The following is a 72,089-nucleotide window of genomic DNA, read 5'->3' as shown; positions in this document are numbered from 1 at the left end:
GAGGCGATTCAGTTGCACGGTTTATCTGTCTTATACAGGGAGTTGAAAACGCGTTACGTGGACATGGGACGCTTTCATTGGCAAACTTTCCTCCAAAGACTCTAGGTCAGGAAGCACGTCCCCTGGCTCGTGTTCGAATGGAGGGCGCTGAAATCGCTAAGTCGAGTCAAGGTGACGCAACCAAATTTCTGCTATCTCAGTAAGTCGCGCAGTTGTAGCTGTAAGCAATTCTGTAACAAAAATGAGTATTCTCTGAGGACACTTCTTCTGGTGGTTCTTGATACCATACTTTGAATCTTCTACTCATTTCTCTTCTCTTCAGTGATCGTCTGTCTGTGACACAGCATGCAAGACCGAGGATTACTGCAAGTGCCAGAAGTGTGGCTCATCATGCCCGCGGAGGAGCAGCCCGTGAATGTCTAAATCCAACCAGAACAAAATGGTCCGGAAAAGTGCTTTGGAAACGACGACCTGTCCCACCAGTCCATTGTACATTTTAAATAAATATCATTGATTATCCTCAGGCTGGTCGGTAAATCCAGTTAACTAACGATACGAAGTGATTCCTGCCTCGGTAGGAAACTACTTATGAGTAGTGAGGTCAATCATGAAGTGAATTTAATGGTAGACGTGGTAGGTTACCTGTATGCAGTATCAATAGTTCTCGAATTCGTGCCTATGCAGTTCGAACAACGTAATTCTAACGACTGTTATAACGGAGTAACAGAGAGAGAGATATAGCCTGGTCCGGAATAAAACATGAACGGTAAGCACGAGATTTAGCTGCCTTGCCCACTCGAAAAAAACGATCTATTCTCTCGACACACGATTCTCCGGTTGTCCGTTTCTCCTAGCAGAACATTTGGCGCACGTTCTGAATAATGACATTACGCGATATGCAACGCTCAAGCGGTCCTAATGGGAGAGCCAGAAATAATTTACCCGAAACTGTGGCGTTCCTTACCTCGAGATCTTCGTGAAAATAACAATCCAAAGGCAAATTTGGGGACTCGTTGCAAGACGGTGGTGCCGATCTCAAACTATGAATAACCCCGCAAACTACCTTGCTGAAAACCGTTCGACAGCCCATAACCGGCTTTACCCTTCTTGGGGCTCATCAGGTAAGCTCAGTCCCCGAGTTCCCGTCAACTTTATGTTCTACTCAAACACAAACTGCACGAAATTCGATTGATAGACTTATCTGCATACCAATTGGTTTTCAGAGGGGATTCACCTGGAACCCAGTTAAATCTATCATCTGTCTGTAGTATTTTTCATCTACTCGACACATTCACGTCCATTAGTTAGTGGTCAATCGCTCCAAAAGACCCTAGCGGGACTTTCGCCGCTATGCTTTCCCAGCACATCACGTTGTTCAATGGTTAAAGTGTACCTGTACCTCAGAACCGATTCATACAGCCTTCCGAAACGCCACATTGTTCCATTATCGAATGCTCCTACTCATAGCACAATTGAACTGAATCAACCGGACCGTTGCTTCTTCACGCAATATCAACCTCTACTTGTTACAGCCCCGTGAACGACTTCAAATCTCAGAATACGCCAATTCAAAAAGTAAAGAGAAAGAAAGTCTGCTGGAGCATTCGCCCAGTGCGGCATCGCATTGCAGAATTCGTGCTGGACGATTATTCTATACCAGAGGTGCCCACTACCTTCTTTTCGTTCTGTGGTCTCGATTTTACATTGAGTGACTGAGCATAGCATAAACAGGCCGGCATTGGGAAGCACCTCAATCTGAGCAAACGATGTGCCACTTTCTTTACCTGGTAAAATCCTTCCTACAAGTAGATTATGAAGCTGTTGAACGCAGGGAGTTGCCTTCCAAAAAGGCAAATTGTTGTAGGATGATATTACACCGATCACCGGTAAGGTTTACATTTTTAGAAGGTACATGCTTCATGTAATACACACTGATACAGTCGCTTGAAATATATCGCTTACCGAAAGACTAGCGGTAGCAGGAAGAAGTATCAAATCTGCGACAGTGAACTGACATTGTGTTTTCAGCAGAATCTGGCAGTTCTATTCCAGTCTGTGCGGAACGGAGTACTCCAAAGTTGTCCTGCAGATCAACAAAAGACCTCTCGAATACCGTTGAGCATCGGAACGATAAAATGTGATGATTTATCTTTATCGTGAAATTTGCTTGGATGTGTTGACTGTTTTTGACGTATATCTTATTCTGTGTAGATCGCATACGAAAGTCTCACCTCAGAAACTCCATCTTCACATTTTCTGGGTTAGAATGAAATATGTTTCAACACGGTCGCCGAACATACCCACTTAAATTTGGCCTAGCTATAGCATTAGAAACAACGCTAGCTGAAAGCTGTTGTGTCAGTCACCATCATCATCGGACTACCAGGTTGTTACCCCTTCATCATCAGAACGTCTCCCATTTTAATAGCAGCTTCCTCACCCACCGAGTTCTTCATGTCATATTCCAGGAAAAGAGCTTCAACCACCACTGCATTGTCAGTGTCCAAGAGTTTTTTGTTCTTGCATGGTGAACGCTCCATTCTTCAAAAATTACACAGGCGTGATTCACTCACACTAGATTTTTGGCCCCACGAATGCGGCATTATGGAATGTACCAGTCGACGCACCGGACATGTACTAACTAGATGTACAAATAAGGAGTCCAACACGCAACGACTGAACTCAAAACTTCACCTCATGGCCATCCTCACGCAGTGTGGTTTCCAGACCACCTCACCATGAGCACAGGTGTGTCGAGTAGTTGTCATGGCTTCCAGAACGTTCAGGAAACAAAGGCTGCAATTGTGATGCTCGGTCCACCTGCCCATGTGGAAACGGAGACGGATTTTACCCTTAGTAATCAGTTAGCCGGTGTGTGACTGTAGAATCATTACCATCAAGACTTTGCAGTGAAAGTAACTTGGTGTATAAGCGCATACCTTCACGAGATTTTGAAGGGCAGTTAAAAATATAATTGGTCTAAAGCATCTGAGGAAACCTTTCAACTGTTCAACCGCAGACAGAAGTAGGGCGACATAGTATGGCCCAGAAACGAAACTGATCAGCTTACCTTCTACCTCATACTAAAATATGATGTGTGAAGACGGACAGAATAACCAAGACTTATTACCGAACAATACTTGGTCCCCGTCGAAGTGGTACTTATTTTCCAGTGCTTCAACTATTCAGTTGTTCACTCGTAGAGAACAGGAAGACGCTATTCGCTTGATTCCGATGCTTCAGTGATACTCTAGAGGAGATGGAAATTCTGATGGCAAAGAAATCCGATCGAGAACCCAGAAATATTGAATAGTATTCTGTCACACCCTCAAACTGAGAGAAATGAACATGTTCTTACCAATACGAACAATGGCTTCTATAGAAATCCAAAATATACTTTCGTGACATGGCAAGCGATTCATTAAGCAGTCAATATAAATTTAGTCGCTTCATTCGTATGGTTAAAAACAGCAGTTTTACACGACTTCCTTTATTGTCAGGTGAACCTCTGGCCAGTCACTGTGCGAACTGATGCAACCGACCCCCTCTCGTTTGCACCCCAACTTTTGTGTGACACCCGGCTAGTGTTGGATATCCCACAGCGAACGTACTGCGCTTGTGCCTCGTTTGTTAAAGTCTCAACTCTAATTGTTTGAAATGTCTGCAGAAATCGGTGATGGGGATTACGATTATAGTCCAAAAAGCGAAACCCGTGGGAAATCTGTTGCGCCCAACTTTACTCCTACCGACCACACAATAGGATGTCATCATATGAAATAATCAGAAACCCCGCAACAACAAAAAAACTAGGGGACTACGCAAGTTATCCACCACCCCTCAACCTTGGTGAAGTGAGATGGATTAGTTTCAGTCAGCAGGTGACGAATTCTACCGGGAAGAAATCACGAGATTTAATAAAAATACCGCATTACTCAGCTGCCGTAAAGCGCTAGCAGGAAGAAAAATTTGCGTCGGAGAGAGATCACAATAATACATCTGCCACTTTCATCAGTCCCAAGACATGGATTAATTCGTTTTTTTTTTGGAAATAGAAATCAAGAAGGAAAGTTAGCCAGCCCAGCGAAATAATGCGAGGGTAGAAGCCAGCTACGTACGATGTGACAGCCGGAGGTTGTGTCTAAAACAGCCATCGTACATGTCTCCTCATGGCGACGAGTTTTTCGGTGTATGAATGTACACACCTAGAGGCGATCCACGTCATACTTTCGAAAAGGAATTTACTAAGGGAAGAAATTGGCATCAGGTTTGTCCGGACGGTTGTCCATCGCCGTCCCGGTGAATGTTCAAGATCGACAGGACAGTGAAATCAGTTGATCGACCGCGTCGTAACGGAACCGAATGAAACAGTGATGCAAGTAATTGAGAGAGAGCTGAGTTGTATAAGAGTTGTGAGGTCAACTGGGGCGAAAGGCTATCACGTTTTAGTCGCCATACCAAAGTGCACCAGTGGTTGAATCAGTTCGCCTTAGCAAGCAGATATTTTCATTGTCCACCGATGAAAATGGTGTGCACAAATCCATGGACAACAAGGCAGTAACTGTTTCTGTTTTACAGATGGATGAACCAGCTGGCTGGCTCCACGGAGGTTTTCAAGTCTACAGTGCAACCCTTATTACTTAAGACAAGTGCTGTCCATGGAGCATGTACCCACATCCCCTTAGCTGCCACGGACTTCAGTAGATGTAGACAGGAAAAGATTAGACATATTCTTGCCTCAGTAGAGCACTGTGGAAGTTTCAAGAGCCCTACTCGGGCGAACACGTCCTCATTGCAGCCAGTTAAAACTGACTACTTAAATTAAGCCTGGAGATTAGATATTTGTCTCCTGCCCAAAGGGAAAGGCGGAACGCACAGCCCCGTAACACTTAAAAGAAAATGGTAAAGCGAAAGGGACACAGCCCTCTGTCAAGTCCTTGCTGGAAGCCTCTACGTGCCAGAACGTAAACAAATATCAGACACCACCGAAGATGGTATTAGTTCCCACGCATCTACCTGACAGATTTCAAAACTAATAAGAAGGGGAGGTGGGACTCCGTACCCAGCAACGAAGGACACCAGTCACATAGTACCTCCATCGTACTTTTGAACATTTATAAACAGTTTAAGTGGCCGGGATGTAAACAGAGAAGCCCCCATGGACACCAAAAGGAATACTACAATACGGAAGGCTTTGATGCACCGCAGAGGTAATGAGATTTAGTTATGTGAACGTATGCCGGATCCTGGAATACCATCCGAAATTCGACAGAAAAGGAAACAGCCTCATGTTGTGCAGCGGTGTTGCGTTAGCAGTAGCCAACGCTGGTTGGCACTGATTTGTGCCAAGATTGGTGGCCCTTTCAGCCTTACGATAAGAATCCTACTAGCTCTGTGGATGTAACTTTCTTCACAGAGGTGTCAATTATCGGGAAGGAGAGTTTCTTTCTGTGTGCTGGAAGGTAACGCCAATCCTCGGGTTTACCATATCGTTCGCGGCTCTACCGTGCTGTACGCCTACCTTATCGCTATGTATATGTGCGCTATTGTTCGAAGCATTTGGACCGCCCTCTTCCAGAGGAATCTCTAAGCTTTTGGTCATTACCTCATCCATTGCTTCGAGTGATCCAAGTTCCCTAGGTTGTTTGATAAACATATTTGAGTACATTTCATTTCCTAGGGTCATGGCTAATAGCTTCAACTCACGGTCAATACAGTTCGGTGTGCAGACTGTACGTACTCAGCTGGACAGCACTCGCACATCAATGTACCGAAACCAGAAAATTGCATGAACGTTCCAGATCAGATGTTTCACATAGATACTGCGTCTCATCTCTGCGCGTGAGCAAGATGTCCAGAGTGGTACATATCTGTCGGCCGGTTCGTCGTAAGAATGAACCAATTTTATTCACGACAAGTCTACTGCCGCGTAAACTCGCCCCGTGGTTGGTCTATACTAGGACTGGCCGTTCAGACACGTGACGGCTAAAGTATCAATGAATTCTGGGATTGGCTGATGGACCGAAATGCATGAACATTAAAAATGAGGGCACTTTCTCATCCGATAGTCTCGTTTTACAAGTTTTCGTTCGCAAGATAAAAGTGACTACCTTTGTGGATCGACTGAACTGGATAATATAGCCTTCCCACAATGAGAGTTGCCGAAGGCCGTGCTTCCAGAAAGAATCAATTTTAAATCCTTCGAATGGACATTTAGCCAGATTGATCGAATAATGATGGACAGACCGCTGGGTCGGGCTACTGCAAACAATTTTAGGAATAAGGTGAAAGAATGTAGCCTGGGTGGAAGTCGTTCTTCTGCTATATGCGATACGCGGACCACATCACAGCCATTACTATACTTCAGTTTGTTCAAAGAATGAATATGGTACAGCCAGCGCTGGGCAGACAACTACTTTAAACCCTGACATAGGATTCACTACCGAAGAAAGATCTCCCAGCGTCACCAACTGTTGGTACGTCACTCAGTCGACTGCACCAGCTTTCAAAATTCGACTTTGCTACACAGAGTCACATGTGACAGAGTTTGTGAGGGTGGTCGCTAGTGATATGTTAAAGCGCGGTCCGTGCGCTCATAAGCGGTTGGTTGTGGCTGCCAGCCTGTCGTGGCCGTGAACGACATTCCACTGTGTTGCGTCGATCCTAAGTTTGTTTCGGGCCCACCATTTCAACTACTGTAGTCTTATTAGGAACGTCTTTCACACGTTACTGGCTACTTAGTACTGAGGTGCCAGTAACAGATACGTGCGTGTACCAATGTCACTCAGTCTTTGTGGTTCAAAGCACCAAAGTTAAGTAACTCCTCTAAGTAAACCGCTAACCTGTTAATTGTGAAGACATTCTACAATGGATCCAATGGTCAGTTTTGTGCGCCTTCCCTATGATATGTGAACATGAACATGTCCTTTGGATAAAGTGAGGCAGATAAGTTCTCGGCTGCTTTGTTTAAAAATAGTATGCAGTCACTGCTAGAGTAATTACTGGGGTCGAAGTGAGAACTCATGGCTGACATCACCGTAGCTTCCACCTGAAATAAGAACCTCCGAGACAGAGATGAAGAATATTGGATCCATTTTGTTCATCGCATCAGTACACGTGAGAGACATCTATTGCATTGCGTTAACACTGCATCCACGCACTTCAGCCATAAGAGGTGAAGCAACAAAGTTGAAAGCGGAAATGTCCATGTGTTAAACCTGGCGTCACGACAACCAAGAGCATTGACCGAAAACCTTTTGTAGATGCAAAGTTGGCTAATGAACTTTGATTAACTGGACCTTACCAAGCGACAGAAGTGCTGGATTTTGATTTCGTAATATTTGGGACAACGCTTTACGGTCCGTCAGGTTGACCAGCTTGAAATAAATGCCTGCCAACGCTCCGACCTCTCACCTATTCGGAGCAATTGTGCCCGAAGGTGGTAAATACTTCAGCTGTGATGGACGACACTGTCCTGTCAACCTGTCCCATGGAAGAGAACTGGTAAATTACTGGGGTGGCAGATGAATCCGACAAACTACGGTCACGTTTTTCCAAAAGCGTTGACTCGACTGACCTGGATCAGTCTGTTTTGCTGGGTTGTTTCTGTATTAGTTATGAAGCCGCCATCAACTTGTCACTTAAATAAAAGGCTAAGAAATATTATATGAAGTGTCCCTCAAGCACCCTTGGGGCAGCAGTTACTATATGATACTGTGACAGTCGGCCGGTTCACACATTAGACCACCGAATCCAAACCGGACATTTCACGTACATAGCAGTCATGATTTGCAGGAAGACCTGCATCAATATATTTCTCTGAAACAAAATCAGATAAAATTCAACTATCTTGAGAAAAAGAACGGTGATAAAAGGTGAGTGATGTCAGCGTAAGACATTTTCTGGAGGGAACCGAAATATTTCCGAAGTTATCAGCAAGTTCGAACGAGTAAACGGTATGAGGATGAGCATCTACGAATAGGAGTGAATCTCAAGGACAAAGTTCCGGAGAACAGAATTGTTCGTTCATGTAGTGAGTCACAAATGATTATCCTGTATGCTTTAGTTGGACTTCTCACTGTCATTTTACTGCGTCGAATGCCTTCACATCTCTGATGGGTCCCAAAAAGCTGCAGGATCCAGGGGGTGTAGGATCTGGGAGCTCCCACACAATTCACTTTTCAATCAGCCGGTAACAGATCGATAAGATGAAAACCAACGGACCGATTGATATTCCTTTAGCTGGACAAAGTTTCAGGCGCTGCGAGATCGATTAGAGAGGACTACATGAAAATGTGCATGGTTCTTGTAGGTAGCTGGAAGTCCGAAGCTGACGGACCAAATAACTAAAAAAAATCGGTCAACAAATTGCACCGATTGAAAATACATTAATTCATTTTATCAGCCGATCGATTAGGTCTGTCTCCAGGAGCCGAATAGCACACTCGTCCTTGCTTGTTAGGCTCATTAAGACATTTTCACATATCTTAGTGGCCATAAGCTGTGTGGTAATCTGCAGTTCGGTGGTGCTCGTAGAACCCCGCTTATTGAGAACGATCTTTTGTATTTGGGAGTTTTGTTACAGTGAACTAGTTCAAAGTGGGAAGTCCTCCTTGTCGAGGTTTTGTTAAGCTAGTGCTCTGCAAAGTATGTTCCCTTGGAGGGCGAATCACATGCAAAGCTACAAATAGTTGGTGAACACCATGAGTGGGAAGCGATTAACCATACGCCAGAGATATGCTGACTATTCATAATTATTGTAACAGGAAAACTCAGGTTTCGGAGGACTGCACTCCTTTCGGGTAACGTTGCAAAACCGGCGGCTGGTTCACTTTTGTGGAGTGTTTGACCGCGAAGCCCCAACCAGTGAAAACTACCGCATGAAACCGTAACTCCCAAGAGTAAACTGTCATTCCTGGCGACAGCTGACGATTAGTATTCGGAGACGCTAGCGTCTCTTGACTCTTCTGTCCGATTCGGTATATGAAAAGCAGTGGTAGCTCCCTAACGCATAAACGGAAACTACCGCACCGAGTCACTCCAGAATGAGTCTGAAACGGAATTAAAACGGATGGTTTTGTTTATGGTTGTTGTGCTGATCGACGATGCACGCTACGGTAGATAATGTCTTGACTGTTTAGGCTATCTTAAGTTCCCGCAGCTAACCAGCGCTCGTTTTGACTTCAGCACAGCACCTTACGCGCCGAAGGAGACTGTATCTCACCATATCCTACCATTCGAGCATCAAAAACCTACACTTCAAAGAAACAATAGTTTTTACCGTACGTTTCGGTGCAAGAAAATGTTATTCAAATTCACCCATCTATTTTCACAACCAGCCAGACCACCCTCAGACTATCAAATATTACATTATAGCATCATATATAGGCCTCGACACCACTGGCAGTATGTTTGTGCTCATCAAAAGCCGTCAAAGATCCACCGACTAGTCAGTCGGACTGAAAAGTAAGAGGCTGATACTCCTGACCTGAAAGCGCACGTACATGTACCTCAATCAATCCCTTCTTTGTCTTACGTTGTAACCACTCAAATATGGTGGAAACCCGGTCCGAAGCACACTTAGCACCAATGATGGTTGAAAAAATGCAAAACCGTATCCCATATTTATCACACAACCGGATTACACAAGAGAGAGTCCATCATCCGAAACCCTTGTAAACAAAGCTAAAACCAGGAAAGCGCATCCGAGGTCACCATTGTCAATTGGTTGATAAACTGACGGCTTCTAGTGAGCTGAGGGAGAGTAGTAGGAAGTTTCAAAGGCGGTTCTCATTGGAAAGGTTAGAAAGTTAGGGAAAGATGTGCGTGAACAGGTAAGGTTAACGGACCAAGGAATCTCCAACAGAAATTTTCGGCCAAGGGAACCACAACCTGAGGGGTTTAACAGGTTATCGATGTTAACAGAGCACAAAAGTAATGTGCGTTCACGTTAAGAGCGGCTGCGGCGCCCTTTCAATACCTGGTAATCAAGCAACCCGGGGGAAGTAGAAGGGATGAGATACTGCAAGTTTGCCTAAACCCACTGTCATCAACGTCGGTGACAGTAACACCAGAGAAAACTGGTGCCCAACCTAGAGTTGTCATCTTGTCAAGCTTCTATGCTGTAATGATCATGCAGGTTATACTGGCTGGGACTCAGTTTCTAAAGGTTCAGCCATGCATAGAAGGCTAAAGAGGAGCCCGACGACGAACGACGAGACCCCGTTATGCGAGTAGTCGTATTACGAGGCCATCTGGAGGTAAAGTCGTACTGTCTTCTGCGATAAGAATGTGAAGGTAGCTCCCCCAGGTGACCAGCATGTTTATATTTACGGATGCGTTGACACGCATCAGGTAGCTGTATGAATGTTCATGTTGAGCCCAGGCCCCGCAGAAACATATGATCGCCATTAAGAGACTGGACCTTACAGTGATGTGACGGTTTGCGCACCTCAGCGACCCAGTGATCTATACTGGGGGTGTCCCCACGACAGTCTCTCATACCAGGCTGGTCAGACCACATTGGCCTTCGAATGGTTCCATCAGCCGGACTCGCTTGGCATTGATGTGCTGTGTCTCAGGAACAAAAATTCAAGATGCAAACAGAGTGGTTGATCTAACCGCCCCATCGCTCTCCACTCGCTTTCGGCTACGCACCTCTGGTGAGGCACAAGCTGCCGCAGCGGGATGTGCAGGGGTTGGTATCGTCCTAAGTCACCGGGTGGAAGTATCCTTACTTGACTGGGTACCTGTTGATAATCGCCTCTGTGCGGTTCGTCTGGCAACGTCTGTGAAGAAGTCTCACAAGCGGGAAGCTGATGGATGGATGTTTACCGTGTCTGCGACCCAACCAACCGTCAAAGACAGGTTTTACGACGCCCTGTTGTGGTGAGCTAGAAGCCCATATACTGTGGGGTTGCCGGAGATCTGAATGTATAAGGAGGCAGGCCTAGCGCATCCCACACTCAATTAGGAGGTCGACATGGATTTTAATATGTACTTATGGACAACGGTGAACGATTGCCCCAGGTGTGTGCTGATCGCAGGCTGTTTTTCTGCAGTGCTAATTTCCGAAGGAGCCGAAGTCGTCTGGCCACATGGTGTCCTTCAGCGGCATACCGGCCACAAACTCAAATCGATCACGTTGCTATCAGCTAGATCAATAACTGACTGTCGGTCGTTTTGGAACACATTTGTGGACTCTGACCACGCACTTGTCCGGAGTTGTTTTTCCTTCCATTTTCCTGGGCCACGTAAGGTGCAGGCAAATCGTTCGAAAACCGAGAGACTGGCAGAGTCGGATGTCAGACGAATTTACCAGAGCCGTCTTTTAGAGTCCTTTCAAATACTCCACCATCGGATGTGAACTCATACTGTGACCAGATTGCCACCTCTTTGCATAGGACTGGGAATTTCGCCTGCGGCACGGCACCACCAAGCGCACTCAACAACTGAATATCAGACCGAACGGTGGCACTGCCTAAATCTCGGAGAAATATCCCGGCCGGTCCGGAACATAACCTGGTGCAACGAATTATCAGACGTCAAGTGAAGCGTGCGAGCCGACCGTAAACTATAGTGGACACAGAAAGCCAAAGAAATGGAAGAGGACCAGAAAGCCGGTAATATCCGAAGAGTATTTCAGTTAATCCGTGCGACCGGCCCTCGGAGACCACCTGCGAGCGAAACCATCAAGGATCGGGATGAAGTAAACATCTCGAATAAAGAACGCCTCGACCAATGGGCCGATGAGCAACAATTATCATGGCCAGCAGCTGGCACCCATCTGGAGCCCACAGGTGACGTAGAACCCCGGACGGTGAACATGAAACCGCTTATGGCCTCGGGGATTTATGACTGCATATGTTCTCTTAAGCACCAAACAGTCTCTGGTCCGAATGACCTCCCACCTGCATTGCTCAAAGATGGGGGTGATGTCCTCAGTCAGCGCTGGTCTGATCTGTTTGCTTGCATTTGTGAAAAGGAGTCTGTCCCAGGCAACCGGAGAGAGTCGGTGATAGCATCCATTTCCAAAAAAGAGGCTCGCAGTGAGCTTGACCCCAGTTGTAACGAGACTACTGGCATCACTTGTGCTTCGTCGCCTTCTGGTGGCTCGTGGAACACTGACTCGAGAGAAGCATGCGCGATTCCGGCCTGGTAGGGGTTGCGTTGACAAAATGTTTATACTCCGTTAGGTGATATGACAACGCCATATGTATAGGCGACTCACGATTCCAGTATTCCTGGATTCCCCAGATGCATTCGACTCGGTTGATCAGTCTGTTCTTCTTGACACGCCTGCCCAACAAGGAATGCCCGTAAGTTTATGAACATAATATGTTCTTTGGATAATCAGACTCCCGGGTGTGAGAGCGTATGGAAAGCTCTCCAAGGGCTTCCGTAAAAAAGCATTGTCAGGGATGTCCATTTTTTTTTAAATTCGTGATCGATGAGATAATGAGACGAACGCTGGAAGGTCTCCAAAACCCCGGTGTTCAAAAAGCCTGTGAAGAAATCTATATGGAATATGCAGACGACATCGTACTTATCTTCGAAGAGAAGGTGCATGTGTTTATGGGTGAAATGACCAAAGTCATCCCTTCGCTTGGTATGCATTTTGCACCTACACAGTGTGAGGTCATGCTCTGGACATGCAGTTACTAAATGCGCCACTTACAATCAATGAAAAGACACTCGAAGCTGTGGTGCGTTTTACGCATTTTGGAAGTTGTATTAGTTCTGATTGTAGTGTGACAGATGAGATTCTACAAAGCTCCGGTAGCGTTTGCTAATTTGAGACACCCATGGTGTCAGAGTGGTGTATCCCTGAATCTCAGAGAACGTGTGTCAAGCTACAGTGCGGGCTGCTTTGTTGTATGGATGGGACTTGGCCTGTTCGAGCAGTGATACTGAGACGTCTTCAGGTGTTCAACAATCATTGTCTCGGAACCATAGCTCGTGTGGGTTGGTATCCGCGAATTCGTAACGAGGCAATTAGAAAGCGAGTCTTCGGTTATGCAACGGGGACTTCCACTGAAGAATGTGTCCATCACCAGAAGCTGTCTTGGTTGGGACATGCCTAGCCATAGTTTGCCGATTAGAGTGCTGTTTTCCATGCCAAACTCAGATTTGCGGAAGCAGAGAGTATGGCCAAATCTTGACATGGCCAAAGGTGTTTTCGAGTACGAAACGCTTGGGTGCTGTCGGTGCTACTCGTCTTCCAGGATGAGGACCGCGTGATCTCCATCGCGTCTAGTTAGAGACACTGCAAGATATGACTACCAACCGATATTAGTGGCGCACTTGTCAGTTTTTACCCACACTGCCTAAATGAGTGTCTGGATGTGTAGACACCTCAGAATGATTGAGCTAGCAATGAGTCCCTCCCCTGCCAACCTTCACAATAGGGCTTTCAAAAAAATCATGGTTGCGGTAGTGAAACATCGGTGTTGAAAAATGATGTCATGCTGTCAATGCCAGTGGTGAGAAACATGAAAGCTACTGCGAAGCAGCGAAAATTCTCCGCTATCCACATAGTTAACGAACACTGACTGGGCTACCTAATGTTTCAATAATGTTCGCCTGGTCTGTTTGTGCATTTTCACCCCTTGTCAGGATTACAGCAGCTACGGTATTGGCCAAATGAATCAGACCTCGTAGGCTTAAGCCACGAACAAAAATAGGCAACCCGAAAGAGGTAGGGTTGCGGTTGCACTCCTACAACGGGTTACACCATTTTTGTACCTTCTCTAGCCTTATCGACGGAACAAAAAGCACAACTGACTCGAGGTAAATATCGTGTAACTGGAATTCCCTGAGGCATTTGGTCGTGTCAATTGTTGTATTCGTTCAAGCCGAGGGCTAGATACAGCCCAGTGATTAAAGCGCGAATTATTGACCGGAAGGTCCGGCATGCAGAAATTAGCATGTCGTTGTTGAATCCAACAGGGACAAAGCGTTTGTGTCTCAGCTGTTCCTCAAAACATATGGTATTAAGTTTGAACAGCGATAAGGAAAAAGCGAACGAGACAGACAGCAGGATATACGCACATGCTGACTTCTGCAAAGAAAATTGTCAGTTGTTACACACCCTCAAAAAGACCACGCACCCCGAGTGGTCCGCCGACCGTTTTTCGCATACGGCTCCGTTTCTGGAGCCCTCTTCATATTTCATTGCAGTGTGTCCGAACCAACTTGTGTGTACTTCGACTTGGTTCACAAAACGTCGATGATGGTGTCCTTGGACCGTCTGCTTATCTGGTGTTTGCGATTCTACAACCCATAGAACCCAATACTGAGGGTTTACGGTGACCGCTTGCCCTTTGCATGTGAGTCCTGTACCTCCAGCTACCCTATACGTCACAGAGCGGTTACCAAGAACGAAAAACACGTACATCCGTAGTACACTTTAGATGCATGACTGTCGTGCAAGAGGGCTGACATGCTGTTTCACTCCCAAGCCTGAACAGGAGTGGCAGAATATCTGGGCTTAAGTTTGAACCACGGAACTCCCGGTCAGTATCTATGCGCTTCAACTGCTGAGATGTCTCGAATTCAAGATTGGCCCACGATGTTCGTTTACGACGCCGGTGCGGCTCTTTTGCCATTTGCATTCGCATTTCTTGGACCTGGTTCCAATCACCCACAATGTAGCCTCTAGGGAAACTCGATCCACCACTTGTGATCCTGATTCACGTCTCTTTGTCCGCCAACCTGGAGTTTCAAGAAGGTCCTGAGTAGCTGCTCGCTCTTTTCGACAAATAATCTCATTTGCATATCCATTTGGCCTACACGGGAGACTCAGCTGAACCTCTCGTTTGTGATATTCTTCAGCTGAATAGGCTACACAAAGGTCCCCTTATGTTTAAATTGGTATGACATTCGAGACACCTTGTGGGTGGCTTCGATTTCGAAAATACACTCTGATATCTTAAGCAAAATATTAGGCTGATCAAAGGGAAACTCGTGGACTGCACCTTCCTGATGAGCTCCAACAGAGGAACTGGTAGTGGGCTGCCGAAGAGTTTTTAGCAACCACGTGAAGAGTTTTCCAGTTGTCCCCGTGTTTTTATGAGCGGTCCTTGCCGTATTGTCAAACCACTATCTGCAAGCAGTCATTTGCGGCGTTTGATCAGTAAATGTGAAAACCACAAGCATGATTTTGACCCTAGTCACCGAACAAAGACGCCCATCAAGAGGAGTGTTGCATGTAGAACCCCCGCAAGGAAGACATGCAATGCAACTGAGAATATAACAAGTTAAAAGTGAGCATACAACAGGATAAAAGGTACGTAAAATGCCAACAGCGGGGCAAACAACTGCTGCCTGAAACGGGCTTGGTGTATGGGTCCACTGAGTTTGTGGTGCAAAACGGGGACAGCTGAGGGTTTTGCAGCAACGTACGGCAGCTATGTATCTTGTCAGATGTTAGACAATTCACTTGGCATTTGGCGCTCCATCACCAGACGGTCCACTTGGTTTTTTTACTTTACCTCCAGTACCACGACCCCCTGGCGCTTTGCGTTTCTTAACCGTCACTAGTTTGTCCGACCGATTCGTGCGTACACGGAGACTTCGTGCGGCATCCACATCCGCTAATTTTACATCGGACCCAAGCAACACCTTCGCTAAACACCATTCAGCGGTTTATTCATGACTACCAACCTTCTTCAATTGTGCGACTGATGGTGGAACCCTTTTTTAATCTCTTTGTCTTCTTGACAGAGGTCATTTGTCGTGTGTCACCCAGTTTTTCACCACCAAGAATTTCCTTACCTATCTGAAATGGAAACACAAAGAACAAATTAGAGTCTCGATCGGTAGCAAGAATGTGAACACAGATTGACAAAATACAGGCATGTAGTTTGGGAAATTATGTTGTTTTCCAACAGGAGAGGGTTCACCAACCTTTGCTGTCACCACCATCGTGTTCATTTTATGCAGCTGAGGCTTTTCTGCCATTGTTGCTGCCGGCTTTAGGCACTGAACCCAGTGAAATTCTAACCGTCTATTGGTGGACGTTCAAGGTCAACAGACCGCGCATTTCTCGCCCGGACGGGGTATCTGGAAATTCACTGACTGATATACAGGATCGAGACTTTTAATGCCTTTGTTCACCGTCTTTCAATCACATGAAAGATACAAACGAAAACAGTGCATCACCTTCTTTTAAGCTCCCAGTACCGAAAGCAATTACATTACAAAGTATCCAGCGTATGCTGAGAAAATGGTTCCGGGTTAAGTGTCTGAGGATGGCTATTACACGTTCCAACTGCACTGGTGCCTTCCTCCGAGTGACGAGAAGTGCGTCCGTCTATTATTCGGGGGAGACGCAGCGAATGGCTTTGTCATGCATGGTGAGAAAAGACCGGAAGACAGGTAGTGGTCTGCTTACTCAATAAGTTACATTACCAGGAGTGTGTGGCAAAGAAATAAAAATAATAACGCAAGATTGAGTATATAATAATAAAGAGGTCAGATGGAATAGACGCACTGGTAATTGTTCTCTTTAAAGTAGTTCGTCGTTGGCCAAGGTCAGCGAATAAACAATAATCCGATTTTGGTTTCCGTGGATCTTCTTCTGAACAGTTCCCACATATAATAGATCCCGAAGATGGTCTGAAATATTTTGATACCGGAGTTAGCACATGAGACTCGCGAATGAACGTTGCAAGCGCGAGCGAAATCAGAAGAGAGAGTCGAAGCACCTGACCACGTTTGTATTTTGTGAAATTGAACAGGTGCACGTTTTTGTAGTCTTCGTATTCAAACAAAAAACGATTATGCAATTGACGAAATATGTAGTGTTATAATGAAAGCAAAATGAAGGTGCAAATACCCACACTACTCTTCCACCAGGGCGTTGACCGTGAAAGAGGAAAACGCTCAAATAATTAAAGTAACGGATCAAGAATTGCTCATTTCAAGTTTCGTAATCAGCTAAGTGCTGAGGGAAATGGACGCGTCGTCCGGAGCGACTAGTGAAAGGAGTGAGGTTGGCGGCAGAGGTATCTCGGGTAGGTGCGGGTGTGTTTGGGATAGCAGGATTGCTGGATGTGGTCGTGGGTGCTTCAATGTAGGCCGGTTTCAGACAATCAATGGAGACAGTGTCGTGCTTTCCGCTCCTCTCTAAAACAAAGTATTTGTAGTGACGTTCGATAACTTTGAAGAGGCCATCATAACAGAATTGGAGTGGTTTCCTCCTTGCGTCATGTCGGACGAATGCAGATGGTATAGAATGCAGATCGGTTGAGATGTGCTCTTTTCGCTTTGATCACCTTGTCGGTGTCGCAGGTAGTTCGGACATATGCTGTTTGAGACGGGTGACGAATGTGATGGGTGATTCGGGATGTGTGCCAGAAGGGAAAACAGTTCACCGGGTAAACGTAAAGTTATACCGTATACTATTTCGCCTGGTGAACACTGAAAATCTTCCTTAACAGGGGAGCGAATGGCAAGCAAAATGAGGGGCAAAGAAGAGGACCATAATGATGGGTTCGTTTGGGCAGCTCTGAGGTAGCGATGGAAGCAAGGGTAATACGCGGTGGTCGAAACGTGATGGAAACCTAATAGTGTAGAAAACTCACGGAAGAGAGTACACTGAAATTGTGAACCACGATCAGTGGTAACGGAGGAAGGTATGCCAAAGTTACTCACCCAACGCTGCAAAAACGAAAAGATCACCGTTTCAGCGGAAGTAACATAAATGGGTACAGCAACTGGAAAAACGGGTAAAACGAGCGATCGTGGTAAAGATATCCGCGAAACCGTTTGATGGGAAAGGTGGACCAAGAATGTCGAGATGAACGTGTGTGAATCGAGCATCAGGAACGGCAAATGAACCGATAGGTGAGTTCGTATGCTGAGTTACTTTGCTGGGTGGACAGGCGATGCACTGTTTGGCCCAGGATTTCAGGTCCTTATTCATGAAGGGACATACAAAGCGTGCACTAATCAACTTCCTGGTCGCTCTGATTCCTGGATTAGAAAATCCACGGAAGTGGTCGAAAACAACGCATCGAAAAGCTTCGGGGACGATTGGGCGAGCTGATCCGGTAGACATATCACAAAAAATGGTTCCGGATTGGAGGGGTAACGGAATTAAAGAGACTTGAAATGAAGGGAACGATAGAACGGTTCGCCAGCTTGGCTAGGTGCAACTGCATGGAAGGGAGAAGAGCGTTGATGTCAGGACGGGATAGGGCATCTGCGACGACATTGTCCGAACCTGGAGCGTACCGAATGTCGGTAGTGAACTGTGAAATATAGTCGAGATGGCGTATCTCGCGTGGTGAATATCGATCAGGCTTGGCGTTAAAGGCATACGTAGGTAGCTTATGGTTGGTTTGAATGGTAAACGATCTACCTCCTAACAAGTACCGGAAATGGCGAATAGCATGGTAAATTTCGAGTTATTCACGACCAAAAGTACTGTAACGCGCTTGGGCAGCCTGCATCTTCTGCGAGAATAAAGCCAATGGTTGAGATGCATTGTTAGCAACTTGATGAAGTACGGTGCCGACGGCAGCGTTTGAAGTATCAGTTGTCAAAATCAGCTTCGTACTTTCGTGAGTACCAAGGAAAGATAACTTTGTGGCGTGATCAATGGCCTGCTTGGCTCTTTAGAAAGTGGCATTGCCAGCATGGGGCAAAATAACAGATTTTCTTTGCAGCAAAGTAAATCGGTCAATGGCTGCATAATATCTGCACAATGGGGGATGAATCGCCGATACTAGTTGATGATATCGATGAATCGACGAAGTTGGGTGAGCGTGATGGGTAATGGAAAAGACTCTGGGGCCAAAATGCGATCGGGTAATGGTGAAGTACCTGTGGGATCAATGTGGTGGCCAAGAAAATCAAGGCTAGTACCACCGAATAAGCATTTATCAATGTTTAAACGTATGTTGTAAGTGGAAAGACGTTCAAACGCTGCCGTAAGATGAGCTGCATGCTCATTTGGGGAGGTGCTAGCGATTAAAACATCGTCACGATAGGCATACACAAAAGGTGAACCACCTGAAACTTCGTCCATGAGACGTCGAATCGTTTGAGCTGCATTTCGAAGACTGAATGACATACGCGTGAATTCGAAAAGGCCAAACGGTGCTGTGATGGCTGTTTTAGGGATGTCATCCGGGGCTACGGGTATGTGGTAGTATGCACGTACGAGATCGAGTTCGGAGAGTGTTTGCGCGGCGTAATTTACTTGCGGAATCGTGGATATGTGGGATGGGATACCTGTCTGAGATAATAGCGTTACTGAGAGAACGATAATCTCCACAAGGTCTCCAATCACCTTTAGATTTCTCGGGTACCATATGTAGGGGTGATGGCCAATGACTCGATGAAGGGCGGATGATGCCGAGTTCGAGCATGTGTACGAACTCGTGTTTTGCGATTTTTAGCTTATCCGGATGAAGTCGGCGGTAGTTATATGGACAGATGGACCTCTCGATCGGATGTGGTGAACGACGGAATGGGTGACTGGTTGGGTGTACTTACATGGATGAGCAAGGGTTGGAAAATCCCTATATCAGCAAAATGTGATAACTCGGATAACTGTGGATGAAGTTGGGGCACCAAATCCGTTGACTGAGAGGGAAGTTAGCATGTCCAAGAGGCGTTCATGTCGAACATCGACAGATAAGTTGAATCGAGTCTGGAAGTCCGTACCAATGATGGGTGTTTTGACGTCGGCCAAAAGAAAGATCCACTTGAACGCACGTCGCAATCCGAGGTCAAGCGTGAGGGAAAGTTCGCCGTGTGTAGCGATGCGGGTAAGGTTCGCGGCTCGTAACAAATAAGAAGCATAATCAGGAAGTGGATTCTTATGTGGTAGCACACTAACTTCAGCTCCCGTATATACGCGGAAACGTAGACCACTTGAACGATCGGTGATTTGGAATAGGCGACTAGTGCGAGGAGGACCACAGAAGGTCGTCGCTGTCACTGACTGGACGGGGTGTTTAAAGGGGTGTTGGTACGTGGCTTGAGGGAACAAGGCGGTTGGCATTTGCGTGCCTGAGGATGGGAAGTTTGATGATACCAGCACCAAGAAGGACAGGCACGAGACAACGATCGGGATCGTGAACGTGGTCGATGCTCGTTGATCTCTGGCCGTTGCAGGCGATCGGTCAGAGTATCAAACTTAGCTTGCAGTTGCGATATGGAAGTAAGAATCGTATCGGAATCTGTAGAAGCCGTAAGTATAAGGCGGAGACGGAGTTCACGGGGTTACTGGGATATTCTCCGTGGATTTTATCGGCCATCTGGCGTGGCTGCTCCAAGTTGTGGTCATCAACAAAAGTGCTGATGACGTGGGACATGGAACGTGAAAGTTTGTCGAGCCATAGTTGGGCCATGATTTTCACCGCTAGCTTACGGTCGCGGGGGAGACTGCGCATGTGGTGAAGCAGCTGTGACGGCGATCTGTCAGCAAGCACGACTGTGGTGAATAAGTCTAGTAGTAATTTGTTTTCTGATTTCCCTGTCCTACTGATGACGGCCGCTCGAAGGGCGTCATAGGGATTTCCCTTGGGAATATCCTCCAAAAGATCTTACAGTTCTGTTGCCGCACCACAAGTATGATTCTGGACAATATAGGAAAATCGGGTGACTTGGGAATTGATGCGTCGGGTGGTAAAATTGCCACCACCTGGTGAAACCATACCCTGGGATTGCGTGGATTATAGTCCGTTAAACGGATGCTAATTGCATTCTCAACTAAATCCGATGAACCAATCTGTGCCTCCATAACGACCGGGCATAGTAAACAAAATTATGGCGACTTGAAAGGAAAGGTTTTCAAAAAATATTTAAGAATAATCTGGATCACCAAATTTGTAGTGGTCCGCCTACCCAATAAGTTACTTTGCCAGGAGTATGTGGCAAAGAAATAAAAATAATAAGGCAAGATTGGGTTATCGAATAATAAACAGGTCATATGGAATAGAAGCACTAATAATTGTTATAATAATAATGTTTATTCCCAACTTGTGGGTGGCATACCGTCCGGCATGATCATAGTTTTACAGTCAGAATGGAGCATGACTGAGGGATTTGTTGGGGTGCGGATTGCACAAAAAGAGGACAATGTCACAAACAGTGGGGAACCCCTGATGATATAGCAATAATAGGTTATTTCCCAACTTTTTGGGAAAAGTGGGCATGAGGTTCGACTAGATCAAAGACAGTCAGGTGGCATGAACTAAAACTGGAAACCATTGCTGGCCATGAGTTACCTTGGGTGGTTAGGTAAATGGCCGGATTCACAACGAGCAAAAGTGGAGATGGAGATGGGGTAATTCAAATTGGGAGCACATGACAAGTTTTGTCTCAAAAATGTGGTTTAATCTGAAAGCAAGCAGACTCACTGGTTGCACTGTTGCAGGGGGATAGGTTGAATGGGGGAAAGTTGCTAATACGCAGGGCGACCTGAACTCCATATACGGATTTGAACTTGTGCAACAGGCAAGCCGAAATTGCAGCAGAAATGCCAGGCCAGCCAAGTCTGGGTACGGAAGAGCTCATCCCAGAGACGTGGCCTGATGGGAAATGCTCGAAGTTGTGGCTACAGGCTTGAGTGGGCGAGGGGTTGCAGTCGAGATTTTGGAGAAAATAGTTGCGGGGGTGCCATCTCACTGGGTATGACAGCGTCATGCCATCATCGCACTGACATGCTTCGGTTTATGGACAACCCGGAAACGGTCTTCAAGGGTTGGAGAAGGGATACGCAGATTCGTGGTGAGACGCCGGTTCTGGCTGAGACGGAGATTGACACGGAGTCATGCAGATGCAGGCTCACGGATAATTTTCCTTCTGTCAGAGGACCGTGTGAGTGTAGACCGGGCACCAGCCAGTTTGAGTGAATAAAAGTTCTAAGGGGAGTTTGGGCAACTGCGGTCGAGGATTGAAGCTTGGGAAAAGGGGCGAAGAGAAAGAAATAGAATGAAAGCGGTAACGCTTGGTGGGTGTTAGGAGGTATGAGATACAACGGCGTCGATAGAAAAAAATCTAAAAGTGGAAGACAGCAAGCTAAGTGGACCCAAGAAAGGTGAATGCGTTTGCTGCTCCAGAAGCCAAGTACTAGTTGGTCCAGAGTAAGTGCCTAGATTTAGGAAGGTGAACTTTGTCGTCGAGGTAGCTATTAGGGGGGCTAGCTGTTGGACTAGTTGAAAACGGACGGTATTATTATTATTATTTAAGGTAGTTCGCCGTTGGGAAGGGTCAACGATCTTCGGTCGTGTGTGATGGTTCCACCGCACTTTCGAAATAGTCAAGGAACCAGTGACCTCGGCGACGATGCTTCAGTTTCGATGGATCGTATTTGTCCAATCCTTCAAACAAAAATTCCTGCGCATCCTGGTTGATTTTAAGGTACGCATGACGAGAACGTCAGAGCCCAAAGCTTCCGATGTGGGTTAATATGGCGCCTTGGTTTCATGTTTTACTTTCAGAAAAATTGCTAAAGCATCTGGGAAAATGTATGAACGGTGATGTGTAAGATTATATCGCATTTGTGGTACATTCGTGCAACAGGTACGGAAGCGTATCCTGCATGCGAATAACAGAATCACCAAAATGAAAGATTTGGTCAGATTTTTGGGCACGGATTTTCGCAAACAATCAATGAATATCTTCGGCTCCATCAACAACACAATTAAGGATTATTCCTCTTTCAATACAGAGTTGCTCTGACACCAGGATTCAGTGGAAAAGTTCTGCGAGCTTTCCTTGCCCCTGATTTTCGAGATCAACCAATCTGATCAAAGGGCGAAGATGAAGACTAAAACCAAGCAAGGAGTTAACAAGATTCATAACCGCGGGGATAGTTCTTTTACACTGAGACGCCGCTTCAAAAGCCATGTACTCCAAGGCCACATGCTTGAATACCACAATTGATTTTATAGGTAAATCAATCGGCTCGAAGTTGAGGCAAGTGTTTGATCGAATCCATGAAAATGGAGAACTTTGGCATTGGATGTCTGATGTGAGTTGGATGGACAAAAATAAATGATTGCTTTAATAAATTTTTACTTTCACGTTCAGCCCGCTCTGCAGCATGTTATCATTAATACGACGCGGCTGCTAGATAGGTGGCGCATTCCGTTATAGTTTGGGTGTAATGGGGTTAGGTGTTGGGACGTCTTTCGTGGGACGCATTCAGTTAGGAAGTGAATATGCCTCGTCATCTTTAAGTTTACAACCGTCGGCTTCACTCAAACACAGCAGGTTCTGGGAATTTTTGAGAAGTTACCCAATCTGAACGTAAATTATTTTCAGGTTGCCACCCTTAGCAGACCTTAGCCAACGGCGAAGCAACCTGTGGCAAGCGTAATGTGTTTATCATCCTGTTTGTCACCGTTGGCCATCGATGGTGACGCGTGGCATACATACTGGCAAAACCGCAGAGCAGTGGCCTTTGTGCACAAATCTATTATTTTTTTCCGTGACACTACCAAAGTGTCAAATGCCGTTGAAGACAGCGCCCAGCCAGGGCACTCAGTAAATTGTGTGCTGACAGTGTTGTTAAAACCACTGAATACACAAGCTCTAAAGAATTTTTGGAGATGTCAAGCGGCATGCCTGCTGCGACGATAGGAAGCTATTTCTTTATTGTAAATTTAGCCGAAAACCCGAGGTATTCAATGTGCAAGTCCAATATGTGCGAAAACATAATGAAACTAACATCGAAGGTTTATTTACTACCGCGATCACAGAGACGTGGAAGCCAATGCCATGTGAACGCCGCGCCAAAGGAAGACCGTCAGTAGGTTGAAACGGACTTCGTCAAAACAGCAATGGCCGAGGAGATTTCAAGGTTTCAAATAATTATCACCAACTGCTAAAACTTCGTTAAATTTTCTGCGGTTAAGATCATGATTCAAATGCATTTTGGATGTGCCTAAGGATCGGTCTCAAATGTGAGTGAAGTTGTACAGTTATGTTGCACGTCGAAGTCTCAAAAATTTCGAGTGGCCGATGTCGTCTTAGAAGTGTTATCTACCTTGGAACTGGTAGACTCCCCGCTGTCGCTGTTAGGCGGAAGTCAGCACAGGGCGGCGGACAGAGAAGGGTTGTCCGAATGCACGGGGCCGAACGAGCACCGCAAGTAAAATTGTTTGATTTGTGGGCAGGTAAAGTTGAAAGTTCAGTGCAATCTGATCCACCGGCCCAGCAGTTAAGAAGGAGCTCGTCCTAGAGACGGATGGAACCAGGCAAACAATTTTTTGTGGGCACAGGAAAATCGATGAGCTGGCAGATGTGGCTCCCTTAAGAGTGTGTAGAGAGTAGTTGCAGGTATCTCTTTAGACTCATCATTGTATTACCATGATTCGGTTTCTTGAGAGCCGCGTGAGGGCAGTGAGGTTTGAGGCGACCTGGTAGGTCACCGAGTATTTACTTTCTCAGGAAGACGGCGAGAGCTAAATCACTGTTTTGGCTCAAAACTACTTCCCATGAACTCATTCGACGGACTAGTTTGTTGTGAGTTTGCCTTCATCGTAACCCGCCTGCCCCTAGGACGCGTGCGATCACACCATTTCTGCAAGTTAAATTCCTTTAGTTTCCTCGGCATGTATTTGGCTCCTAAGTCATCTTTTTTGCTTTCGTTTATCCATTCCAGGTGGCCATATATATCATTTTTATTCATCATTGTCGCTTCACTCGCTTAGCTATTCCCACTCTAGGTTGATTGGCAGTTTTGGACAAAAATCCATCAACCGTACACCCATATGGCGACGTTCGCGATTTGGCCTTAATTACGTCGCATATATGCCATATCCACTGGTAAATGAATCCATCACCGCGAAATCCAGGCGCCGTTCTGCCGCAAGTAGTGACCTCTAACCCTAGACCGGCATGACATTTCGGCTGATGAGACCGCCTTGCGAGCGGGATGACGCCAACGTTTTGCCGTGGATGATGCTGTGTTTATTCTGGCCCGCAAAAAGGCCCAACCTGCCCAATGTCTTTCTCCACTGAGGTGGCTTTTCTGCATTCAACCGCCACCTAAGCCCCTTGGACTGGTATGGGCCCCTAACTTGAAGCTCTGGGAAATATACATGACAACTCACACACAAGACCCTAAAATCCCGTAAACCCACTTTTTTTACCCCCTTTCTGGCCGCCTTGAATGTTCGGTCAACGCTCAAAGCCTCTAAGCAGACAGCGCAAAATTTAAGGGTGCAATGTATGAACCGGGTGCTTCACTTTTTACCAAACCAGGAATTCTATCGTGAAAGCTTTTGAACCACTTGAACAAACGCACCAGACAGAGGGATACAAGTTAAGACGAGGCTCAGTGCGTGTTGCTGTTCCGATAGCCACGTGCAAGTCACTTCGTACGATCTGTCTGTCCGTCCACTTCATCCCGCTAAAACGGCTGCTTTAGAACCGGTAACGTATGTTGCCCGAGTGACCTTGATGGATGGGTTGACAGCTTTGAGTTCCCAAGCTTTTTATCTATCACCGGCTAAGTATCTATTGAGAGCTTATAGCTCCCAAAACAAGGGCGGGACCTGTGCTGGCCTGACAGTTATAGACCATGTGTCAGACCCTCCCTATAAGTTCGCACAGAAAATCAACTGTTGAATTGCGCAACCAGTTTAAATCTGGAGCGTCCATTCGCACCCATGCCCACACGGTTTCCTGTTAGCCTGAATATAGTTAGCCAGTCTAGTTCACTTTACTTTCAATATCTTCATATGCACTGCAATCAAGCAAGGTGAATCGCAACATCTTTAACACGTCGAGGAACTTTGGCTTGATCCACCGAAGCAGGCTTACGGGTCGTTTGTGAAGTGAGAACGTTCTCGATCAACCATTGCATTGTTTGGGGCCACCCCTGTGCACTCATCAGTCTGGAGTAAGGATCTGCATGGCTTCTTGACCTCAGGCACATCAGCGGTCCTTCGAGTACCCGCGATTTTGTCTTTTCAGTATTGTACTCCGCACCATCCTGGCAAACCCATTTGGAATTTTGCTCTCTACTGACCATAAATTGTGGTTGAGAGACATGTGTTTTCTCCCAACAGCGGCCGGTGCCTCATATCGCCGGCCTCGGAAAAGCTATCGTCCGCTAAAATCAATCGCCACAAACTTGATCAAGTCCTGGCCTCACCCCTTTTCGATGAGTGTGATTTGTCGCCGAAAATAAAGCCAAACTCAGCCTCCAGAATGATGAATTCCAATGAACTTTAACAGAAAAAAAATTGGAGATCCGAAGCAACTAAGAGAAGCTCATTACCATACCAGAATTTAGCTCTCGTACTGGGCCTGGGACTGCAGCTTAGTTGTGAGCCTTCTGGGGCGTGAACCATGCAAAAAATACGAAAGCGAAGGACGAAATCACCCTTCATCTACGTGCATTCAGAATCAGAATTGTCTGTGCTGTTGCATCACAAGCTTCGCTAGCTGCAGAATGGATAAAATTCGAAGCATTCTCACTCGTTTTCGAAGACACTTTGGGCCTTCAGTCAGAACACCATGCGCGGACTTGGTCTTCGTCCTGCAAAAGCTTCTGCTTGCTTCGGAAGAGTACAAAGTATGACACACCGGTTAATGGTGGACATAACAGGTCTCGATTATTCCGATAGACTAAAGGTGATAAACTTCTAACTCTTCCAACAGGGGAAGCTGACACAGGACCTTAATGAGATCTTTTCAAGTCACTATGAATGCCATAGTATTAGACAAGGGGAACCTCCGTTTCCTCTCTAAGGACTAAGTGAGCGTCAGAGTGTCCGTACCAGAAATGATCTTTCACCATCGTGAATTGACAGCTTTGAGTTCCCAAGCTTTTTATCTATCACCGGCTAAGTATCTATTGAGAGCTTATAGCTCCCAAAACAAGGGCGGGACCTGTGCTGGCCTGACAGTTATAGACCATGTGTCAGACCCTCCCTATAAGTTCGCACAGAAAATCAACTGTTGAATTGCGCAACCAGTTTAAATCTGGAGCGTCCATTCGCACCCATGCCCACACGGTTTCCTGTTAGCCTGAATATAGTTAGCCAGTCTAGTTCACTTTTCTTTCAATAACTTCATATGCACTGCAATCAAGCAAGGTGAATCGCAACATCTTTAACACGTCGAGGAACTTTGGCTTGATCCACCGAAGCAGGCTTAGGGGTGGTTTGTGAAGTGAGAACGTTCTCGATCAACCATTGCATTGTTTGGGGCCACCCCTGTGCACTCATCAGTCTGGAGTAAGGATCTGCATGGCTTCTTGACCTCAGGCACATCAGCGGTCCTTCGAGTACCCGCGATTTTGTCTTTTCAGTATTGTACTCCGCACCATCCTGGCAAACCCATTTGGAATTTTGCTCTCTACTGACCATAAATTGTGGTTGAGAGACATGTGTTTTCTCCCAACAGCGGCCGGTGCCTCATATCGCCGGCCTCGGAAAAGCTATCGTCCGCTAAAATCAATCGCCACAAACTTGATCAAGTCCTGGCCTCACCCCTTTTCGATGAGTGTGATTTGTCGCCGAAAATAAAGCCAAACTCAGCCTCCAGAATGATGAATTCCAATGAACTTTAACAGAAAAAAAATTGGAGATCCGAAGCAACTAAGAGAAGCTCATTACCATACCAGAATTTAGCTCTCGTACTGGGCCTGGGACTGCAGCTTAGTTGTGAGCCTTCTGGGGCGTGAACCATGCAAAAAATACGAAAGCGAAGGACGAAATCACCCTTCATCTACGTGCATTCAGAATCAGAATTGTCTGTGCTGTTGCATCACAAGCTTCGCTAGCTGCAGAATGGATAAAATTCGAAGCATTCTCACTCGTTTTCGAAGACACTTTGGGCCTTCAGTCAGAACACCATGCGCGGACTTGGTCTTCGTCCTGCAAAAGCTTCTGCTTGCTTCGGAAGAGTACAAAGTATGACACACCGGTTAATGGTGGACATAACAGGTCTCGATTATTCCGATAGACTAAAGGTGATAAACTTCTAACTCTTCCAACAGGGGAAGCTGACACAGGACCTTAATGAGATCTTTTCAAGTCACTATGAATGCCATAGTATTAGACAAGGGGAACCTCCGTTTCCTCTCTAAGGACTAAGTGAGCGTCAGAGTGTCCGTACCAGAAATGATCTTTCACCATCGTGAATACAATCCATTCATCTCAGAGGGCGGCCCCCGGAACAACCTCTTACTTTTGGCGGCTAACGTGAGCTCACCTGTCACCCTTAAACGTAGAACGGAGAAGAAATATTAGAAACCACCCAATTATAAACACGGAATCTTTATATACTGGATTCACAGTGTGTGAATAGGATGAACGTGTCATGCATAAACTCCCGTAAGATGCCCTGCGAGGCAACTCAAAAACCCCGATAGAAAATGGGAAGGGTAAATCGGGTAAAAGTAGAAAGTAGAAGAAATACATGTATAAGGAAGAAAGCAAAAACTGTGAAGGGAGAAAAAAATGCTGGAAATGAGGAGGATAACGTGAAAATCATAATTTTTTCTTTTCCTGACGGAAAAGCTCCTCTTGTACTGTCTATCGCTAAGCAAGAGGAATTTTACATCGTGTTCGAGATTATGGACGAAGTGTTTGACACCTGCTTATGATTCTGACTCATTAGGTATAATACGTATCTTATGTCCATTGTACTTAACATGCCAATAGTATCGACGAACGTCGCACATTTTTCGGCTACTCAACTACCACAGATTGATACTTAGGTTCACATGTGAGCGGAACTGGACCACATATAAGTGTTGCAGTTTTAATGCGTCGCTCAAGCCTGCTGAATTTTCGCACGAAATTGAACATATTTCCATCTTCGCTGATCCATATGTGTGGAAAATTAGGTATGTTGTAGTTGCTTGTATTCAACTCTCGTTTGCAGCAATCGTTGCAACAGCAACTATCCAAGTGTTATTACTCTTCGGTTTGCCCTATGCAAATGCTGATTTCGCGCAAGAGACCGCTCCCAGATACTCCGTTAAAAACGGTGAATCCTACTGCTTATTGACAGAATTCCTAATGAAACTGGACTTGGTCTATGCTGTGGATGTGAGTTCCTATAAACTTCATTTCTGCGAATATTGATCGCACCATCTTCCCTAATTCTTGTCAGAAAAAAAATTCTTGAGATTTTTCTGATTGCGATGGATGTAGCTTTCAGGTCTTTGAAGAGATTGCTGTACTTCTGAGCTCCTTCTCATAATAGTATAAAACTTTCAACTCAGAACGTGTCTCTGGGTTTCTTTTACTCTTCTGTTGTCGTGTCCATGCTATACTTGCGAAGTTGACCGGTATACTGGTTAGCTTCGCAATCTGTACCACCGGTGGCGTGTTTGTTATTTGTGTGTTGCGCAGCAACTAACTAGATCCCCTGAGGTCGATAGAGCTAATATACAAAGCCAAATAACTGGGATACTATAGTGAAAAATCGACATGGTGGTCACCTATGTTGTGAATACACAGTCATCGCAAGCTTCAAGCATCATAGACCTAACTGGTGAGATGTAACCACACGTTGCCTCCTGAGACCGGAGGTCTGGGCTGAAAAACCTTGACTGAGATGAACTGCCAGTGTTTGCAACATGCGAGCGTGTGGTTTAATGCCCATCTTATGCACAGAAGTTTACATTGTTTGGTAACCTTTTTCGCACAACATGGGTTCAGTGCCCCGGACAATATGGCTACAGCGGATACAAAATGACCACTGTTGCTTCAGTGCCCAAAGTAACAATTACTCAGACGAGATATTATTAGTACTCAATGTGAATCATTTGAAGCGATTTCAACGCACTCCTTTTTTCAAGTGATCTTCTCTAGTAGTGCACTGTTGCGTATGAGCCGCCCGGATGGAAGTCTGAGATCCTCACGAGTGTGGTAACCGGTCATGAATGGGTAACTCTCTAGTGACTAAAAAAGGAAGCGCAGTAGGACTGGACTTTTCATTCTGGTCACTGAAAACTACAACCACAGCCATTGGTATCGTTGATGCCTACCCTTTAGAAACCATACGCTCATCTAGCGAAAAACCTCAGCTTAACTCACCATTGTGTGAATAGACAGTATGCGATAGGAGAAACTCATATTGATGGAAATTTCTTACTAAAAATATTCTTGTTATCCACCACACTTTCGGCCGCATTTTCCCTTGATATCCCAAATCCATCGATGCCATTTGATTTTTGATGGACTTGTGACCAAATTCCTTCGAAAATTAGGCCAATGTTTGCATGTAGTTAGCACTTGGATAGCACGAATTTCACTCGTGTGATACAAAAAGGTGCGATATGCTACTGAATACGGACAAACACCTTCGTGGCATGGCCCTCGCAGGTCAGATTCTTCAACGATTGATTACGTGTTAAGCCATCACACCTCATATCGTCATAATTTTATGCATGCTGGCTTCGATGAGGGAACGTAGGTATTATATCTTACTATAACGTAAAGCATCATCCAGTGTAAGGTTTGAGTATTGCGCATTTAACACCTATTATATCTTACTATAACGTAAAGCATCAGCTAGGTTTGAGTATTGCGCTTTGGACACCCTAGGTGGTAACAGGCAGTCACGGCACAAGACCACTAGTACTTGACACAGGTAGTCGTGCGGATTCAGTGCGCAGTTCACTGCATGCGGCAAGTACTTTCTGTGCGGTTTGGAAATAAGTCTGGATAAGTGTTTAAGCACCTCGGGCAACATCTACACCGAGAATATTGAGCTAGCTAGTCATACAATTTATCCGCAATTTCTCAACTCCTCATTCCTTATTTGGCGTAGAAGAACAATGCTGCTATTCTCTTCAACAATTCTCTAACTGTCCGTCTGGTTGAGCGTTCTCTGTCGGCTAATTTTAATTTTGAAAAATGAACAGTCACATCGAGGTAAGCAACTTTGGTGGAAGGGGGCACCCAATTATCAGTATGGAATTTTTTTACTATACTGTATATTAAGGAGAACTATCTGAATTTTCGTCGAATCGACCTTTGTAAACAGTGCTCACTGATTTATCAGAAAACTTGATTAGGCTTCACACTGTCCGGAAACCATAAATTCTATTAACTTCGTATCACTAATTACAGATAGCCTTGGTTTTGTCCTAACATTAAAAGTGAAACGTCTTAAATTACGAAATTCGTCCAATGATCTGCTATTGATCAAGAGTATAAATTACTTGAGAAGCATAGACGCTTTTGCGGTATATCGCTCTAGTCGTCTGATTGATTGGATGTATTTGCCAAGGACATTTTCCGCATTTCTACGAACTCCTTCTTGTCAACTAGTGATTATCACAAACTGGTCCAGTTTTTCAATGAAGCAAAACGTACTGAGGGTTCAAGATATATTTTGTCGTACTCTCTGGTTTGATGATCATAAGTGTTGTTTACAGCAGGACCCTTTGTAAAACATTTAGGATGTTTCCTTAGCATCCGTCACAATAGCTGAACAACCAAATAGTTGACTTTTTAGAAGCAACAGCACGTCAAGTACATGCGAGATCTGGAGGAGAGGTTGAAAACTCCACCAAACATTCTGTGTCAACGATGTTGTCAGTTTACTAGATCAAAATTAGATGTTGTTCCATGAAGAGTAAAAGTACTTAAACAACTAGCTTCACTGTGTTCTCAGATTGGTCCAGAGAGGACCTTGGTTCAAAACTCGGTTCTCCTCACGTTCGAACGGCATGTCCATGGAATAATGCATACACTCGTACCCAGAGTCTGTCACAGTAAATTTCACAACCTCAGCGGACTGGGCATCAACTTAGGCCTCCATACCATCGACAACTGAAGCAATGAACACCAGTCATCCATCAGCGTTTCTGAAGGATTAGTTGGGTTAAGCTAAACTAGGTTCCAGGTGCAGAAGGTCATGAACCCACAGGCTATCTTCGCTTTGCTTGCGGCCTTGTGTGCTCCTAGGCAATCTACCCAATGACCGGGACAAAATAATTCCGGCTTGTTGTTTCAATTTAAGCCCCCTTATTTGGAAGGTTCTGCATCTAAGTCCCAAACGCCTTCAAAAGGCTATCCAAAGAATGCACTAGTCTTTGAGAAAAAATATTGACCCTGATCTCGATCCAACCTCACTTTTGATGGGATTTTGTTGAAATTTATGGCAGTTTTCCTCTCTTAGTTCTACAAGAAACCCATGGGTGACTTGGGAAGTTCGATTTTTACTTTTTACCTTTAAGCTGTATTCGTTTCAAGTTGTGCGATTTTAATATACTTAATATTCCTATATATGGCAACACCAGTAAACCCAGTATTTACCTAGTTTTTTACAGAAAAGCGACATCCTCAAAATATTAAGGCCGGAACCGCACACAGTGCATCAAAAAAGGCTACAAATCTGAGCTATGCCAAGCTCAATGTGTATCGTTTTCTCCTACATGGACTCTTGTATTCGGTAGCCAGTATCACAGACCCTCTGGTGTAAGACTGTTAACTGGTGGTCCGCTGAACTTGGGACATTCTGAAAATCAAGGTGGTCTGTTCGTAGCTAGTCAACCCTGCGGTCTTCTACACTGCTTTCACTGTACTCTGAAAAGAGAACTTTGGGACGGAGCGGGTTTGTGGTTGCCTTGCGCTCCTTCTGGCCTTGTCGTAAAAAATCCTCTTTACTACATTTACTAGAACACTATCTGACATCCCTTCTAAGTTGGGACAACAGACGTCAGCTTTCACCATCCAGGTACAACACATTTGACTAGCAGACAAAGGAAGAGCCCAAGTTCTGATGTTTGTATTACATTTGTAATCGTTTTTGGAATTTTTAGATGGATTTTATCTGGACTGATTCACTTGTTTGGCTGAAAAAACTGGGATTTTATGTTTCTATGGACTACCAAATTGGTTGTCACAGTAGTTTGCCCAGCATATCAGGTTAGGTAGATGTTTTATACAGGCAGGTTGTACTCTCACTACTCTACCTGCTTTATTCACATTGTGAATGGCACCACATTTAGGCTGCATTTGGCGGCCTTCAATTAAGCACATATTCACAATGGCATTGACAACAGGACTCCGTAAACATTCGAGTGCGACTCTCATCACCGGTTGATTCCTTGGGCACACACCTTGAGGGCTTAGCGCATTTTATGTTTATCGGTACTCTCATTAGATTTGTTCACTTGAGAATAATTCCATTAAGATTTTATGACTTTATTTTATGAAGTACAGAACAGGCTAGGTTGTGTGGTTTTTATAAAAAATGTTCACCCCTGGTTATTTTACTCTACTGAGCCTTGCCGTTTGGCTTCCTGATACTACATAATTTGTCTCAGTGACTGGATTGAAAAAACAACGTTTGCTTTAGTGGTCCCGTGGTTTTGAAGTAAAGTTCTTCCCTATTCTGGTTCATTTTGATAGAGTCTAATGTCAGCTGAGAGCAACTGATGATACATTATCGCTTCTGGAGTTTTGGGTCGCGCTCACAAATGTGGTTGGCCATTGATTGTAAAACAGCCTATTTTCACAATACTACCTGTTTCATCACAAGTATGGAGCTGAGGAGAATATGAGTTATCCAGTGTCAACATCAGTGTTCAATGGTCCAGGACGAGTTTTCAACTATTTAGCACACAGTTTTGATTTCACAACCTGAGGTTGAAATAATGGTCTAGTGTTATTTTCCGGGCTCCAAGGTCGGCCATCATCACTCTTGTGCTTCTCGTTACTGTGCACTGTGGCCATTCTGTGCGGTTTGTCGAACCGAATTAACAACACATTATTAACACATGATTGTGAACTGGTGTATTAATATTTTTTAGCGTTGATTAGTCTACATTCAAAAAACCTCATAATCATCATTATTCACCACTTTAAAGGCGTGTTGCTAAGCTTGCATCCTAGAGTTTGTCCGCTTCACGTAATCATACTGCTTTGGAATGTCAAGAATTGTGCACTCACACAATATTATGTCGATTCCCAACAACGCATTGATGATGTCACCTCCGTTGGCGACAAACAGTTTGCAACAAAATCGTCAAGCTCATCAAACAACCCGACAACCGGCTAAAATATGGGTCATCGGCACTCTCTTCTACACTAAAGGCGATAAAATTGTTCGGTTTCACAAGTTTGCGTATGGAAATTGGCGATAACACAAAGCAAATTAAAGTGGGTAAACAGAGCAACGTTCTTCTAGAAATAGGAGGGGCAACCACACATATTGAAGGCATCGAATTCACAAACATCTTGTTACACCCTGTAAAACGTCAGAAAAGGTATAGTATGTCCTGTTGAGTACAACAAAACGAACATTCTACTTACTTTCCGCGTAGTGCTGCGTTTGGAGTCTAAAAGTGACGTTTATTTCTTAGCCGGGGGCGTAGGGACAAGGTCAGTTAAAGCTGTGATTTTTCACAGCGCGCGTGGTTACTGGCGGTATCGTTTTATGACAAGGCACCCTTCAAGCTAAAAGTAAAGCTGGAATTTAGTTCAAAGACGTAACTTGCCTAGGTCCAAGACTTGTTTTATTCTGTAGGCTGTAACTGACGGATGAACTAATAGATGAAAGGAGATTAGTGTCGGACACACTGTAACTTTCTTTGGTGTCCGAAAGACAGCACCAAAGGAAAGGTAGTGGAGTGTAGTGATAGCAGTGCGACGCCCTTAAAACATTGGTCAGAAGCACTCGTGCAGATGCATGTTGCCAGTTTCGATTTTGTTCGAGAAATAAGATGGCTCAGGCGAAATCCTCTTTTCATTCGTTTAAAATAGTTTATAATCACAAGAGCCCGCCGCCTTCTCCCGCTACCATGTGTAAATTGTGCGCATACGGAGGAACAAACCAACGCTAATAGATCAGAAGACCATAAAATAGCCGAATCCGGGTGCTCGAAAAGCAAAACTAGCAGATTCTAAATTTTCTAAGATCAGGCCACTGACATAACCAAAAAAGTGGAGCAAATAACGTTCAACTACGCTTTCGGGGGCTTCAAAAGCAACAAGCTGGCTATGGCTTTCTGAAATACTTCCAGAAATACTATGCGTGCTATCTGTGACTGGAGCTAGAGACTGCCATATCCGATTCACAAACAGTGGCATCGATAGACAGGTGGAAGGCGAGTTTAATAGGCTGAAACACCATTCAAAACAACTTCAAGGGGCCAAATAATGTTGCAATGCCTCTCACGATAAATAAATGAGCTAAATTCGCACCAAGTCAAAAATGTTGATCTGACTGAGATCTTCATTATTTCCGCAATAACACCAGTAAGCGGTATCCTTTTTTCGAGTATGTGTATGGCAAGGTATATGGTCTTTGTGACAGACGAAAAATGCCAGCTTCCAGAAGCCAGTTGAATTCGAATATCATCAGACGCATCTTAAAAGAGGAAAGCGTTCTAGTTAGCTATAGAAGTAGAAACGGATTTATTGATTCAGTAAACCGCTTTACACTGGTGGCCTACCCGAAAATGGAATAATTGGGGGTGTGATCAAAACAAGCAGGTAAGAATATCTTCAGCTTATACGGAAAAGCAAGGGATGCGTCTCGTCTTAAGCAAACAGAGGTTTTCATGCTATGTACCTGAAGCCTTGGAGTACTTGATATAACCTTGATATGACCGCAGCAGCAGGTCAAATGTGCTTAAAGTTCCGACAACCTGGTATGATTTCAGTGGAAGCTGGTAGCGCGAACGTTCCGGATGCTGGCTCGCCATATTATCATGTTTTGTCTCCATCCATGTATGGAGCTGATAACGTAAATGAATCCTGAGAACAGGGTCATTTCTCCAACATATACCGTTTGTACTACATTGCTTTCCTTTTGGCAAAACTATGCGCCAACCGTTCCTTTGTTTATTCAATAGAATTTGGCTCGGAAACAGCTCATCTACAACTCAGTATGTGTAACATGTGACACTGCAGTTATTGGTGCTGGATGCGATGGATGTCTGTCGCATTATTCAAGGAAAACATAGACGTATTGTGGATTCGTTTTCTTGGCACTGTATAAAAACACATTCCACAGTGTAGTACATGACCACTGAGATCCACGGACAAGACTTTCCGAAGCCAAAAGTAGCATACTCTCTTCAAAGGGAACATACACTGTGTCTATCGGTCAAACTACCGACAGAGCTGACCGAGCTTCAGATAATTACTCTAAAACTATCGATTTATCTTACCGATCGCCCCTCGCGAATCACGATATTGCATTTTTCAGGTGTTACTGCTAATGCACGGGTGTCAGACGTTACGGTCTTTGCGGCAAGGTCAAGGCAGATACAGACAAGCATAACAATTGGAGATTGAAAGTACATAGGCGGAGTAAGCAAATAAATATGGAGGTTATCATTAAGTCGAGTTATTTCCAATAAGCGGTGGGATATACCTGGGCAGCTCTGATTGTTGTGGAATGTTGGTAGGGTCTTCTGTAGAGCCTTGTAAAAACAGTGGCATCGAAATTTTTGCTTGTTTGCCTGACCTGCCACTAAATCACGTAGAATTCCAGCTACCGGCCTCAAAATCAAGACGGCTGGCACATGATAGTGCGTTCAATAGCTCACAGTACGGTACAGTGAACAAAACTGCGGCAGCTACAACCACTGTACGACGAGTACGCGGTTCTTACAGCTGACAATGATGATGATGATGATGACATTACAGTCCAGTAAATTCGTAAGTCTGATGAGTGGCGGTCGATTGATGGCTGAGGAAACCATATGAAAGGGGGATTGATATTGCCAGTATGCAAAACATTAATGAACAGAGCGTCGCTTATTCAATGACGTTATAATGGAAGCATTCGTGCTGTGGCTAAATGCCTCCCACTGGAGTGATATTGGAAGAATAGAAGTACTCAAAGAGAGGCAACAGCGAGCCCTCCACCACTGGCCTACGAGCAGCGAAAACAAGGTTGAGGATGCGGGCAGTCATGATATACCAAACGTAGAAGTACCCCAATTTACAGTAAAACTGATGGTACTCCGTGGTACTACTTTAAGGCTTTCATTCTATCGTCCAATTTTTTCTAAGCAAAGCTTTTTTCTGCCACAGCAATTTATCACACCAGGCTGCACACTATTACGGTTTCTTGACGGTTTTTCCTTCTTGATTTACCCTTGGTCACCGTTGTTTGTTCGTAATGCTTGTGACCAGTACAGTAGTGTTACAAACTGTTAGGTCCAGAGTATCAGCCGAAACTTGTTTGAGGGCGAAGGCTGATTGATCAAAGGCCGGACCGACAGTCTGGCTGACGAAAAAAACAATGAAACAAGTTAGAAGGCTGGAACGTTTGTGCATGTTTGTGCCAGTCGAATATTACGGTGGTTACGGTGTAAATTCCTGTGTGATTCTGCACCCATCTAACACCTTAATTCAGGATTGGTCTTCAAAAATATTTTTCTGACATGCCCAGGCTTTCCAGCCTGAGCCCTTTATCTAATTGTACCAGTAGATTAGATCCAAACTGCCACAAATCCCTTGGACCACCTGTTTCGGTCTATTCGTCGTTTCACATAAGACCGCGATGTCCAAAAAGGGTGCATTTCTAGCACAGTTTTTAGCGAATTCAGATTACTATATTGATTCGATAATAAAATGTACAGTTTTGAAATGACTGTTCGATAAACTCTATCGGATCGTTGCGACTAAAGACACCATCTCAAACGTAAAGTGCAAAAAACAGTAATTTATGTGTGCATCTGCTAAAGGCCTCCTTGAATTGGTCTACATTCTAATAGCTCTCCACGAGTGCTGGTGTTCTTTGGAAGTTCATTTATCCAATCAGTCAATTTGAGCTGGTGTGTGGCTTACACAGTAACCGTTTGTCAAACCCAAATGACATAAACAGTACGTTTGAAAATCACCAGTTTCCGGAACACTAGGCGTTTTCCAAGAAATATCCGCGCCGTTAGTTCGTCCAAGTGAATTCACGACATGATGCGCATGGAGAATATTTCAATTATTTTTATGGAGTAGCAGTCATCATCCTCATCTTTAACTGAACATAAAACCGCAGACCTGCCTTACAGTGGTTTTGGCCGCCACAGTTTCGTTCACCAATGGCTTGAGGTGGGGTAGACAGCTAGTATAATTGATGCACAAATACAGGGGTGTCACTGGACGTTCTGTTGGGGAAATCGGGAGGATGGAATAAAGGCGGCAGCTTGAATGCATGAGGAGCGCCACTGAGGGTGTGACTGGACCACGTCTGACATTGTCTGTAACCCTTGATTTGTCCGGTTTCGGGGTCTCCATTCAGAGATATGGCTATGACCAGCGCATCTGGGTTTTCTGGCAATAGAAAGTATTTTATCGTTAGCTGTAAATGTCGCGGTTGTACGGGGGCTGGGATACTGCCATAGCACCCATACCCAAGCAGGAGGATGATTAATCATCATCATCATCATCATCATCATCATCATCATCATCATCATCATCATCATCATCATCATCATCATCTGTAGCACAACATCGGTGCACAAGTGCTGATGATTCGCTGCCGGATAGGTCAAGTCATGTCGTGATAAGCTCCAAAAANAGCTGGTAAATTGGTGCATAAATCCAGCACTGTCAGTGAGTTGTCAAGCGGGGGGCGGTTGGAAAAGGAGCTATGCATTGAAGGCAATAGCTTTGATGCACGAGCGCCATTGAGGGCGTGACTGGGCCATGTCTGATAATGTCTCTAGCCATTGATGTGGCCCGTCTCGGGGTCCCCATCCAGGAAGACGGCAGTGACCAGCGCAGCTGAGTTTGCTGGTAATGGCCTTCATACTTCGCTGCCAAGTCATTGTTTGACCGCCTCTGGCTCTCTTCCACCCTTCACATGGTTGGGCGAAAAGAGGATGATTAAGATCCCCAATCAAAGCCTTTGGCTCAAAAGCCTAGTCGCAATGCAGCGGCGGTGTTGGGCTTGAAATGCGGAAATTTTTACGGAACACCTCGCCACACGTGTCCCAAACCCCAACCCGGAGGACCAGTTAGTAGCTGGTACTGGCTTCTATACTCCGCTGACAGGTCACTGCTTGACCTCCCGTCTCTCATTTTCACCCTTTGTGCGATCTACCGGAAAGGGTTGTCCAAGAAAGTCGGTCATCAGCACACGGAGCATGTGACCAATCCAAAGCAGCCTGTGGAGTGTGATCAATCCATCTATCATGAGCGAATTGTTTCTTCTGAACACCACTTGACTTACTTTAACATTATTTATCAGGTCAGTTCGTCAGACCCCGGCAACGCACCGCAGGCGTCCATGGTAAAACACTAAAACATTTTTGGTGTCCTAAGCGCGCAGCGACCAGGTTTCTGACCTGTATAATAATATGGAGCGCACCGCAGCACTGTGCCCTCAACCCTTGCTAGGTTAGCTCATATTACATCTACGCCACAGGAGATACAGGTTCACGAAAGTTATTCTGGCCTTCCCCATCCGGATGGAAATCTAATCTTTGCGAGACCACCTGGATTGATACAGCTGCCCAAGTAGACGAATTTTTCTACTACCTGAATCGACTCACCCGTTAGCATGAGGTTAGGACTCAAGTCCACCCAATCTTGCAAGAAGTTTCTGCACTTTGCAGGTGTAAAGCACCTTCCAACCCGTAAGGCACTAATTGGATGTTAACAGCTGTTAAACGCACCTCTACCTCATTACAGATGATACAACACGTGTATAAGCAGTGCAGCTGATTTATAGGTGTAGCTAACTTTAAAGCTTCCATGTGTGGATTCAGGTGCGGTTGGTCGAAATGGAAGCCTTCCATATAGACTACTAGGTATCCGGGCCCCACTTTGGTTTTAAGTCCTGGCTTGGTCATCAGGTTACTCATGCCAAGCCAGCGGCTTGTCAACTAACCGACTATCTCAGGGTCACATCAACTATTTGGACCGAACTATCCAAACATTCAAATTCGAATTACATGATGAAACAGTAAGACGGAGATTCAAGTGTAAAACAAAGTTTGTCAGCCAGTGGGTCAGATTATTCGGATCGCGATGCTGTGGTTACGTATAGTAAACTGTCCTTCAGAAGGTCACGTGCCTATTCAGTGAGACTCACTGAGGAAGGACTGCATCAGAATAATGGGTTTTTCTAGGATCTAGCGATATCTCTACAAATGAAATAGAGATTTAACCAGGTGTGAAGTTTTACTCAGATCGCATACTCAGGTGGTATGAAGTACGCAGTCCGGACGTTTAGTTTTGATTCTTGTAGCATTACTTCAATCCTTCCTTCAGGAGACGTCCACAGACATGTCATGAGGTTTTCCTATCACTGCGTCGCGTTGCGATTCTTTTGAAGATGTTGCTCACATACGTTTTACTTGTCTCAAACGTAAACAGTTCTGTCGTGTGTACCAGTCTACTTTAGATTACTTTTTCATTGTTCGACCGATCAGTTACAAACCTTTTGGACTCATTGTCTACGTTGTACCGACAGAATGCCAATGAAAAGACCGCGAAAAAAACTTTCACTCCAACAAATGTGTCGGTGGAGTCGACCAGTGACTGTGGTGGACGATTAGTTTTGAGCTGGTTTCCTCAGAGTGGACTCAATGACACTTGGTCCCTGGAGTTGGATTTCAAACAAACCAACTCGTCAATGAAAGTGAATGCACAAAACTACTATACACTGAACTCAATGGAGCTCACAGTGGTGGCCGATGAGTCCATACTCCCAGGTGTCAAGGTACTGGGTAAGTGATAATGACGTACCGTCGCATTTCATGCAAGTCAAACTATCCTACTGTCAAAACTAATTTCCAGATTATCATCCACCTGCTGAGATTCCCCTGAGTTGTCAAAGGGAGTCCTCTGAGATCGGGTAATTTCTGCACTTCCGTGTGCTTGTTTGGGGCTTCAGTAAACCATCAGCTATGACAACCCAGGCAAGATGAAAGTCTGTCTCTCCTAGAAGAGCCTCTCCGCCTAGCGGACTAGCACACCAAGCTGAGAAACGCTCTTGCACAATTTGTAGAACTTTTTTTCACATAACTATGTGTGTATGTGTGTGTGTGTGTTGAGTGACTCAGTTTTGAGTTCCACCTGCCAGCTAGCTCAATGACTTCATTCTTCGTTTCTAGGTCATCGGACTAGCTACGCACGAGTTATGCGCTATAGTGGTCTTGGTGAATATTGGCATTTTAGATACATTCAAATCACCATTTTTGTTCCACAGCATTGGTCTAGATTAAACACAACTTTATTTTTTGTGAACTTTTGTCCTCCTTTAGCTGGACAGTGGAATTCTTTGTCACACCTAAACTGAGCTTCAGACTAGGTTGATCGATGCCCGAAACTTGAGGTTTGATCCGCCACGTTCAGTACTGAATCATCAAATGACACAATACCAGGAGGGGGTGGTATGTTTCGAAGAAAACCCCGAAATCCTGTCACTGTGTCTGGTCTCATCACGAACTCACTGCTTGCCAAGTCACATGACAACGTATTTTTTCCGTCAGTACGCTAAGGGCACCATGAAAATTCTGAGTTGGTGAACCATCAGAAGTACTTGGGTGAATGACTGTTGTCTGATGTCGTATCGCGGAGGTCCTCAGTTCTAAGATTTCCATTCCTGTTGAGAGTGTTGTGCTACATATGTCGGTAAGTAAGCAGGCGAAATACGCAAGCAGGTCAGTTGTGACAAGGAAACTTTCGAATCTTTTCTCTTTACTGAGTTACTGCCCGAGATGGGAAAGACCATCAAGGTCACTCGTCTTTCTTGTAGTCCAGCTGAGGACATTCGAACTCGATTTACCATCGACAGAACTGAGAGAACATGTTTCGTACTGAGTGAGTGCAGAATGGTTTTCGCTATTCCAGACATTCCTCAGACAACAAAATCAAGCATCAACGTCACAACGTACCGTGAATAACACTGATAGCTGAATACCTCTCGGGGTATAAAAGTTGTATTCCGTTTGTTTGAAGATTTTTCATTATTCTTGAATGGAGGATACACATGGATCTGCAGGAATGTCACCATAAGTAGCTTACATACAGCAGCGTGAGTTGGCTGGTTGGATTGCTTGGTAAGTGAGATTTTTTATGGGGAGATATGGTTTTTTTTTCATTAAAGGCTTCATCATGTAATTGAAGTCATTCTATGCCGAAAAGCCAATCATAGTCATTGTGCAACTCACGGACCTCCAGGGTGATTTGAACTCACAATTCTCTATTGGTGGTTAATGCTTGAGCTATCCGACAGTGGGGGTAGTGTGACGAACACGTCCTTACACAGGATGTAGCAATCACGTGGTTACGTGTTTCCTCAATTGATGACTTCCTAGACGGAATGTCGTGTGGAGTATTCTTCCTTCCGTCGCTCGAGGACCAAGTGATATGACTTCCTTGATTCAAGGATGAATGGCACCACATCCTATTTGAGGTGACCAAATTTAATCGGGAGTTTGAGAGTTCGGAACCTTTGGGGATTCGTAAAAAGTATACTACTGATGATTCCAAGTTGGGACGGAACAGCCATACAGTGCTTCTCGGCTTTTGGCATACAATGAATTCAAAAAGGGCAGCATCAAGTGAAGATATTTTCCTTGTCTCCACTGGCACAGTGCCAATCAGATTTTTAGTTTACCTCAGATAAGTGTCCCTTCCTGTCACTCGTAACTAACCAGAAACTAAGGAGCACCAACGTAAAACAGTACTTCCTACCTATATTTGAGGGTCACAAGGGTTCATCAACCGCTGTGAGTTCCCGGAGTTTGAAACGAATGATGGATATCGCCGAGATTCAAAGGCGACGATTCAAAGTGCGACGTACACCCAAATAAACAGAAATTTCCAACGGGTAGCAACATAAATTGTTGTTTTTTACTAGTGAAGGAAAATGCGGTCGATGGGGTTGGTGCGGTCTGAGAAAAGCGAGCCCATGACAGCCGAAGTCACGGCATAGATTTTTCTAAAGCCCAAGATAAACATCTTGCGGTTAAGTCAGAAGAATACAGCCTGGCCGGTTTCTGCTCCAGGATACTTACCAAATACCTGCCTTCCTTCCTCTCGAAACAGCAAGTGGGAAAATTGATAGTTCAACAAATCAATGCCTTTCCCGGGCCGCCTGATTAGGAGGATTGGTTTTTCTCCCCGAGATATCTGATTAGTGGACCGTTCTACAAACATGTATGGACATCAGTTCATTGAACTTATATGTCGGCTTAGAATAACACGATTGTTCGGCATCATGGATCGAGTGAAGTGAGAAATTGAGAACGCATCCGTGGAACTGAAGAAAAAATTGTCAATACATTTGTAAGAGGCACGCAAACGCGCTATAGTTTAGTGTCGAACGATAATGAACATCATATACGATGAAATATGCTGTATTTGGTCTGGCCCTCGTAACAGTTTGCATTTTCTCAGCGCATCCAATGACGCGTTTGAAGTTCCCGGTACAACAAAGCAAAACTAATCATAGGTTTGATAAATAGCTATCTCGAGTTTAGAACTCAAATGCCCCGTATTGAACCAGAGCCGGCAAACTAAAAAAAGGAGAATGGATACCGTAATAGTGTTTCAGTGTCACTGACGGTGCTGATCAAATTCCTAGTGTGTGTGCTTTGTCGTTTACTTTTGAAACTCGGTTTTGTGCGCCCACAGTGTGACATTCGTTTAGACAGTTGGAAGTTCCTCTTTAGCCATTGGTGGAATCAGTCGTGACAACCTTTATTCAGAGTTGTTGCAAATAGGCAAGATCATTTCATGCCCATTCATGCGAGTATTAGGTGGCGTCTCAATTTTCGTTTGTACGTAGAGAAGTCCAACTCAGATGTATCAATGCCTAAAATGCCTTCCTCAAACGGGCACTGAAAAATCAAATGTCTGAAGCGTCGAAACCCCAGGGTGCCGGTCGGAAAGTAGGATTAAGGGGGGATGTGACCGATTTTGGCGGTTTGCTCTCGTTTTTGTTCCATGTTTTGCGTGTATCTTTCATTAATTTTAAAGCGTGATAGCGTTTCATAATATTGACTGTGGTCGTTTACGTCACACCGCATCACAGGATAGGATGGCCTTGGCCCATGAACTGAAAAGTGTGCATGCGAATAGAAAGGATGAGAGCCACTGCTCTAGAGGTTGTTAGAACCAAAATAGTTTTACGGCATATTAAGAATCCTCTGAGACCGAAACGCTACTCATTTTGCGGTTTTGGAAGGCATTGAGAAGTTCGTAACCTTTCAGGAGTAAAAGCTTTTCTACTTCTTCGTTGAAGTGATAATTAAGATGAGGCCACTGTATCCGAAATCAATCAGTGGTTTTCGGGAAAATCAATGGTCGTAAGGCGTTTGTGAAACCATCGTTATTTTGACGAAATGCGCTTGTTTTCAAACTCTATTTGTGCTAACGAGAGACTCAACTGAGTCTCTCGTTTATGATGCTTTCCAACTAGGTCATGTCATGTCATGTCGACAAAATGTGTTGGGGTATCTGAAATATACTACTGACTGAAGCACAAGGCTGCGTTTCTTATCATACTCACTAGGAGAGCATCATAAACGAGGCTGCGGCTAGTCTCTCAATAACACTCGTGTAGCGTGCAAATGTGTTTGTTTCGCCAAATGCCCACAACTTTGTCCGCAATTAGTGGAAACTCGAAGACGACGCCTACATAGGCCAAGAAGGGCTGTTGAAGGTTCTCCAGTAGCTTTGTGAATGATGCATCATTAGTTTGTTTAGCGCACAGCATGGCGTGTTGTAGGACGCACAGACATACACGCGCAATGTGAAAATTAACCAAAGGTAACCACATTAAGAATTCGCTCCAACCGGCCGGAGAGCAAAGCTTGGGCGTAGTGTAGCATTTACGCGTCATCTATGTTGTGGCGTCATTACAATCATATATCAATCGTAAACAACCTGTGGTGCTTCTAGTCAACAGATCTCCCCACTGCCGAATGACGGGGTCGGGGGCAATTTTTCATATACAGAAGGTAATAGTCTCAAGGCAAGTCTAAAGAGTAGTTAGCTCGTACTTGTGGCGTGGGGTTTTCACGCAGTTATGCAGCCACCAGGTCCGGCGTGAATTATCACTCTGTATGACCACACGGTGTGCGGGAACGCAGCTAGTTTTCCCTTGAAAATTGACATTGCAACTTTCTATCCAGGTGTGACCGACCAAACTACACAAAGATTGTCCCATATCCGATCAACTTATAACATCGGGTGGCGAAATGGCTCAGTGGTTAGAGTGCGAATTTACTGACCGGAAAATCCGTGATTCGAACCGACCTCTGCATCTCGATCTCCGCTGTCTAAGCTTGGGCAGCCTGGCAGTATTTCAGCCCTCGTGCAACCTTTGGGTGGCATGGCAGTTAGGCACCCAAAGGGTGATACAGCTGAACGACTGCAGCTGGTTTAGGACACCAGGCTAGTAGGCTGCATTAAAGCAGACATTGTATCGTGAAACATATGAGTGAAATTAATCCTCTGTGTGAATGGAATTATATCAACTGGATGAGCAACACACAGGCCTGATGAATGGCAATGAAAAAGAGACAAATAATTCGCCATTTCACGTTGATCTGTGATGCAGTAACAATGCGTATACAGTGTTTATTTGGTATAAGCGTGTGCGGTTTTTCCGTTACCTACTCAGATTTCATGCTTTTCAAGCTTTTTAGAGCATACAGATGTAATAAGCTTCATCGTTTGTCAGGAACGATGATACCATTTCAAAACTTGCATCGGGGTTTTAGAATCCGTGTTTTGATAACAAACCTCCGTAATTGGTAAGTTCATCTCACTCATAGGTCAACAACAAGTTTTTTGCCTTTTTTATGATCACAGTTTTGTCACGTCTTTATGGCATGCTGTGCTTAGAATTATTCGCCCTTGTTGGAATGTCGTTTTTTTTCCGTGATAAACCTCGTTCTATTTGTTCCATTTTTAAATGATCAAAGACATTCACTCCCTGGTAGAACACTCACGAGAAATTTATTAACTTATTGAACTCTGGTAACAATGAGCAAATAACAGGTCAGTCAAATAGGTTTCATTCTTACGCCCAGTAGGTCAATCACATTCGTGTTTGTAACGGATAGTATTGCTGGTAGTTGATCACGTGACTGTTGATCTGTTCGTCCAACAGACGTTTCGTCACCATTCGAAGAGACATTTTGCTTAAAGGAAACTATCGAAGATGTATTTGAGGAGTAGTTGTTACAGCCCGGCACCTCCTAGCCCATACACAGATTGAGGGAGTGGGTACTGGCATGTTTAAACTTCACCGATCACTTTTAAGTAGCCGCCCGTGATTGGATACTGTCATGAGGACGGCTATTGATTTAAGGCATCCGAATTCAAGTTGCCGTGTTGGGGTGTCTCACCGGTTGCGGACGTCCGTGTGTGCGGAGATGAACCTATGGTACTGGGTGAACGTGTTCAGAGAGGCGCAGCACTGTGCACTTTGAATGAGCCTCACTGGTATGTTCAGTTGGTAGCTATGATGATGTGAAGCTGAGTCATTAAGTTCCATGTCGTATGACTCTGAACTTGCCACACTTTCGCTCAACCTTCGGTACCAGTCATAGGTCTTTCTGTAGCTGTCTGGAATACCGCTGGTGGGAGTTCCTACCGATATGTGCCAGATGGACCAGGCTGAGAACAGCAGTAGTCCGGTTCTGTCATGCTGTCGATGATGATGATGATGATAAACGCATTTTAGACTTGAAGAGCCCTCCCATGGCATCTCGGCGAATGATTGGATGTTGAATAGGATTCAGCATAACTGGGAGGCTCTGAGTAGCGTAATGTCTTAAACGAATAGTGCATGAGCACAACAAATTTGCCTGACAGTCAACGCTTCAAAAGGCTTACACTTTCTTGCCTAATACGGAACAGCTTCTTGTTCGGCCTCCTGACACTTTTGATCACTTGAATTTTGACCAATTTGGACAATTCAGTATCTTGTGCGGATGTCTGGTGACGCGCATGAAGACGGTTTGTAAACTGCTAGATTTGGGTAGATGTATAGTCAAAGAGCTTTCAGCAACCTTATGAGTAGTGCACTACGTCTATACAATGCATTGTGGTATCTCGAATATTGTACCAACTGAAATATCAGGTGGCCTGGTGCAGCACATTCAGTTGTTTGAGAACATCATAAATGAAATATCCATCTGGATTCTTGGTGAGTGTCTCGTCGAAACCAAATTGGTATGCAAACGAGTGTATTTCGCTAAGACCTTGACTCTACTCAGATGTAATAAGCTTCATCGTTTGTCAGGAACGATGATACCATTTCAAAACTTGCATCGGGGTTTTAGAATCCGTGTTTTGATAACAAACCTCCGTAATTGGTAAGTTCATCTCACTCATAGGTCAACAACAAGTTTTTTGCCTTTTTTATGATCACAGTTTTGTCACGTCTTTATGGCATGCTGTGCTTAGAATTATTCGCCCTTGTTGGAATGTCGTTTTTTTTCCGTGATAAACCTCGTTCTATTTGTTCCATTTTTAAATGATCAAAGACATTCACTCCCTGGTAGAACACTCACGAGAAATTTATTAACTTATTGAACTCTGGTAACAATGAGCAAATAACAGGTCAGTCAAATAGGTTTCATTCTTACGCCCAGTAGGTCAATCACATTCGTGTTTGTAACGGATAGTATTGCTGGTAGTTGATCACGTGACTGTTGATCTGTTCGTCCAACAGACGTTTCGTCACCATTCGAAGAGACATTTTGCTTAAAGGAAACTATCGAAGATGTATTTGAGGAGTAGTTGTTACAGCCCGGCACCTCCTAGCCCATACACAGATTGAGGGAGTGGGTACTGGCATGTTTAAACTTCACCGATCACTTTTAAGTAGCCGCCCGTGATTGGATACTGTCATGAGGACGGCTATTGATTTAAGGCATCCGAATTCAAGTTGCCGTGTTGGGGTGTCTCACCGGTTGCGGACGTCCGTGTGTGCGGAGATGAACCTATGGTACTGGGTGAACGTGTTCAGAGAGGCGCAGCACTGTGCACTTTGAATGAGCCTCACTGGTATGTTCAGTTGGTAGCTATGATGATGTGAAGCTGAGTCATTAAGTTCCATGTCGTATGACTCTGAACTTGCCACACTTTCGCTCAACCTTCGGTACCAGTCATAGGTCTTTCTGTAGCTGTCTGGAATACCGCTGGTGGGAGTTCCTACCGATATGTGCCAGATGGACCAGGCTGAGAACAGCAGTAGTCCGGTTCTGTCATGCTGTCGATGATGATGATGATGATAAACGCATTTTAGACTTGAAGAGCCCTCCCATGGCATCTCGGCGAATGATTGGATGTTGAATAGGATTCAGCATAACTGGGAGGCTCTGAGTAGCGTAATGTCTTAAACGAATAGTGCATGAGCACAACAAATTTGCCTGACAGTCAACGCTTCAAAAGGCTTACACTTTCTTGCCTAATACGGAACAGCTTCTTGTTCGGCCTCCTGACACTTTTGATCACTTGAATTTTGACCAATTTGGACAATTCAGTATCTTGTGCGGATGTCTGGTGACGCGCATGAAGACGGTTTGTAAACTGCTAGATTTGGGTAGATGTATAGTCAAAGAGCTTTCAGCAACCTTATGAGTAGTGCACTACGTCTATACAATGCATTGTGGTATCTCGAATATTGTACCAACTGAAATATCAGGTGGCCTGGTGCAGCACATTGTTTGATTTGAGAACATCATAAATGAAATATTCATCTGGATTCTTGGTGAGTGTCTCGTCGAAACCAAATTGGTATGCAAACGAGTTCGCTAAGACAAGACCTTGACTCTACTTACAAAACTGTGAACACCAACCTTTTTTTTCAGCCTGCTTACTGCTTCGCCCTAATGTGCCACTGATCACCCCATATATCTGTTGACAGGCGAACAGAAACTTGTCTCCAACACACCTGTCTTCACAGCTATGCTTGGCCGACATTATGAATGTGCAAGTGAACAACAGGTGGAGTTGCGCAAAATCCCCGAAGACAAACAAGCACCTGTAGGCTACTTGAAATTATCCAAAGCGAAAATGCAGGCATTCATGGATTCTAAAGAAGAAAATTTTTCACCGGAAAGTAAGGAATTATTTCCGCTTTTTGGGTTATGTGGAATCGAAATCAAAGCACTTTTCCAATATTACTCATTTTCGGAAGTATTTTGGCTAGGTTGTCATTGGACTGCCATAGAGAAGACGCTCGAGGCTCCTGAAACGGAAAACGGGATCAATAAACAGCACCATATTTCGCAAACAGTAGTCACTTGGTCAAAATTGCCGTCACTAGGGGATGTATTTCATTTGAAGCGGTTCGGTGAATGACAAGTATTCGGGTTGCTAAGCAGCCAAATTGAGTTCCTTTCAATTTTTTGTCCCAGAGTATTAGGTATCTACCAATAATCGCTTGTACGTAGTTTTGGAACCCGTAAGATCTTCTATTCATGTGCCTTACCCCTAGGCAGTTTCCTCCCTGTTCTGTTTTATTTTGCATGTACCAGCACTGAAGTGTTGGCCTCGTTAGAGCTCATTGTCAGTGTGTATTCCTGGGTGTACTGAAACCTGGACTTTGGACGTCTGAGGTTGGACACATAGGTGTCATCAAAACCTCTATAACTCTTGCATACATTTGAATGGTTAAGTCTGAAAAGATGACCGACTTGAGCAATGCTCAAAAGACGGAAATATACGGGAGAATTCTCACTTCGTGCTAAAGAAAAAGCCTGTAATCAGGAGTATCCCCTTGGTGTTGAGTGACAAAATTACCTCAGTTTCAGTTGTGCACATTCAGCAGGTTATCAGGTTCACATGTGACAAATAAGTAGCGCAGAAGAGCTGTCGCTTTCGGGACGATGACCATTTTCTCAAAGCAAGATGGACACCGCACATTCTACTTTACCTTTTTTATTCGGACAGGGTGCTCACGATGAATAACTATTTTTGACTGAAAGTAACCCCATCTTTTGAATCGTCCTTTAGATGTTCTGTTACTATTTTCAGTGTCACAGTGCAGTGCTGATCAACCTGCGGACAACACTATCCCGATCGCAGTTGGGATCACGCTGGCCATCTGTATTGTAATAGCCTTGATTGTCTTCTTCATCTTCAATCGACGAAGTCGTCGCCACTATGGCTCTGTTTGAATGGACAACCAACCAGGTGCCAGACAGTCCACCTACGCATATCACAATCGTCACATCATGCATTCCAAATTTGATTGGCCTGTGGAACCACGTCACTTTTCATTTGTCTATTTGCTTCTCTCTTTGCTATTTCTGTGTGATTGGACAAAAGAATTGGCAAAGTGTCTTCCTACTTATCATGCATCTCCTCAACACAGATTACCCACTGATCAGTATTTGTAATGTTCCCGGTTCATTTGAGCGAAAATAACTCTTGTCTTTTCTCGGTGGGTTCTGAAAGTCCCGAGGAGAGAGCTGTTCAGTGGACTTGTAGGGAGATGTTGGCCTCCAGAAATTAAACACTAACCATGCAGTCCGTACTAGAATGTTTCAGTTCATTCAAAATTACATACGACGTACTCATAGGGCTTTGACACGGTCTGCTTCAAGTGAACGTGCTGCACCCGGCCGCCTCATGTTTCTATTGGTTTGATTGCCAGCTATCGTAATATATTTTCTAACGTAACATAATAGTCGGACGGTGACTGACAATTGTTCTATAGCCCACGACCGACTTCCCACTTTCTTGCTACCATCCAGAAAAGGAGAGGTGGATGTCTTCGTACTGGAGATGGTAGCTCATGTAACTGATACAGGAATCTAGAACTGACAGTGGACTTGGCATGGGAGAGATCGGGTGGGGAACGGAAGCCATGCGTTCAAGACAACAGTCCGATTATTTGGGTGGTACCAACAAGTCATTTTTGTTAAAAACCCAGTGCAGTTTGCTTAACTTTGTCTCCACAAACTTTGCGATAACTGAAATTCGTTGAAACTGTGGAAGAGTTTCACGTAGGCATTGCGTTTTGGCACACACCACACTTTCCGAATCGCCACGAATCAGCGTCCATGAGGCTGTTGATTGCTGCAACGGTAAAATGTTCATTGATTGAACCAATCAGGACCTTTCTGAACCGACAAAGTAAGCATGATGAAGTACCCCGTAGGAGGCCCAATACGAAGCCGCATATCACGGGCCTATCGGGCTAGAGACCCACACACTGAAAAATTTGATATCGAGCAGTCGTGTAATCCATTACCCAGGGATCACGTTCCTCAGCTTGTTTTGCGTTTTAACAAGTCAAATCGGTCATGAAACAAGATGTCAAGGGAGGGAGAAGACACAAGTTTAGATACGTTAACCTTCCTTTCGCCATATTTGTCAAGGACGCAAAATACGCGAAAGTAAGTAGAAAGAAAAAAACGACAGCTATAGATCGGACACTCAATGGATGCCCAGAACCAATCGTGCAACCAGAGCAAAGTTATTCAGAAATTCGAAGTCCACACATACTACTGATTGGAAAGTTTCAATAAATATGGCTTCAAAAAATCGACAAAAGTTCGGAGTTCGAATTTGGCGAGAGAACGAAGATGTTTCACGACAGGCAACTGTAGTTTTCGGTTTGGTTGGGTTTGGATGCAACGTTGTCGTTCATTTCAGGGGCGTGTTCAGATGGTTGATAATGGTTAGGTCTATCTGTCCTGCTGGATTATTTCACCACAGCTACATGACTTATTTAGTTCAAAAACACTGGTGAAAATATCCAAAGATGACAGCCCGGGTACTTATTCACTTTTAGAACCTAATTGATGCACATGTACCAAAACGAATCGACTGTGGATACTCAATGGCCGCAAATAGGGTCCTTGAGTTTCATCTCAATATTGATTTTTAGACCATAACTGTCATGCACAAAGATCGCTCAGTTGCCTGTTTGTAATAGAAATTTGACAATTAAATGAATGACAAAAAGAGGAGGCTCTATAGGTATGCAAAAGGCAATTATTTATGCGATGAACACGATTTAGCACCGCCCTTTTGATGATGTCATTAGCTACACAGTCAACGATGGACGGTAGAGCAACAAAGATACTATCTTGTCTAACATTCTGAACCCGGAAGACAATATGTATAATTTTTCTGCATATTGTAACAAGCGGACGAAATGGAAAATTTACCTTTGCAAGCCCCTTCTAGTCCGATGTTTGGCCCGCGCTACGTCTACTCCTGGCTCTCTAAAACAAGGATTTTATCAGGTCACGTCCGGAAAAGTGAAACCAGTGGCCACTCCAAGTAGTTCTGCATTAAATAAACATTGACAGCCTCCGCTGGAACACCTACGTACACGTATATCTACAAAGGTAAACTGTCGCTTGGCGCGCCTACACGAGTTATTTTAAGGTTGGAATAAAGGGTAGTAAGAACATTGAAAAAGGTATGGAAATAACCGCCGCTGGCAGTGACATAAAAATAACGTCTATGGAATAAATAATGGGTGCTATTATCAGTTGATTGCCGTTCAGGCATTCCGAGAAAAATACACATCAATGGGTTCAAGTAGAACATAAGGTTGACGGAAACTCCGGGACTGCGCCTACCTGATGAGCCCCAAGAAGGGCGAAACCGGTGGTGGGCTATCTACGGAGTTTCAGCAACCTTGTGAGTAGTTTCCCTTATGAACATAGTAGTGTCTGTTACAACTGTCTCCCTATAGCATCTCACCAGTCGGCTTATGGGGTTGTACTTAACATTTAGCCCGTACTTTTTCAATGCTTTATAAACTCTAGGATTTACGACTGTAAATCTTGAATCAATGACGTTCGATAAAATAAACTCACTCAGAAAATCAGCTGTCTGATTTTGGGCTAAACTGACAAAGAGCTAGTCTGTATCAACGTAATTCGAAATTTTTGGAAGGAAAACTTCGAAAAGTTTTTGAGTTTGTTTGTCCACAAACTCAAATGAACTTCGCTGTCAACTAGGATTAAAATATGCTAACAACTTTACGGTTTACCGACACAGAGTATTGGATGTAAGGTTGTACTAGCCTGATGTATTCTGGATGTGACACGCTTTAGTGAAGGTGTCTTCCCGATCAGTCGACATGTAGCTACAATATTTGAATTTTTCTGTTGTCTGGCAAGTTGTTTGTTATGCGTTTTCCCTTGTCTGCTGAAATCCATACGTTTGAATCCATTCAAAACTTTCTTTTTAATAACAACTACAGTCAAGCAACAGTCTTACAGGTAGGTGCGTCCACCAAGCGCCTTATAGTTTGCGGCTGAAGGAGTTAAACTGAATACTTGCACCTGAAGGTCCGTATCTGCACACAGTTTCATCAAAAAGACCTGAGCGAGGTAATTTATCCAAATGGTCGTCCCACAAAGAAAGTATAAATATGGTTTAGAATACTGAAGCATAAATTCCATAAATGGGTAAATTATATTCGACAGTCTCCCAGAGAAAGAACCATGGGACAGGTGCTTTCTGGTCTCTCCTGGGAGGCACAGCCCAGGAGGGTAAATCTTTGGGTCCTTTATTATTGTGTCAGGTACAGAAAAGCTGTAATCGATTCAAAGGAACCTCAAAAACTTACTTTTGTAGCAAAATACTAAGCATTCGTTCAATTATTACCTCCGATCAACGGTCCAAATCACCATCAATGGCCTAGATTTAAAGTGAAGTCTAGGTTATTGTCTTTTATCAAGCACATTGAGTCGTTGGATGAATTAAATAGCGTTTTTCAGTGTCATTTATAGCTTCTTGTTTACCGCGATCACACATTTCGAAGAAGCTCCCATCGTGATTTCCATTTTTACGGAATTAAATCTCAACGCGGAACGCACCGCAAACTGAAGGCAACCAGTGGCACCCCCATTTCTTGTTAGCCTATCAAAATACCACCTTAGGCCAGTAAGTTAAAGGTCACATTTTCCTGAAAGTCAAATTGCCAGAAGCAACGAGCCAGAAGAGTTGGGGTGGCCTAAGTGAGTTATCAATTCACTGCGTCTCGGTTTTACTATGATTAATAGCTCATCATCCGCCAGGCAGAGGAGGCGATTTTTTTTATCCGAAAATTCTGCGGGAAAAAGACGAAGATCCAATAAAATCAAGTGACAATAGCTTTAGTCAACGGAAACACCGTAAAATCTTTCTGAATTCTCGGGAAGGCATCCTAACAATGCTCGTTGCACTTGGCTAGAGGAGCTCCAGACGGCTTAATGGTTGAGATGTGTTGGTCGTTGTGCCAACCGCTAACCCACCGCTACGCACCACTACCCTTCCCAATAACGCACTGATGATGTCACCTCGATTGGTGATGAAACGCTTGCAGTCAAATTGCCCAGCTCAGCAAAAAAGCCAGCGACCATCTACGCTGCCTGAGCTATCAACGTTGTCCTTTCTAGTTGAGATGTGCACTTAATGACCGGGAGGTCCGCGGTTCGAACCCAAACTATGCATCTCGACTGCTCCTGTCTGTGCTTGGGAGAACCGCAAGTATACCAGCCATCGTGCTTCCTTCTATTAATACGGCAGCTATACACAGGAAGGATGCTACATCTGAACACATCACAAGAGACAGGTAAATGACTCCGGTACTGTGCATGCTGTCACTTTCAAACCCAAGTGCGGCGGTAAAGGTTTTTGATCTCTGTGCCGTGGTCTTGCCTCCCAGGCTCCACTTGAACTTATAGTGCTGCATTTTGACCGGTACTTTGGTTGTGCTTGAAAGTATAGACTCCTCGTTCTTTATTTGTCCCCCAACTCAGGAACTTTATACTTTCTTCCTCCAACACTACACTCGCGTAGTTTTTAAGATATACAGCAGTTAGACAGTAAATCGCCGTCGATGATTATCCTGTCCAAACTGCAAAATTGAAAAAGTGTGTTTGGTGGATAGCTATTAAACAATAATCAACTAAAACAGTATTGAAATTATCCGTTTCTATGGGCTTAAAGAATAGTGTTAAGGAACATAAGATCGAGTAAAATCTCAACTTTAACAATATAATTGTATAGACAAGTTTTCGGATTTGGTTTTGAATTCCTCCACTCAATCATTACACGTTTCGAACAGCCTGAAATTTGTCAAATATTTTGTTATGTCCCAGAACAATATGGTTTAGAGTTGCCATCAAACTAATGAAGCGAGTTTTTCTACTGTATGTTCTCATAGAATACGGGTTCATGGCCCCCGCTTCGATGGTAACGCAGATCTTAGTGAGGAAGAACCGTCAATGATTTCGTGGGCAATAGGTGCTTTCTCCATGGATGAGAAATCCTACGGAATCCTTGCAATGAAAACTCGCTCTGGGACATGGTGTTTACCATACATGGCATAACTAATGTTCCATTCGGAAACCGCGACTCCGGTTGAGCTGAAATTTTATTCTCATGGATGGTAAGCAAAAGTGAAGCTGGACCTGAAAGTTGCTAAAACTCTTTACATTTCATCACCCTCTTCGTCTTCACTGACTTTTCAAACCATAAAATTCTCATCATTTCCCAGTGTAAGGTTGCCTTAAAAATGAACACTTCTCTAGCCATTGGTTTTTTATGCAGACCTCTGCCAAACAGGTCTTGAAGTGTGACCAGGACCTTAGAAGTGTACTGATAGATTGTTCGCTTGTCCAGTATGCATAGGATCTCAACCTGAGGTGAGCCGCTCTTTGTAACAGGAGCAGTGAGCTGAGAAATGCTATCACAGCCTTATTACTGACGAAAAATTCATCTGAAAAATCCTCATCTTGTTGGCACACCATATTTTTATTGATTATTTTTACTTCACATCTTTCGTAGACTTTCTATACATTTGTTATTCCGCCTCCTATTAGTCAATATTCTACAAAAAATATGAAAACATGCGTCACATCTGCCGGATTTGAATTGCTAATCGGATATAGCTCTTGCGAAAGTCACATATCTGTGGGATAGATCATGTCTATCTGCATGCTGCTTACAGCTGCTCAAGACAAGAAATTCTGAGTGGTACAGAACCGTAGCTAAGTAACTGTTAAAGTCAGAAGAACAAAAAATCTGATAACTCCATTAATCGATGCGACTGTGCCTCAAAACAAAGGCCAAAAAACGACACTATATAAGGGCCCTTTAACGACTAACATTGAATTTGGAAGCAGCTATACTAACGCAAACGCAAAAACGTTCTTGTATGAAACTCGAACCCGTAACTTTTCACTTACTAGAAGAAAGTTTTACCAGCTGAACTACCGAGGATGCTGGCCCGTGTCGTACTTGAGTTCCACCCTGAGTTCTGGCCAAATGGATTTGAAAAGTGACACCTTTCGTGGTTATTAGTAGGCTTCATTTGTGAAATGCAGTAGGAAAGACATAGTAGGCATCGTTCAACATACCTGAACAGAAGTGGTCTGGAATTATTGCGGAAGAGGTTATAGACGATATGAAGGAAATCTGAAAATACACACTCCCGGAAAATGGCAAACGTCATTAGACAGGATTCAAACTTATCTGCTTTCGTCTATCAAACTGGTACTCAATGGGCTAGTGCAGTTCCTCTACGTTTAGGGGATGTGGGGCAGCTTAGTTGGTTGGATATTCAACCGACAGACGAGAAATCACGGGTGGAAATCCCTGCCCAGGTGGGTTTGCTCTTCTGTTTGTATCCCATTCACTTTTTCTTCTCTTCAAGAAAGAGGCTTAGCCAAGACTAATTTGTTGAACAGAAAGTTTTTATTGCGGACTTTTTAGTCTACTTAGCAAATAGTTGAGTGTTTTTTAGTTCTACTGGAAGCGAACCTTCAAACAACCCTCGTTTTTGATACAACAAACAAGAACTTATTTGTTTTATTAGGTGGTTTGAATTTCCCACATTGATTTCTGACATGACTGCTTCTGTTCAATGCTTGTTTCGCTACAGGTGTGTTGGATGAATCACATGGATGTGGCGCTAATCTGAGCATGTTTACTACGTTGAGAAGTATATTCTGCGGGGAAGCTTGTCAGTGAAAACGGACCGCATAAGTGACAGATATCCACGACACCAGGTACGCCATGTCCATGAGAAATTCTCGCTGAACTCGAATAACGATACAAAAAGAGTCACTGCCATACCATTCCGATAACTATAGTCTAACCATGATATTTCATTTCATGATATTGAATTCCTACACTTCACATTTCATCAGGTGAGCTTTTATGGGACGAAGATATGAACTGTCTTTTGGCTTCACTGCTTTTCTAATGTTGAAGGAAGGGAAGACTGAAAAACCACGTTCCGCCTGCCAAAATAGCATGTCTACTCGATTCGGCTTGTTAAAGTCAACCACAACTACAAAAGTCGGGGAGATTTGTGAACCTTCTTTTTAGTGAGTGCGCCTCATTCATACAGACTAGGATCGCTCAGAGGAAGTGCTTTAGTTTCGAGCAACTAGCCAACAGTCGATGTGTGAAATCGTTGAACTAATCACTGACTTTACAAAAGTAGCAAAGCGCTGGAGAAGAATTTCTATGTATGGATGTTCTCAACAACTACCAAGATTTGTGGAGGTCTTGGCGAGGCCAGGAATGCTAGTAAGAACTTGATATTGCTTTTGCTGGAAAATATTCAAAATGCTGAAAATTAGTCCCCAAGGTTTCTCTAAATGTTACATCTATTCTTATACGTAGACCACGGTAGCTCCACAATTTGTGGCTGTTTTTTTGCACGAGCCATCAGAACTTTAAGTCAGCTAATTTTACCACGCCTTATGATAGTCCCATCCGAATCGCTTTCAAAATAAGTGAACAAACTAAAACAAGTTTTTGGCAAAAAGGGTGCTGGGAAAGCCACGAAGGTTTAACTGAATCACAAGAATTTTTAAACAAGTTCATAGAACCGCTGAAATCCAAAATATGCGCTCAAATTTGGAGGCAATAAGGCTGGATATTTAAGATTTTATGAGGGCTCCCAGTTTCTTTTTGTTGATTAGTTGCGTGAAAAACAAAACAGTTGTTGCAGATCTTGGAACGCTTTTTCCTGTTGTAGCGTTAGGGCCAGCTACAAATCTAATTGTTCATAGAAGCTTTTCAATCCATGTGCCTGCTTAATCTTCAGTCGATGTTGGCTCAAAGGAAGGAAATGAAACTTTGAAGACAACGTTTTTTTCGCAAGAACAGTTTTGAAAATTCTTAAATATTTGAATTTTTCTCAAAAACCACAGCAAATCTACTTGGTGGCAATATTTTTTAGTTTGTATCAACTGTTTTTTTGCCTAAAAATCAGAGGTTGACTCATACTTCCCGGAAAAAAGTAAGAATTAAAAACACTGGTTCAAAAGATTTGAGCGATTTATTTAATTAGCCACAATCACGTCAAATCCAATGAGCACCGTCCGGTCTATAACACATTTGTTAAACGTATCCAATCATTCATGTTACATACATAGAAAAGAAAGAAGTCATAAAGTGGAGGTTGAAAACAAATGCACATCCAACTGAAATGTGTTTTGGGTAGGTAGACCACCATTGCTACCCGATCATTCACCATCAATAACAGTTTTGGTCCTTTTTCTAGGTGCCACCAAGTCCTGTCTAAGTTAACATTATTTTATTGATCTATTCAGATTGTGTGATTTTTGACCTCCTTGGACTTCGTACCACCCAATCAATAGTGGTTTGATCGTCAGGTGCAGACACCAGCGATGTTTTCTTGGAGAACTCAAGACTTGAGAAAGACTGAGCGCAAAGTTCCACACAGATTTTCATGTAGGGTACATTTTAGCACTCAGTTATAAACAACATCGTCTTTTCATTCAAGCTGTCTAGCTCTGTGTGTTTGTACTCTTGGTCAGACTATTACCTATCGGGTGGTTTGTTTTTGTGGGCTTGCCTTAATCCGATCAAATGTGTTCAGTTTTGCACAACAGCTCCAACCAGTGGTGAAGAAATATGTACTGTTAAGATTTTGAAAGCATTGGAGAATGGAAATACTGCTTAATCTACCACTGGAGTATGAAGTTAACTAGACAGCACGTGAAAGACTTGGTTATAACTGGCAGACAAAAAACAATATTTGCAAAGAATCTTAGGACGATGCCCACCAGTATGCTTATAGGAACAATCAAACCGACAGCAGTTTAAAAAGATTGGTCCAGTCATCACGATTCTGGGCCCGTAGACCACAGCATTCTTGCTGAGGTTTAGGTCCGACAGGAAGGATGGTTAAGCTGGTAGGGAAGGAAAACTGAGCAGGATAACTACCACGTTATATCCGCAAAAGGTTACCTATGAGTGAATAATCATAAGACACCTTAACAAACTGGATAGAGATTGAGTTTCTCAGCCTACGACTTTGGTGAGCCAATGATTTACTGTGATAAACTTTTCGCCTTAATCAAGTAAAACTATCGCTGCTGACAATCGGTTGGGCCAAAGTAGAAGTGCATTTGTTCGCACTTATAACAGCCCTCTCAGAGGTAGAACAAAGCCTCTTAGACGAAAGCATTGGAATACGTAGCGAAAGTAATCAGTTGGAAGAAAAATGCTAGCCGAACGGACCAGTCAGTAAGCGAAACGAAAACTCCAGTAGAAGCTACCCAGCAAACCAATGAAATACGAGTTATACTGACCACTATGCAGAGCAAACCGCGAACGAGCCAATAGGATTACAAGTAAGGCATATGACAATTAGAAAGAAATATGATAGGATTTTAGATACTCTTTGAAAACTATGTAAGCGCAGACAAGTCAGGAGGAAGTATTCATTTAAATACGCCCTGATGTTCTCTCTTTAACTGGGCCAGAAGATTAACGAATATCTGACCCACAGTCAGTCAATTTCCCTGCGTTTCCGTGTGAACATCAACCACGTGACTCAACACCTTACACTGTATATGACAAAAACATGGTTTTACTACATGCAGTTTCATTCAGAACGATTTTTGGAATCATGTAGATGGGAAACAAGTCTTATTTAGATAACCTTAGTATAACACGTCCCGATTCTACACATAACAACTTCAATTTCTGTTCGACTGGCACCTCGACATCATTCCAAACAAACACATAAGCAGCACGTGACATTTTAATTCGCTACCATACTCAGCTGTGAACACTGGTGTTTAAAGCCATTAACGACTTCCCAGCCAGTAATAAATTTCTCTTTTATCTATGGGATTTCTTTCTACACGTAAGTTCCACCTAGTTAACAATGCTACTCACAACTATGCAAGTCAAGGGGCCACTAGCATAAAATAACAGTGATTTCCGAAGACGTACATTGACACTGGCACCCTTCTTCACTGTTTACCCCAACACTTAATGCACGTGGTCCAGATGGAACGTTTTCTCCCAAAGGCATCCATCTTGTCAGGCATTAATTCATTACGTCGATCGGTCGACGAAAAAATCATAAGTTTTATTCGTGTTTGTTTACAAAAATTATCTGTTTATTATTTATAACTCAGATGTTGTTTACACCAATCGCCAATCATCTAGAAACCATACCAGTCCCACTTCAACTCAGAACTTTCAAACTGACGTCACTAGCCCCCCACCAATGATGCTTCCGAACATCAAGCTGGAAAAATGCTGTCTGTTTTAAAAGACAACCCCCCCGCTTGAGACCCGGTTCCTAGAGATAGCCTAGTCATATCGGAATACAATGAACCTCATTATTACCAAAGATGACATTGGAAATATGGACACAAAAACTTCACGTTTGAAACGTCCGGAAAATAGATGCCAAATTGTTCGTCGGAAATTATAGGCATGGCCGTCACTCGTATGGATGAGCTCCAAAAAGTACACTATGCGTTGCGTTCGAAATGAGTAAAACCCTCAAAGGACTGCGTCTGGGTAGCAAAACAATTTACCTGAGCATAACCGTAAATAGTTGCGCTCACACAGTTTACAAGGCACCTTCGAGTTTTTGGAAGTTATTCACAATGTAGATAATTTCCTAGCTGAAACATCGCTTCGATGCACAGGCGCCATGCCATCCGAGGCAGCAACCATCCAGATGTCCAAGTCTCGAAGGGAGCAGTCGAGGTGGTGAGACTGGGTTTGATCCAGGGATATTTCACTCACAAAGTTTGCGCTGAGCTAAGTCGACATCTTTTCAAAATACATTTACTGTCGACAGACGCATGTGCTTACTACACTCTTTGCCCTTGTTTACCAAGTTATCCTTTCTTGGGGCCGCTGAGTTTATCTGCGGTCAAACTCGTTGAATTTAAGGAGCTACTACTTTTAGGTCCTGCTCACGGCGCAGTTTGTATTTAGTGGCACATAGACAAGAAGTTATGAGGGTGTTCGTCTATCGGTCTCGTCTTTTCTGGACCCGCTGGGACACACATTTGCCGTTTTTAAACGATGTGTTTACTATATTACTACCATTGCTGAGAGCCGTATTGTAAGCTTAGAAATACAAAAGGGCTTTTGACATTCCCTTCACTATACCACATTTTTTCTGGTATACAAGAGTCTAACGGATACTTTCAGCTTTTTGATTCTGGTCTCACTAGGACCCAGGATGGTTTACGCAGAGCAGAAGTGCAGAAAAAACCTGTATGGTCTGTCCGGTACAGCAATTTTACAGCCTTTACACGATGTCGGGCTCGTGGGATCTGGACAAAAGACAAGCTTGACGCGGAATCGCGCATGATCTGGAGAAATCTGGCCATACCAGGACGCTTCATACGGGGCATCTGAACCAATATCCATCAGCAATTGAAAGAAGCCAAACAGTAACGAAATAAGCTCATATGCATTTCGTTGTCTGACTTCCTGGATGAAACGAGCGTCCAACGCAACACATCAGCATTGGCTAACTGCCTAATACGGTCTTCAGTTATATAGTGCGCGAGCCCTCAATGGTTGCATATTTATCCGTTCTCAAATTATACGAAAGCTGTTTGACTCGAACGACTGGCATTCATATCAGAGAACCCAAGGACATTTATTGAGAAACTGGAGCAGACAGACCAGTGACAATAGCTTACACTAGTCACGTGGTCAATATCGACCGACCAAGTCATTTAGCGTGGTCAATTGAGTTCCGAAAGTTCAACCAGAAGCTATTTCCAAACAAATGCTTGAAATGCCCCGAGCGATCATTAGTTTGACAGATAGCTCTTCTCTCTGCCAGAAAAAGACACGTGAGTGACATGAAACAGCCCGTATCCACCAATTAAAATTTCCCACCACTGAGTCGTTGTTTCTAACCCGGTAGGATTCAGAAGCTGTTTAGTATTTTAACCCATTTTTATAGTCTGTCACCGTAATTGTCGATTGCTAAAGGTAAACTACTGACTAACTACTGAGTTTCCAGGTTTTAATGGAAATATCCAACAAACGCCAGAACTGCATCAAAATTGAATGATGTTGGAAGATAGTGGCCAAAGGCCGAGGCCAACCGTCATGGACAACGTGTTAAATTATGCATAAAGTTTCACATTTCGGGAAGTTCCTCTTGGCTGAATACTCCACAAGTTAGAACGCTCAGATAAGAAGCCAGCTCTGTAAACGGCAAAACGCTTCGATCACCAAATGACCTTCATGCTTAATTGAGAGAAAAAGTTGCCCGACAAAGAACGAAGGGCCGTAGATGAATTCCACCGAGAAACAGGGCACCAAATGGAGCAGCGATTTCTATCCTGACTGATTACATTTCATTCAGATGGTGGTGTCAATTTGATAGGGACGAATTTGAGATGGTTCAGGTTTGTTGGGCTGTGTTCATCCGCGAGAGCCGCGGGAGCCTTCTGATATTGGTGAGGCAAATTTTAAGTCTCGCGTGCTGAGAGGTTAAAGCCTATGCCGTTAAATTTCTGACCACGCCACTTGGAAGTTGCATTAGTTCTGGCTGTAGTGTGCCAGATGAGGTGAATGCGCGAATCTGCAAGGCCCGGGCCGCGTTTGCTAACTTGAGACACTTATGGCGTCAGAATGGTTTATCCCCGAATCTGAAGGGACGTGTGTATCAAGCTAAGGTATGGGCTGTTTTGTTGTATGTCTGTGAGGCTTGGCCTATTCAAGCGGCGGAACTGAGACGTGTTCAGGTGTTCGACAATCGTTGTCTCAGAACCATAACTCGTGTGGGTTGGTGTCGGCGAATCCGTAACGAGGCAGTCGGAAAGCACGTTTTCGGTTGCGCGACGGGTATCTCCATAGAAGAATGTGTCCAGTACCAGAAGCTGCGTTGGTTGGGACATGTATTGCGTATGCTGAACCATCGTTTGCGGAAAAGAGTGCTGTTTCCATGCCCAACTCAGAGTGGCGTAAACAGAGAGGTGGCCAACCCTTGACTTGGCAGAGGACTATGAAGGAGATCACGAAACGCTTGGGTGCTGTCGGTGCTATTCGCCTTCCAGGATGGAGACCGCGTGATCTTCACTGTGCCTGGCTGGAGACACTAAAGGATATGGCTGCCAACCGATGTCAGTGGCGTTCTTGTTATCAGTTTCTATCCAGATCGTCTGAGTAGGTATAGACACCTAGGAATGATTTTGGTAAGCCAGCACTAAGTCCCTTCCCCATCCACCATTACTCTTCTCTTTACACTAAGGCTTTCAAATAAATCATGGTTGTTTGGCAATGAAGCATCCGTGTTAAACACTGATCTCATGCTGTTGTTGATGATGATGGTGGTGATGATGTTGTTGAATTTCTGGCCCACGTTTTCGATCTGAGGGTGGTACACGATCCAGCCACCGGGTTGTTGCTGGTTAAAATACTTGAATCGACACGTCGGCTGTGTATGTCCCAAGGGTATTTTTTGTAAATCTGAAAACTCTAACAAGACGCGGGTATTGTACTAGATTCCATAGCTGACAGACTCTGCGTTTATTGTTCAGGGAGGTTTTAGTCTTGGTACAGATAACTCCTAGCAGCCACACCCTAATCAGGTCAACTGCATAATAACCTGGTGTGTTCTAGCGACAGAAACATGGCTGAGTTCACGTCACAAAATTGAATCGATCTGAGCACCGAATAAGGGAGATAATGACCTGGCCAGTTCAGTTAGTAATGTTTGATTAGTTGCTCGATAAAGACCATGATCTGCAAGAATTTGTGTTGCGCCTAACACAATCCGAATTTCGTTTTTCACAATTCACCAGTGGGCGCATGAAATCGGACGAATTGTGTATGAAGCAAATACGTAGTTTTTAAGGGTCCCTTGAGCTTTCCAGATATGTTGATCTGCCTAAAACAGATCGGTACAAACTAGGCAAAAGTTGGAAACGGCTGAATGTCAGTGGGTACCAAACTACTGTTCCTCCTTAACACTCCTTGCCTCGAACTCTCTTTTAGTCTCAGATCGGGGTTTTCTTCTGCGACCATGATCAAAGCTTCACTTGCTCCCGGCTATCTCATCATCCTTTTAGTTTGCCACTTTTCTGATTTGCCGTTTGAGGAACTTCATCCGCTTGCTGGCTTCGGCAGGCTTGATTAAAGACAACAAATTTGGTTTCTCCTTGTGCTTTCTTGTGTGTTTTCATCGGACCTCGTTACATCATTCATAAAAAGCAAATTAATTTGCCTCAGAGGAAATCCTTCGGCTTAAACTCGGGCGTCTATGTATTTACACTCCTTTGCAATTTGGTCATATGCTGCCACCGTGTAGTTCTTGTTTCACAACCTGATAATGTGTCGGATAGCAAGTCGATGCCTACGATGGATGGCCTTCAGACGACACACTAACGCGAGCACTTTTATCGGTTAGCTTAGTGCAACGATTGTCGATCCTACCAAACAAGCTAACTCCTATCACTGGCGTGGCTGCCACGTAAAGTACTAAAGTTACCTTCATGTGAACTTGTGGGTTTTGAGGCATAGTGCGTCGGCCGTTGGTTACTAAAGCATTAACAAATCTTTCTACTGCAACAGTTACATTCTTAATTCCCTTGAAGCCAAATTGCCGGTCATGAGGAAACTCAAAACTTTGGCAGAATGATTTTGCACCCCGGGTACTCTGAAGAGGACATATATTATTATATATAGCATATTATTTTGTACGCTAACGATACCAGATGCAACAAACAAGCTTTAAGGGCCTGGATGACCGTCTTGGCTTTGGATTTCATGGAATACTGTCAAACCAAGCCATCATATCGAAAAATTAAAAAAAAACAGCATTTATTGTTGTCAGTGATTTGAGCCCTCTATTTGAGTAGGTAATCTTGTGTTCACAACATGGATAAGCAGCCAAAGCAAGAAATAAACCTCAGCGCTTTTCTTTCTTCGCACTGGGGTCTGAAGAACGCAGATTTCGGTGTCACTAGTCAAACAGCTCTACAATAAGTACCCTAGAATTAGCAAAATCAAATAACTCGCTTTAGAACGTGCCTGATGATCCTTGGTTAAAAAAACGTCGAAGAGGCAGTCCGTGTTTGCGGTTAGTTCTCTGGCTGCAACCTAAAGAACCACGAAAAAACGTGTGTTTGGCGTTTTCTGTCTGTAAAAATAACCGCGGTTTTTGTCGTATTTACTTATGGTGGCCAGAGACTTCCAAAGTTGATCGTGCTTCGGCCGCAAACGCAAGATCCATCCTAGTAGGTAGTCTGCGCGGTTTGGTATTCCAGAACTTCTGGCGACAGAAAATGGAAGTTAGTGTGCATCCCGTAACTATGGTAACATTTTGGCTGTAAAATTAAAACCTGTATAACTTACTTCCCCATCCTCAAGCTAATGGCTAAGCCTAATGTTTTGTAGACAGTTGGATGAGAATTCACGGAAATGTGATGAGTGATGCTAGTCACAGGTACTCAAAAGTCGCACCACCGCGAGAACAAAAAAGTTTCGTCCCCATTACGGCCTCTTTTGAGAAAGTTTCATAGTAGTGGGATTAGCTTTGAAACCTATCGGAAGTGCATTACATAAACTTAAAGTTGGAAAAGTTTATCTTCAGGTTAGTTGGAAAACTATTCGATAGACAAGGTGGTCCAAAAGTACCATTTCATACCTTATTGTCCGCTTTCATTTTTGACGGTACAGTGCTCCTGGACAGTATTCCTACGACAAGCTTTAATATTACCCGTGATCTATAATTTGTTACGCCTCGGGTCAACAATCAAGTGACTCACGATTAAGTTGCATTTCCCGTTATGTGAAGAGTAACTTGATTTTTTAAATGTGCATTTCAGCAAAAGTTGGTCAACCGACATCTTTTGCTGTTTGATTTATCACTGACGAGTTCTACTAAACATGAATTCTGACCTATGATTGGTGTCTCCCCTATGTTGATTGATATGCAGTTTCCAATGTATTCGAACATTTGCTTGGCCCACACCGCTTCTGCTGGTTTGGACCGATTGGAAAACAGTTCCGTATAACCTTCAGCTTGGAGCGCCTGCTACTCTACCAAACATCAGTTTCTTGACCAGCCGCTTGCGGATTCGATGATTCCCATTGATTCCATTTATAGCCTCAGTGTCCAGGACCGGAAGACGCTTCTGTCAGACTCAATGTTACAACCAGCGCTAATCGAAGCACGTAATATGCCTCTGCGTGTGAACCACACATTCCATTTATAGCCTCAGTGTCCAGGACCTGAAGACGCTTCTTTCAGACTCAATGGCCTTCCTGTTACAACCAGCGCTAATCGAAGCACGCAATATGCCTCTGCGTGTTAAACTACAAGTACCCTACCCTAGTTTCTACCGTCCCAGAGCCCAATTAAACCGATTCCGTCGCCAACTCTCACTTTATTTGCAGTTTTGCGGGATAGGTATTTTGTTTATAGCCACACCACTCTCGCTTCCATGGTCTTCCTCCTGTTCTGACGTAATTATTCCGGTGAGTACACACCAAGGGAAAGCACTGCACTCGAGTTTCGCTCTTATTAGAGCTCATCAGCAGTGCATATTCGATGGCCGTGCCGGGATTTGAACCCCGGACATCTGACATGCGAGGCGAGAGTGTAACCACTACTCCACCAACGCACGTTGGACGCATCTGAATTTTCACGTCTGAACAAGCCAACGCGTTCACACTTGCGCGATGTGATTGGTGTGCCCGACCCATCGAACGACGACCCAGTAACTGTCCTGGTTGTGAGGATCGATTATTGCTTGAGATAGCACAGAATGATCTGTTCGTTTCAGCCCACCTTTCCCAACTCGATCCAGGAAACCTCCGCCTGGTTGAGCTACGTACTCCACTACTTTCCATCGAAAGGCAGTATGGGGAACAACTTTTATGGTAGTTTACTAACTTATGAGAAAGCCGACAGGTGGTGACTGATAACAACAGAACCGTCAGCCGGTTTTGACATTTTGGAGTTGGTAGACAGTTGTGGGCTTATTTGCACGGACAATTTATCTCAGATACTGTAATCACATGGCCACTAGACATAGCTGTGGACAGGTATACTAACACAAAAATTGCAAATTTTCTACAGCGTAGTCTTGACCTATCATCGATACGGATCTGAAATGAAATAGGTCCACTTGTGCAGATGTCACACATTCTCTAATCGTGGATTTGGCCTCATCAAGTGTATTCACTTTTGAACGAGTCTGAAAAGATATCAGCCCTTCGTCTTCCCACGGCTCTTTCGATATATGGACGGAACTGTTACTGGAGATTTGTAGGCCCCAAAAGTTTTTTTCCAACCACCCGAAACATAATCACGAGAACCTATGAATAACTGTTTTTACTTTCCCATCGATTTTTACATTAATATAGTAACCCCCGCTGGTTTTTTTCTTCCCCCCCCCCCAACTAACCTGTTTCACTGCGCATTTGTATTGGACCACAGCCAATGTTGGAAATATTCTTACTGAGAGTTCGTCTATCGCTGTCAATTTATTCTTTCCAAACCTCTCTTGTCGCCATCTTTCACCGTCAATTCTTCACAGGGAACAACAATTATTCCTCAATTTTCCGTTTTCAGAGTCCTCAGCTGTTAGTTTTCAGCAATTTCCCTTAGATTTCATATGGGAAAAGCTGCAAAGCTTCAGGGTGTAAGGTATTTTTTCTTTCAAGTCACCTTTTGTTAAGTGCGTAGAGCAGTGTTATGCTAAGCANTAAGCATATTCAGAAGGAGGTCATTCGTCCCATCATCAACCCCTAATGCCACACAGATCTTTCTTCTTTACTGGGGCCTAAAACACGTGACACAGTTCTGTTGCTATTAACACACCAGATGCTCTTTCATGGTAAAACGAGAAAAAGCTACTCGCATGGTCCATCAGTAGTGTACATCGTTACAATGGTAGCATACAGCATTTTTCACCTTTCGACTTTCAAACTTTGCTCCACAAACTCTCCTTATCAGCGTACTCCATCCATCGATCAGTTACCCTTTACTTTCCTTTACTTTCACAATCCATTGGAATTTAAAACTCTCTGATGAACTCTTTCAACTCAACTTTCTCTCTCTCCATTTTTCTTTGAGTTGACTTTCGTCCTTCTGATCAGTTGCATTCTCCCTGCCTTCTTTTTTCTCGTTTTCAAGTAGAGGTTCCGCTTCTGGCAATTATTATTTCTCTGTACTAGAAATTATATGCTTTGTCCACAGTTTCGAGGATATCCTGTATTATGCATCTAGTCTGAAAATAATAAGGTCTTCGGGTTTACGCAGTAATTTTAACGACTAAAGAAAAAAATCAACTCCAAATTAGGTAGGCTTTTTCCGAAACTCTTCACAACTAAAGGATTCATGCATTCATACATTTTGATGTGCAAATACTTGCAAGGTTGGTGAAAAACACTTGGGCAACTGTGAGGAATGCACGATGCCTATCTGATGTTTACTGTACACACTTGCCAAAGTAGTCCGAAATTTCTGAATTGTGAACATGCTGAAAAGATTCCTTACATCGATATCTTTATCTTTAATGTCGCAGCTTTTTTAAAAAATACGTATTCCAAAGAATCTGCAACAGCTCTCAAATTTGTACAAGCTCATGACTTGCACTAATCCTGTGTCCCGATAGGTCAGCCTCAGGACATTCGTGATCAGCCATAACTGTGATTGAACGTACACCATAAACCACGAAACAAACAAATGATTCTTCATGAGTAACCCAATCAGCCGGACTTCTATCGCGGTGAACAGAAAAATCAATTTGAATTTAGTAACATGACTAGACAAAGACCACATTGATGCTTGCTTATCTGTTCCACAGGTCAGTGAACATCTATGTCGAGATCTGTTTACCAATCCACTGAGTTGTCTATCGGTATTTTCCTCGGTGTTGTTTATCTTATTAGGTAAAGTGCCCGTTGGAAAGTGCTTTCCACAGTTAATTACTGCTTCTTTGGCGTAATCAACACTCGAAAAGTTTAAAAAGGTTGAAATTTGGCAATCGTTCGTTTTTCCGTAGAGGAAAATGTCGGTAGCTCAGGTAGTGTAGATGGTCCTTGGCTTGTTCGCTGAGCTGGGCAATTTGATTGCAAACGTTTCATCACCAATCGAGGTAACATCATCAGTGCGTTATTGAGGAACTTGGTGGTGCGTAGCGGTGGGTTGGTGGCTGTGCGTTGAGTACCAGCACGTATATTAACACACACGTAACACTACTCAACGCAAAACCACCACCTCACCACTACGCACAACTACGCTCCACAATAACGCACTGATGAGTTCACCTTGATTGGTGATGAAACGTTTGCACCCAGATTGCCCAGCTCAGCAAACAAGCCAACGACCACGACTTTTTTTCGTACTTTCCAGGGAAGGCTATTCGTGATCAATATTGAAGGTGCAATGTTTATCAGTCATCACAGTGATAGCCGCTATAGTGTAAGGAGTCTTATTCGACCATTTTCAAAGGAAATTTTACAATTTGTTATCCGAAACAACAGTGGCGCATTGTTTACTCTGAGAATTCAAATGCTAGCACGGTTAATGTTATCCACTGTTGATGAGTTCCAACAAGACCGAAACTCAAGCTCAGTGCTTCTCACTTCGGTATGGACGAAATAAAATTATTGCGTTAGGAGAGGATGAAGGGGGTTATGTAATCCGGAAACCACCCACGACTAGGTTCATTCGTGTTTCTAAACCACCAAATGCTTATTGTGGCGAATCAGCGTGGTGTAATAAAGTGACTGACGAAATTCGAGGTATTCGAATAAAAAGTCGATATTGTATACTTTCAAAAGACTTCCCCCTTAGGCCGGTTGCTGTTCTGGATCAACTGTTGGACTAGGATGGAATTCTTACTCATTAAATTCTAATTGTCCATACCATCCATCCATTCTAGCAAATTTGTGGTATTTTGAGGTAGCCACTTATTTGTTTTTTTTCACTAATTTATTCGGCATATTTGATTTGTGACGTCTCGGTCGTTTTCTTTCTACTGTTGTAAAGAGGAAATCACTTCGCTGCGAAGTTGTTTATTAGCAAACACCAACTAAACAGTTACAAGTCAGTAGACAGGAAAGTAGACGTCTCATACACACGTTTTTTTAACTGAAAATTCTCACGCGTTTTCCTGAAATTCAGTGGATATTCACTGACTATCATGCAGTTGTAAACAATGATTGCAAATCACTTTCACAATTTCTATAATAAACTTCACCTTCCCTTGGATGCTGGGTGGGGGTTCGATAAAACCACAGACTACTCGCATGCCTCATCAGTAGTACTCACCGTTACACCATTATTTATTGCAGTCGTGTTCATACCTGGCTTTATTCACTCTAAGAGCATCGCTTCCCCCAGATCACGCCTCAACATTTCATTCGGCCAGAGAGACCCGACCATAGTAAGTTCTGTCTGCCGAACTGATACACAAAGCTGTCATTCACCGGCGCATAAGTGCTGGCTACTGGCTTGTTTTCACATGTACATAAGTGACACCGAGGTGTTTTTCCATTAGTTCTCGCCAGTTTAAAACACACTAACGCTGCAAATTTCGATCCTCCGAGCATACTAAGACGTCTTCGACACACATAAATAGCCAAAATCTGCACGTTTCTGTGTCACGTAATCACAAAAAGCTGGAAGTCACATCGTCTTTTAGGTGAATGGTTTTGGATACGTGGTGCAACGAACCCGTATACATCCAAATAAGGAATAATTTTCCGTCCAAGGACAGCAGAAGAGTCCGGTACGTTTCTGCGAAATTCGGTCAAATGTATCAGCCAAGTTATTCGGACCACCACAAGTAAAAATCGCAAGTATTCGCCTTAAGATGTGATAGGTCACTCCGAGGATCGAGCAGGTGCTGCATCCGTAAGCATTGCAAACTGTTTCTAAAGAATGAGCGGCATGGTGAAATAATGAAATTATCTAAAACAGTCCAGCAGATATGAAAACTTCGACATGGCGCATGTTTCAATGTGCCAGTACTCTTGGAAAAGGGTCTGGAGGCTGGAGGTCTATGAAACTTGATTCTCGTTTCTAATTTAAATCAGTCTGCTGCATTCGCTCAGCGGCGGAACTGCCTTGGGCGTCCGGGGTTCATCCGTGCAGTTGTTATCGTTAAAGACAACGTTAACGTCTGACGGCATGGATGGATACTTTTTAACCCGAAACTTGTTAGTCTGATCCTATGTTATTACATGAGTTAGAATGGAAAAGCAGATGTGTATGGCGGAAAAAAATACAGATGGGTGCACGAGTAGAGTCAACAGATTCGTTCGTGCGGACTTTCAAAACCACACCTGATCATGCCTCCTCACGGAATGCACATTGTGAGCTTACCAAGCGACATAACTAGTAGTTTTTAAGTACGGTCTTTTAAATATCAGATGATCATACTAACCAAAGTTGTTGTGTAGTACGTGGACTCGCGACACAATCACAGCTTTCTTTGGTAAGATGGCATCATGATGCCACTTCAGAAAGCAAGCTCTGGTCATCCAGCATAACAACTTTATTCCCTGACCCATCTCAATCCAACTAGACTGCGAACCAGTATTGTGGATCTGGAATCGTCTCGCGTGGGCGATTAGTAATGGGAAACCGAGAGAAAGCTCAAGTTTTGGGACGATGGTTAGTTGGTTAGACTACTCGGGGCCCTCTGGCCCAGCCCCGTATGACAGACAGTCAAGCCTCCTGAGCTTGAGACTTACGGAGTACGAATTTCATGCTGAATAGTGCAGTATCCCGCATTTTATTTTATACTGCATCTATTAAGTATCCTCTTGGTGTACACCTTGAAGTGAAAAAGGGCAGTTATATGGCACAAATCAAAGTGGGCTGAAGTGGTCGGTTAGGACGGAAGCTAAGAACGCTCCGATACTTCCGGAAATTTGTTGTTCAGAAACCTGACAAGGAGGCCAAGGTCTTCACTGAAGTATAAAAACTGG

General features: G+C 44.0%; 3 protein-coding genes across 3 annotated transcripts in view; 2 read left to right on the top strand and 1 right to left on the bottom strand.

Moving 5' to 3' along the window:
* T265_00938 (hypothetical protein) overlaps positions 1-516 on the top strand; it is a gene marked incomplete at both ends in the record, with an annotated part of 5,010 nt that extends 4,494 nt beyond the window's left edge. Inside the window, one exon of the mRNA XM_009164833.1 lies at positions 39-516. Coding sequence (XP_009163097.1) covers positions 39-203 — 165 coding nt within the window. The remainder of the gene's footprint in view (positions 1-38) is intronic.
* Positions 517-15,432: 14,916 nt separating this feature from the next.
* Positions 15,433-15,994, bottom strand: T265_00937 (hypothetical protein; the record flags this gene model as incomplete). Its single annotated transcript, XM_009164832.1, has 3 exons — positions 15,433-15,623; positions 15,661-15,775; positions 15,904-15,994. The coding sequence occupies 3 exons, from the start codon at positions 15,955-15,957 to the stop codon at positions 15,433-15,435; spliced, it is 360 nt and encodes a 119-aa protein (XP_009163096.1).
* Positions 15,995-28,740: 12,746 nt separating this feature from the next.
* T265_00936 (hypothetical protein) lies at positions 28,741-50,307 on the top strand (the record flags this gene model as incomplete). Its single annotated transcript, XM_009164831.1, has 5 exons — positions 28,741-28,822; positions 28,861-29,027; positions 40,300-40,624; positions 48,790-48,984; positions 49,902-50,307. The coding sequence occupies 5 exons, from the start codon at positions 28,741-28,743 to the stop codon at positions 50,042-50,044; spliced, it is 912 nt and encodes a 303-aa protein (XP_009163095.1).
* Positions 50,308-72,089: the final 21,782 nt, after the last annotated feature.

Source organism: Opisthorchis viverrini (assembly GCF_000715545.1).
Source record: "Opisthorchis viverrini unplaced genomic scaffold opera_v5_9, whole genome shotgun sequence".
Lineage (NCBI taxonomy): Eukaryota > Metazoa > Platyhelminthes > Trematoda > Opisthorchiida > Opisthorchiidae > Opisthorchis > Opisthorchis viverrini.
This window is presented reverse-complemented; position numbering and strand designations above follow the sequence as displayed.